Source organism: Nicotiana tabacum, chromosome 12 (assembly GCF_000715075.1).
Source record: "Nicotiana tabacum cultivar K326 chromosome 12, ASM71507v2, whole genome shotgun sequence".
NCBI lineage: Eukaryota > Viridiplantae > Streptophyta > Magnoliopsida > Solanales > Solanaceae > Nicotiana > Nicotiana tabacum.
Window position 1 is genome coordinate 67,851,567 of NC_134091.1, and position 72,089 is coordinate 67,923,655.

The following is a 72,089-nucleotide window of genomic DNA, read 5'->3' on the forward strand; positions in this document are numbered from 1 at the left end:
GGCAGCATAGATTAGAGCAAGTGATAATACGACAAATTAATCAAAATTTGAACAATACAAAGTGAAAACAGTTAAGGAAAAACAATGACATATCCAATTCATCAACCGATCCAACACAAGAATAACAACTAGAATTCCCCGAAGCACCTCATAACATAATCACAAATCACAAGTCCCCCTTATGACGCCACGTGAGCTTCACATTGTTAAAACATTTTGCCCGAAATAGCTTCACACGCATAAGACCCCTTTTCTCACCGCATGTGCTTCACAATGAAGTATTTCCCCTTACTAGCAACACACGCATAAGCCCCCTTATCTCGCCACATGCGTATAAATATACACACCACCCTTATTCTGCCGCATGCGTATCTCAATCACAACACAACAATAACAATCACTCGCACCTCACGTACACATGTGCCACAATATCACCACAACAACAATATCAAAATCATAATAATATATAGCTCACGACTCAACAACGGTGTGTATGAGAATCATAACAATAACATAAGGGTGCGGGAAGTGAATAACAATAAAACATATTTCATATGACAAACAACCCCAATTCAAGGCATATTAATAGCCTAAGGTCTAATCCGGTCAATTAACACACATACGCTCGTGTACACACTTATCACCTTATGTACACGTCATTTCACATAGTACAAACAATGAAAATTATACCAAACATAGGTTTTTTTCAGCACAAGAAATATAAAGGAGGAGAAAATATAAGGGACAGATAATCAGAGAGAACAAGAATGCTGATATGGAATAGCAAACATATATCATACATAGGTTCGTCAACTTTGAAGCACTCATCAGTCATCGGCAAAACCATGAACCTGTGGAGCTGAGTAGATAAAGAAACATACAAGAGGAAAAAAAATAAATGTCATTTTAGTTGTCTAGATGTTTCTGCAAATAATTAGCTAATAAGTGCAATGTCTAAATGCCATTAAATATTAGCTGAAATGATATATTTTTCCTTGGTCAACCAACTTGGCTCTTCTATATAATATATAAATACTAGATGAGTTTTTCTAGTGTATAGCACGATCCCAACATTTCGAATTCAAATTATATTTAAACTCTACGTATTTTAGATAACCATAATTTCACAAAACAAAAGCATAGTTCCATTCTTAGTAAAAGTGAAAACATCGAAGACTACCTATTACTCGGAGTATACATATTCAGAATTTGTTCATTTAGGAACAATGGAACTTTGCTCCTTCTTTGGAATTGCATCCATAAAGATAACCATACAAATTGAAAGTCCAAAGGCATTACTTATTAATGACTTAGTAAATCATTCAACAAGCCATTTTGAGCTCTAGCATTTTCGTTTGGTAGTTTGAGACCTTGAGTAGCTTTATATGATGCATTATGACTTGCGTATGTGTGATTTTGATTTTGAGAGGTTCGGGATTGATTTGGAAGAGTGTTCCTCAATTTCGAAGTTTTAAGTTAGAATAATATACCAATATTTGACTTTTTGAGTAAATGATCTTAGAATCGTGATTTGATGGTTCCAATAAGTTCGTATGGCAATTTTGGACTCAAGCATATATTTGGGTTTTGATTAATTGGAGATTACTACAAGGTTTTGGCTCTATTTTGCCAAAAGTTGGTAATTTAAAGGTTTGGAGAGTTCATAAGTTTGACCAAAAGTTGATTTTGGTATTATCGGGCTCCGGTTGTGGTTTTGGGACCTTGGATAGTTTCATTTAGTTGATTGAAACTTGTGTGCGAAGTTTGATTGTCTAGAATGCCTAAGTGTGATTCGGACGCATTCGACAAATTTTGAAGGTTTGAAAGTTAAGAAAAGGATTTTGATCTTTGATTCATGATTTTGATATTATTTGTGGTGTTTTGAGTCTTGGTACAAGTTTGCATAAGGTATTTTGACATGTTGGTATGATTCAACAAGGTCCCGAGGGGCTCAGGTGTATTTCGGGGTAGTTTTGGACCATTTTGGTTGAGTTCAGAGTAGTTGATGTGCTTGTGTGCTGTTGTGCTTCACGATCGCGGAGCAAGGCTCACGATTGCCTAGAAGGATTTTGCAAACTGGCATTTGTTCTTCGTCTTCACATACATGATTTGACATTCGGCAGTTTTGGAGGCTAGAAGCGATGCGTTCGCTTGAGTTGATTGCATTTGTATTGAGTGATTTGGGAGTTGCGATCAGTGTGCTTCACATCCGCAGGGGTTAATTCGCGTTTGCGTGGAGTTAGGAAGGCTGGTCACTGCTTTGGTGTGAAGATGGTCGTGTTCACGAAGGAGTGGAGTCAGGCGGGAGTGTTGGCTTACACATTCGTGTAGGCTTGGGCAAAGTTGGTCTTTGTGTTCGCATTGAAGGTTTCATGGTCGCGAAGTGTAGCTGGAGCTGGAGGTTGTTTGGCCTTCGCGATCGCGAGGAGACTATCCCGATCGCAAAGAGTAATGCCTGGGCAGACTTTATAAGTTGGATTTTCGGGATTTGGCCCATCTTTCATATTTTGTTCCCTAGACTACGAGAGGTGGAGATTTTGAAGAGAAATTTCACTACTATATTGGAGGTAAGAAATTTTCACTTGGATTTGACTTTATATATTGATTCCCCATTGAATTATACACCTAAAACTTGAAATTTTAAAGTGAATTTTGAGGGTTTCATCTACAACTTAAGAGATTGAATTTTGGGGATTTGAGGGGACTTGGTTTTGGAATCTAATCATATATTTGGACTTGGTGGGTTATCAGTAATCGGGATCTACCCCTTGACTCGGGTTTTGACCATGTGGTCCCGAGTTGACTTTTGTTGTCATTTGAGAAATTGATTAAAGATTGAAGCTTTATTGTTTGGAATTGATTCCTATAGCTTTGTTTGATGTTATTGAATTGTATTTGACACGAATCGAGTCGTTTGTGTTGGATTTAAATGAAAAAGTGGTTTGTTGTTGATTAAAGGTTGCCGGATAGAGGAAAGTCTCTTGTTTATCCTTGTAAGAGGAAATTCTCCCCATAGTGTGACCTATTTGCTACATATTGCTTGATTTAGGAGCCATGTATATGTGAGGTGATGAGCGTATATGCGTAATTAGTTTATGACCATATACGGTAAAATTTGGCTTATAATTACACCTTGTTTAGATTATGTTAATTTTTTATCCATGTTTAATAACGTGATGATTAATAATTATGGCTTAGAAGCATGCTTAAGTTTATGACCTCTGAAATTGGGCATAAATGATTGTATTGTCATATTGAGTTTTCTTATTGAGTCGTAGTTATACATTTATCTATTTGATTTGATAGTTACATGGCTTAATTCATTCATGTTAAAGGTTATGAAAAAACTTATGAAATGTGAAAATTTGTGTGATGACCTAAAATGTCATCTTTAAATTTAATAATTAATTTTGTGTTCTAAGACTTTGAAAAGCACTATGTATTATTCCTCGACTTGCGTGCGCAGTCCATAAAATTTTTTGGAAAGTTTTCAGGTGAAAAATGGATTAAAATGTGAATTAGAACTTTAAAACTCAATTGAGTTGGCTTTGGTCAACATTTTGAGCAAATAGATTCGGATCAATGTTTTGAAAGTTCCGGTAGGTCCGTATCGTGATTTGGGACTTAGGTGTATGCCCGGAATTAAATTCTGAGGTCCCTAGCCCGAGATATAAAATTTTGATGAAAAATTAAAAGTTTAAGTTCAAATAGTGACCGGATGTCAAATTATGTGCAAACGACCCCGGAATAGAATTTTGATGATTCCAATAGTTCCGTATGGTGATTTTGGACTTAGGAGCGTGATTGGAATTTTATTTGGAAGTCCATAGTAGAATTAGGCTTGAAATGCCAAAAGTTGAATTTTTGGGAAGTTTGACTGGGGAGTTGACTTTTTGATTTCGAAGTCGGAATCCGATTCTGGAAATTGGAATAGGTCTGTTAGGTCATTTATGACTTGTGTGCAAAATTTAAAGTCATTCCGAATTGATTTGATGTGTTTCGGCACAAGATATAGAATTTGAAAGTTCAAAGTTCATAGATTTCGATTTGAGGTGCGGTTCGTTGTTTTGATGTTGTTTGATATGGTTTGAAGCCTCGACTAAGTTCGTATTGTATTTTGGGACATGTTGGAATAATTGGTTAAGGTCCCGAGGGTCTCGGGTGGATTGCGAAAGGTAAACGGAACGGATTTCGGACAAAGAGAGTTGCTGGAAATTTCTGTTGCAGAAATTTCGCTAGAACTTTCTGGTGCGTGGAGCCAACTTTGTAAGCTTATATCTCGCAATTCATAAGAAATCGGAAAATTTTTAAAACATGAAAGTTGTAGGCGATTGATTCTAGTTTCCAGAAAATTAAACCATTAATTAGTTGGACATTTGTACAGAAAGTTATGATGGATTGAATGAAGGCTGGTAGAGCAGTTTCGCCAGAAATTTCTGATGTGTGGAGCCGACTTTGGAAGCTTATATCTCGCAATTCATAAGGAATCAGAAACTTTTCAAAACATGAAAGTTGTAGTCGTTTGATTATAGTTTCCAGAAAGTTAAACTATTCATCATTTGGACATTCGTACATAAAATTATGATCAATTGAAGGAAGGCTGATACAAACAAGTTATGGTGGACATTTAGTGACGGAAAATAGACTTTTAGTGACGGATGGGCAGAAACTTAAGGATCAAAAATGGTTATTTCCTTCATTTCGTTTTGGATTTTTGGAGCACGGTTCTTGGGCGATTTTTGGGCGATTTTCACGGGAAAACATTGGGGTAAGTGCTCCTTATCCTATATTGATTATATTTCATGATTCTATACTCATTTACATCATGAATCCGTGAATTTATGGAAGAAAAATCAAGATTTTTGCAAAATCTTCCAAAAACGAAAATTTAAGATTTGGAGGTCAAATTGTTATCGGAATTTGGTAAAATTAGTATGGGTGGACTCATAATTGAATGGGTTGTCGGATTTTGCAAGTTTCGCCGGATTCCGAGATATGGGCCCCACAGGCAAAGTTTTAGCTAATTTCGGATTTTATTGAAAAATATAATATTTTCTTATAAATTGATTAGTATAATTTTTGTTGACTGTATCGAATTAGTTATGACTAGATAAGAGTCGATCGGAGTCGAAAAATCGAGGAAAAAGCATAATACTTGGTCAAATTGGAGCAAGTCGAGGTAAGTGACTTGTCTAACCTTGTGTGGGGAAAATTCCTCCTAAGATTGATAATTGTAATGTGTGGAAAGTCGTGTACACGAGGTGACGAGTGTGTACATGGACTAAATGTGAAAGATTATGTTTTAAATTGTGTATATCACTGTTACGCATTATTTAAACTATTTTATTTTGTTATATTCTTCATTATTGATTTAATGTTTATATTTTAAATTTGTTTGACCTTTTCCTGCTAATTGTTTTATCTGTTTAGTTGAAACTTGGTTTCTTTTATTCTGTGCATTATTTGAAGGATGATTTTCTTTAAATTAAATATTATTAATATGAAGTATTTGACAATTTTAAATTGATATTGAAGCAACGTATTAAAGATTTTGAAATATTATTTTCCTGAATTAGTTATTTCTGAATATTTTTGTAAGTTTTTCGTACTCATTGTGATGGAGCCGTGAGCTCTTTATTGTGGAAATATATTATTGATGATTTATTTTGGCATGAGCCGTGAGCTCTTTATTGTGAAAAAATATTGTTGTTGAATTATTTTTGCAAGTTAAATTATTTGAGCACTTGAGGTGCAAATTGTGACATATTGTGATATTGATACGCATGCGGTGGTATAAGGTCTGGGTATTAAAATGCATGCGGTGAGATAAGGGTGGCTTGGTATGCATGGCTAGTAGGGGGAACTACTAGAAGTCATGCGGTGTAATAAGGATGGCTAAAATGCGGGATGCTATTTCGGAAAAATTATTTTCTTTCAAATAAATTGTGAAGACTCCCGCGGTGAGATAAGAAAATGAGATATTGTGAATTTGTTTATGATTTAGGACTACGAGGCGATACCTCGGGAGTGCCCTTATTGATATTGATTTATGGCCGCAGTTTCCTTTGATTATTATTATGATTTTCTTAAAGTTGAAAAGAATTCTGTTTTGTTTCCACGAGGTATTTATTTGCCATTATTTGATGTAATTAAATGTGACATGCTACTTGATTCATTTCCATTGTCAATTTATCTTATAATATTGTTTAAACATTTTACCATGCCATTATTTATTCTCCAGTAGGGCCTGACCTGACCTCGTCACTACTCTACCGAGGTTAGGCTTAGCACTTACTAGGTACCGCTGTGGTGTACTCATACTACACTTCTGTACATCGTTTTGTGCAGATCTAGGTACATCTTATCAGACCACGCATCAGTAAACTAGCTATACGAGGAGACTTCGAGGTATATCTGCCAGCGTCCGCAGACTCCGGAGTCCCCTTCTATCTTACTATGTTGTTTTCCTTATTTGCTTTAGACTCTGATGTATAGAGACATAGAGAATAAATTCTTAGAAGCTTGTGACTTATTTCTACCGGGTTTTGGGAGTTGAAATTGTTTGAATTGTAGTTTATTTATTTAAGATATTTATTATTATTCCGCATTGATAGGCTTACCTAGTCTTAGAGACTAGGTGCCATCACGACAACCTACAGAGGGAATTTGGGGTCGTGACAAGTTGGTATCAGAGCTCTAGGTTCATAGGTGTCATGAGTCACAAGCAGGTTTAGTAGAGTCTTGCGGGTCGGTACGGAGACGTCTGTACTTATCTTCGAGAGGCTATAGAACTATTAGGAAATATTCACTTCTTTGATTCCTTATCGTGCGGCATTGATTTAGCTTGAAACATATATCTTATATTCTTTTGTATCCACTCGTGTATGACATTGCGCACTCAGTATCAGTTGTGCGTCAATGGTTCGTGATGTCGCAGATGGACTACGAGGGAGCCAGAGATGCTCAAACATTGCCTCAACGTGTGGTTCCGACTGAAGATGCAGGCGTATTGAGAGATCACCTAGTGAATCATATGGGGGGTGCAACAGACGTTGGGTCTGGTTGATTTATACGAGCTGTGAAGGTTATTATTGTGGATCATCGGACGTTGTGACCTATGACTTCGCGCCGAGTGGGGGGAGTTCACTATCAATGGGTGGATTGCGGGGTCATGTGTTATATCATTTATGGCTTGAAATGTATATATGTGGTACTATAAGGTTCCCTAAAAGTTACACATGTTTAAGGCTTGAGATTTTGTTGAGAATAAGATTGGGATTTGCGGTATAGAAACATCTCTAAATTACAGAAGGTCTACTCAACGTGGATGTTACGGTTGCAGATTTTGGGGTGCTTCGGATGAAGTACAGTTGTTGACGAGATTCTGGACTATGTGGTTCGTGCCAATATTTGTCTGTATGGAGCTCTACTTTTGTGATCGTTGTGTATAAATAGGGGTAAGGGTTACCCCAAAGAAGAATCGAAGAGTATGTTAAGAAATCGGTCAGCTCAACAGTGTTGAGTCAGCATAACAAAAGAAGAAATTTGCCTTGGGAGAGATTATTCTCCCCCAGTGTTCGTGGCAAGCCTATGAAGAGGGCAGACCAGCCAATGCAACACCGCCCACTTGGCTCAGTTCTTAGAAATGCTTTTAAAAGAGTTTGTTTCCCGGACTCTCCGTAATGCGTGGCGCATAGTGTTTGAATGGTTGCGTTAGGTCACCATTGACAGTATCAGAATATGCCATCAAGTTCAATAAGTTAGCCCGTCATACTCCTACTTTGCTTCCTATAGCCAGAGGGTGAGTCTACAGACTCATTGAAGGACTCAGTTATGATCGTAAAATTTTGTATGACTCGGGAGCTATAAGCCGATACTTCATTTCTGCTAGTTGTACAAATTGCCAAGATATTAGAATGTGTTTGGGGTGAGAAAAAAAAGGAAACTAAGGAGACTAAGACGTCTCGAGGTTCTGGGGGATTCAGTGGATTCTACTCTGCAAGTATAAATCATTATGGCGGGGGCTCGGGCAGTCGGCCAGCCCAGTCCGCACATCGGATTACTCGGGGTGCTCCAATAAGTTCTTTTAATGCACCACCGACATGAGTTCCTACAATGGTTATTCCAGTTATCTGGCATAGACTCAATATGAGCAGCTTAACCCACAAAGGGGTTGTTATGAATACGGTGATACTAGGCGCATCATGAGAAAATTGTCCCAAACTTGGGAGAGACTTATTTCATCAAAGCACTCCGGCTATGTGCCCTATTGCAGTTACTACACCACCCACACGACCAGTTAGGGGTGGAGGACAGACGGGTAGAAGGCGTCCTAGAGGTGGAGACCGAGCCATTGATATATTTGTTTTATGGTATGGCAGAGGTCGCTACATCAGTTGGTGTTGTTATAGGTACGACCTTGATATAATATAAAGGAATAATTTCCTTAATTTGATTCGGTTCTGAGTATCGAGACGAGTCCTCCTATTGTGCTCCACTTATGAGTGAGCTTCATAATTCTATAATCTACTTATGTGTTTACCCCTGTTGGGAGATTTTATGGAGATAACTACGCCTATCATTTTATGTTTGTCACTAATAAGAGCTGCGAGGCTAAATGTGGCTTTCTGTTACTCATTTCAGTAAGTTTTGATGTAAATTTCGAATAATTAATTGCAAATTGTGAATTATATGCCTTACCGGTGTGTGGTTCATTATGTGTTGTGATTTGGTGTAACCGAAACTATTTAAAAGGAGAAAATGGAAATTTTCAATTGGCACGATGTGCATATTACTTGTGATTCAGAACTGAGGACGAGATCCTCACATTTTTATATAAATTGATATGTTTAAACCAGGCTACGAGCTGCGGTGGAAGTTATATAAAGACGAGATCCTTGTGTTTAAGTTCTCCCTTGTGAAATTAAATTTGTACTAAAGTAATAATAGGGAGTCATGCCTGTTAGGCTTAGTTGAAAATTCTTAAAATGAAATTTTCTGCGCATACTTGTCAAATTCGTGTTGTAATTATTAATTTTTAACCTACGAGGTAGGTGCCCGCCCATGTGGCGTTAAATGTGACCCGTTAATTCAGGTAAATAATTATGAAGTCTTCATGCCTCACATCTCGTTATCAGTATTGTGAAGGTTTGCAACGAGATTTTTGCTAACATGGGGCTAATTGACGATTTTGTAATTGATTATGAACAACTATTAAGACCAGATTGACCCAAGAGGGTGCCCCATTTACAGGGTCAGACGAGTGTGAGTTGAGCTTTCAGAATCTCATGATCACTTTGACTACGACACCAGTATTGGTATTACTTACATGTTCAGGGTCTTATACTGTGTATTGTGACGCGTCGTGTATTGGTCTCAACACGGTGTTGGTGCAAGACGATAGGGAGATTGCCTACGCGTCCAGACAGTTAAAAGTACATGGGAAGAATTATCCTGTACACAACCTTGAGTTAGCAGCTATTGTTCATGCCTTAAAGATTTTGCGGCATTATTTGTACGTTGTCCATTACGAAGTCTACATCGATCACTGAAGTCTACAACATCTGTTTAAATAGAAGGATATTAATTTGCGGCAGCGTAGATGGTTGGAGTTGCTTAAGGATTATGATATCAACATTCTCTATCATCCTGGGAAGGCCAATGTAGTGGACGATGCCTTGAGTCGTAAGGCGGAGAGTTTGGGCAGCTTAGCATATTTACCGGTAGTAGAGAGGCCTTTAGCCTTCGATGTTCAGGCCTTGGCCAACTAGTTTATTAGACTGGATGTTTCCGAGCCGAGCCGAGTTTTGGCTTGTGTGGTTTCTCAGTCTTCTCTTTATGACCGTATCAGGGAACGTCAGTATGATGACCCCCATCTGCTTGTCCTTAAGGACACAGTTCAGCATGGCGATGCCAAGGAAGTCACTATTAGAGATGAAGATGTCTTACGGATGCAGGGCAGGCTATGTGTGCCAAATGTAGATGGTTTGCGCGACTTAATTTTCCAGGAGGCTCACAGTTCACGGTACTCCATTCATCCGGGTGCTACAAAGATGTATCAAGACTTGAGACAGCACTATTTGTGGAGGTGGATGAAGAAAGACATAGTGAAATATGTAGCTCGGTGCTTAAATTGTCAGCAGGTGAAATATGAGCATCAACGACTGGGTGGATTGCTTCAGAAGTTAGAGATTCTAGAATGGAAATGGGAGAGGATCACTATGGATTTCGTTGTTGGGCTCCCACGAACTCAGAGGAAGTTCTATGCAGCTTGGGTGATTGTGGATATATTGACCAAGTCAGCTCATTTCATTCTGTGATGACTACCTACTCTTCCGAGCAGTTAGCTCAAATCTATATTCGCAAGATTGTTAGACTTCACGGCGTACCAGTATCTATCATCTCTGACCGGGGTATGCAGTTTACATCACAATTTTGGAGGGAAGTACAGTGTGAGTTGGGTACTCGGGTAGAGTTGAGTACAACATTTCACCCTCAGACGGACGGGTAGTCTGAACGCACTATTCAGATACTAGAGGATATGTTTCGTGCGTGTGTGATAGATTTTGGGGGTGCTTGGGATCAGTTCTTACCACTTGCGGAGTTTGTTCACAACAACAGTTGCCAGTCAAGCATTCAGATGGTTCCGTATGAGGCCTTGTATAGCAGACAGTACCGGTCCCCAGTGGGTTTGTTCGAACCGGGCGAGGCTAGGCTATTAGGTACAGACTTGGTTCAGGATGCCTTGGAAAAGGTTAAGTTGATTCAGGATTGACTTCGTACAGCCCGATCTGGACAGAAGAGTTATGCGAATCAGAAGGTTCGTGATGTTGCATTCATGGTTGGTGAGCGGGTATTGCTCCAGGTTTCGCCTATGAAGGGTGTGATGAGGTTCGGGAAGAAGGGCAAGTTGAGCCCTAAGTATATTGGGCCTTTTGATATTCTTAAGAGAGTTGGAGAGGTGGCTTAAAAACTTGCACTATCGCCTAGTCTCTCTGCGGTTCATCCGGTATTCCATGTTTCCATGCTTCGGAAATATCACGGCGATTCGTCTCATATGTTAGACTTCAGTTCGGTTCAGTTGGACAAGGATCTTGGATAGGTAGGTTCGAAAGCTGGACAAGGATCTTGGCTATTTTGGATAGGCAGGTTCGAAAGTTAAGGTCAAAGAACATTGCTTCCGTGAAAGTTCAGTGGAGGGGTCATCCAATCTAAGAGGCGACTTGGGAGACCGAGCATGATATGCACAGCTGTAATCCACGCTTATTCACCAGCTCAGGTATTTTTTTCTAACTCCGTTTGAGGACGAACGTTTGTTTTAGAGGTGGAGAATGTGATGACCCAAAATGTCATCTTTAAATTTAATAATTAATTTTGTGTTCTAAGACTTTGAAAAGCACTATTTATCATTCCTCGACTTACGTGCGCAGTCCGTAAAATTTTTCGGAAAGTTTTCAGGTGAAAAATGGATGAAAATGTGAATTTTAGCTTTAAAACTCAATTGAGTTGACTTTGGTCAACATTTTGAGCAAACGGATTCTGATTAGTATTTTGACAGTTTTGGTAGTCCGTATCATGATTTGGGACTTAGGCGTATGCCCGGAATCAAATTCTGAGGTCCCTAGCCCGAGATATGGAATTTTGATAAACAATTAAAAGATTAAGTTCAAATAGTGACCGGATGTCAAATTATGTGCAAATGACCCCGGAATAGAATTTTTATGATTCCAATAGCTCCGTATGGTGATTTTGGACTTAGGAGCGTGATCAAAATTTTATTTGGAAGTCCGTAGTGGAATTAGGCTTGAAATGCCAAAAGTTGAATTTTTGGGCAGTTTGACTGGGGAGTTGACTTTTTGATTTCGAGGTCGGAATCCGATTCTGAAAATTGGAATAGGCTTTAGAGATTAGGTGCCATCACGACATCCTACGGAGGGAATTTGGGGTCGTGACAATTTGCTTATTGAGCAGTCGTGATAAATCAAATTACCTGATTAGCCATAGCCATCTTTTAGCTCTATGAGCTTTTTTCCACATTATAGTTATTGTTCTGTGCTTCTTAATTATATTTTTTTATATACATATGCATGAGCTAGAGAGTGGATGTTGTGGAAAGTTGAGGAATTTGGCATCACGGACAATGTGAACGGATGTTAATTATCGATTGTTAATGGTATTATGATTGAAATGGGTCGCGCGCCGCAATGATTGATTAATGATCATTAAAGATAATATGATCAATGCTAGGATATGGATTCGTCTTTCCAGAGTCAGGTAATTACCCATGTTACTTTGGGGCCTGTGAGTATAGGCACCGGGATTCGCGGTGCTTGTTGGACATGTGGCATGTGTCAGGCACATATATTTTTTTATGAGGTATTAAGAAAGAGATCCTGAGCATGCATATGTACATATTATAGACTCATGCGACTGATTTATATAAATGTCGTTGACATGTATCATGTCTTTATGCGAGGGTTGAGGTTATGACAGGGCTAAAATACTCAAAACGACGGCAGGGTCATTACACTAAATTTTCGTATGAACTGTGTATCTAGATTTCAATTTCTTATTTAATGATATCATGTCTTATCTCGTACCCGATTCATGATTTATCTCATTATTTGACTATTATTAGGTGTCAGAGTTGACCCCCCTCGCTATTACTATACTTCTACATATTTTGTGTAGGTTCTGAGATCAGTGTTTGATGTATCCATTGAGCTAGGTAGGAGTGTTATGGGGAGTTCGTGGTAAGCTGTTTTACTTGATCCGATCCACAGCACTTGGAGTCCCCTTCCCTACCTTTCTATTTCTGTTTAGGTACTTTTTTTGTAGACGGATGTATTTGTTCAATTGATTCTAGTTGCTCTCATTAGATGCTCCTGATGTACTGAAATCAACTTTTGGGCATTGTTAAACAGTTTTGGTCAAGCATAGACACTGTCTTTGATTTTGTACTTATGATATTGATTTGAAAATTCATTCCACATTGTTATTTATATCATAAAATAGTTAATGGCTTAATAAATAGATTATATTGTTAATATTAAGTGTTGGTTTGCCTAGCAAGTCGGTTAGGTTCTATCACGATCGTTTGGTGAGATTTTGGGTCATGATAAATTGGTATCAGAGCCAGTTCTAAGGGCCTCAATAATTACATACAAGCCTGATAGAGTCTTGTGGATTGATATAGAGACGTCAGTATCTATCTGCGAGAGGCTATAAGACTTTAGGAACTTTCCATGTCTTGATTCCTTATCATGCGACTTTATTTTGACTTGAAGCATATATCTTAAGTTCCTTTTTATTCATCCGTATGAGATATCGAGTACTCGATATCGGTTGGGCACCGGCGAGCAGTGATTTTGTTGCAAATATGGTGTGGGTTGATTTCCCCCTGTGTTATGAGGGCATACTACTATAGTCTCTTTATGAAGGGGTTTTCCATCTATAGCAACCCCCGATGTAGGTGTTTCCCATAGGTTTAGGGTCATATACAGTGTGTTGTGATGTTTCACGCGCCGATTTTGGTGTAGTGTTGGTGTAGAATTGTAGGGTAATTGCTTACGTGTCACGACAACTGAAGCTCCCTAAGAATGATTGTCCGGTTCGCGATTGGAGTTGGCATTTATTGTGCATGTACTTAAGACTTGGAGGCATTATTCGTATGGAGTGTCATGAAAGGTTTATACTGACCATCGAAGTCTTTAGCAATTGTTCAGGCAGTAAGATTTGAATTTGAGGCAATAAAGAGTAAGGATAGTTTGGCATTTATTCCAGGGGAAGGGAGGCATTTGTCTATGGATGTTTAGGCCTTGGATTATAGATTTGTGAGATTAGATATCTCTGTATCTAGTAGAGGTTTTGCTTGTGGTTGCACGATCGTCCTTGTTTGAGTGCATCAAAGCTCATCAGTGTGATGATCTTCACTTTCTTGTCCTTAGGGACACGATGTTGCGAGGTGGTGCTAAGGAGGTGGTCCATAGTATGCAGTATTCTATTCATTCGAGTGCTATGGAGATGTATCATAGTTTGAGGCAGCATTATTGGTGGTAGATAATGAAGAAGGACATTGGTTGACATGTCTCGCGGTGTTTGAATTGTTCGTAGGTCAAGTATGAGCGTCAGAGATCGAGTGGGTTACTTGGAAAGATGGTTGTACCGGAGGGGAAGCATGAGCGTATCAGTATGAATTTTGTGTGGTAGAGTTGACACGAATCTCGAGAAAATTTGATGTTATTCTGGTCATTGTGGACAAATGACTAAGTTTGTATATTTTATTCTGGTGATGAATTCTTATATTTCAAGAGTTCAATTATGATGAGATGGGCTTTTGCTTGAGATAAAATGGAATATGAATGCTTGATTATCATCTTGGTGTGAAATATAGTCTCGAGTTTTGGATGTATTGATGGATCACTCAGTTGTTCATTGATGGAATGAAGCAGATTCTTATAGCATCTGAACGAGTATGGGCTCGAATGGATTAATTTATTGAGAAGTGTTTGTACCCATGGCAAGGTCATAGCAAGATGTTGATATGAGGTTTCACTGTGGGGGTATCTCATGTGAGAAGGTTGGAGGCTGTATAATTTCTTATGAGGTTCCTATAAAGATTTTACCTTTTATCTAGTGGAATATATATTCTACGGTGTGAGTCTGGATCGCTTGAGGAGGATGACATGACTTTCACAAGGTTGAGTGTGCATTTAGACGGATAATTTGGGATGTGTTATGGTTAGTGCAACATGAGCTTGTGAGAAATTCTGCTGAGTAACAATGCGAGATCATGGTAAATAAGGAAGAGAACTCATTGTAGGTTCTTGGGTGATATGATTGGAGCTTAAAGCTAAGTGGGGGAGTCTACCATCGATGATTGGTTCATATGGTCATGTATTGTTGTAGTTTTTGGACTAAGGTACGAATGTGGATTATTTATGAGTTAAAGAGGATGACATAAGGATGATTCGCACAAGAAATTTGTTGGATGCATGATGTATTAGACCTTGTTGATATATGGAAGGTGTGGAATGATTCATGTTTGATGTTCCTTGTGGGGTGCAGTGTGTAAAGGGACGAGATTCACTCGGTTGCTTAAGGATGAGGTTTTTACTTTTTGGAGTATTCATATGCTAATGGAGCACTAGTCGTTCAACATATTTGACTATGTATTTAGGACTAGAACGGAGTGGGTGACTCTCGAGAATAGTTCTAGTGGGTTCAAGATCCAAGATAAGGAGCCATACATGGTGGAATAAAAATAGGCTAAGTGCCCAGAACCAAGTAAATACAGATATCAATATCCCTATCGGGTGGCATGCCTGATAAATCTGTCAGAAATACCTCCAGAAAATCCCTCACAACCGGTACTGAGTTCATAGAAGGAAACTCCATACTAGAATCTCAGATATAAGCCAAATACGCTAAATATCCCTCCTCAATCATGCGCCGAGCCTTCAAAAACAAACCACCCTACTAGTAGAATACCCAAGGGTCCCTCTCAACTCTAGTTTAGGAAACCCTGGCATAGCTAAAGTCATAGTCTTGGCGTGACAAAACAAGATAGCATAATACGGAGAAAACCAATGCATGCCAAGAATAACCTTAAAATTCATCATATCCAACAACAAGAGATAAACCATGATATCAAAATCATTAATAGTAATAACATTAGACTAGTACAATCGATCAATTACTATAGAATCCCCAACTGGTGTAGACATAGAAATAGGAATATCAAGAGAATCACGAGGCATACTCAAGTGCGATGCAAAATATTAAGAGACACATGAATAAATAGTACCCAGATTGAAAAACACCAAAGTATTTTTATGACAGACTAAGATAATACTTGTGATGGCTGCATCAAATAACTCTACCTCGAGCCTACCCGAAAATACATAATAATGGGGCTGAGCCCCACCAACACATCCTCCTCTTTTGGGACGATCTCTACCTGGATGAACTCCACATCTAGTTAGCTGACCCCCACCCCTAGTTTATTGGGCGGGTGGTAAAGCAACCAGTGCCAGAATCATAGCACGAGTACCCTGTTATGACACACCTCTCTGCAACCTGAGACAATTCCTCACTATATGCCTCAAATCCCCAAAGTCGTAGCAACCCCCTGCTGATGTGGAGGCTGAACCTGAAGTTGTCTATGACGACCCGAATGACCACCATAGAAACTCTATATCGAAGGCGCACTGATAGGATCTCGAGGCGCATTAAATGATGACTTCCCTGGGCATGAACCATAAGTACCATGGCTTCCTAGAGTACCATGAGAATCCTGGAGTGTTGACTCAACTGGTCTGATAGTATGACTTCTATCAAAATGTTTCTTACCTCCAGATGAGGCACCACTGAAACCACAAAAATGACGAGGACTCTTGTCACTCATCACCTCTCTCCTATGGCCATGAATGCTCTCAATCCTCCTAGCAATCTCTATTACTTGAGTAAATGAGGTCTCAGCCTCGGCCTCTACAGAAATTTGAAGCCTAACACCATAAGCAAGCCCCTCTATGAACCTTCACACCTTCCCCCTCGCAGTAGGGATCAAGATAGATACATGACGAGACAAATCAACCAACCTTGTCTCATACTGGGTGACTTTAATACCACACTACTGTGATGCTCAAACTGGCTATGCAGATCATCTCTATGAGTGAGCAGGATGAACCTTTTCAAGAAAAGTTGTGAAACCTGAGCCCAAGTAAGGGGAGGTGACCTTGCTGGTCTGCCCATCTCACAAGTCTTCACCACCTCTTGGCCGAACCCTGCATCTGGAAAACAGTAAAGTCAACCCTATTGGACTCAACTAGTCCCATATTTTGCAAGATCTCATGACATCAATCTAAGAGCTCCTGGTCATCCTCTGAAGGCAAACCACTAAAATAAGACAGGTGCAACTTCTAAAACTTGTTATCATCTTCGAGCGCCATCAAACATAGCGGGCCTAACCTAAGCCTGCACTGCAATAATAAGCTGAACCATGTCGGCTATTAATACCCCCCGCAATCTGATATCTCTGCACCATCTGCTCTGGAGTGTGAATGGCATGAGTCTCAGCTCCTCTCCCAGCCTAAAAAATGGCTGGTTCCATAGGAAGTACACCTACTTGAGCCACGCTCTCCATAAGGCCAATCATATGGACTAAGGTGTCCCGATGCATTAGGATAGTAATAAACCTCTCTGGAACTTGAGCTAGCCCTACCGGCTTATCCTAAACGGGAATCTACTCACCATCTAGAGCTATTTGCAGCTCGACTGATACTGCTCTAGATCGATCACGGGTAGTTATAGGTGTTGCTGCACGTTCTCTAGGCTAGGCCCTCACTCTTCCCCTACCTTGGCCTCTACTCGTGATAATGGCTGCAACCTGGGGCTCTGGCTCATGCTCTGCTGCGGCTGACACACGTGTCCTCACCATCTATGAGAGAATGGAGAGTAAAGATTCAAACTTTAGGATAGAACAAAATTGCACGATGGAGGAATAAAGAAAGAGAAGTTTCCTATTTGTCTCATAGCCTCTCGAAGATAAGTATAGACGTCTCCATACCAATACACAAAACTCCACTAGACATGCCCATGACTCGTGAGACTTATGAAATATAGTGCTCTAATACCAACTTGTCACGATCCAAAATCCCAACCAAGGGGTCGTGATGGCGCATAACCTACTTGCTAGGCAAGCCAACACAGTTACAATAATCAATGAAACAACAACTAAACGGTTAACAACACAATATCATAAATAAGGGTAAAAGCTCTGAAATCACATAATAAGTCTAAACCAATATACAGTCTAAATAAATCCCCAAGACTGGTGTCACAGAGTACATGAGCTCTAACGAATACTAAATACAAAGTCTGAAATAAAATACAATATTGTCTTATACAAATTAAAAGTAATAAAGATAATGAAGGCGACTTTAGAGCCTGCGGATGGAAATGCAAAACTACCTCGAATCACCTAGATGTCCAAGCTAAGCACCTCTGGGGACTCTACTGGGACCAATCCCGGGATCTTCACAAGAAGTGCAGAAATGTAGTATAAGTACAACTGATTTCATGTACTAAGTAAGTGTCGAGCCTAACCCCGACAAGGTAGTGACGAGGCTATGAACAAAACACCTACTTATAAACCTATGCAGTTAATAAGCAAGAGAACAAACAAGAGAATAACAAGATAAATAATAAGAGTAAATGTAAGGAATAATAAAGTGATCAACCAAAAGAAATAACAATCACGTTTCTCAGATAAACATCCAAACTTGTCTCCACAACTGAAATCCAAAAGGATAAAACGATAACCATGAAATAACATGGCTGAGTCCGTAAGTCCGCGTAACAAAAGGAATGAGTAAAATATATCATATCACCTATCATGGAAATACTCGACGTGCATATATCACTCATCCTCATCGCATGAAAAACGAAAATACCTTCGTGCAATATCTCTCATCCTTACACCACGAAAACACCCGTCTTATATAACCACTCATCCTCACAGCACGGAATCACCCGACACTCATCCTTACCAAGCATATGTAAATCAATACCAAGTAAGGTGAAAAGCATAAATAACATCAAGGAGAGTGATCAAGCATAATACACCGCGTAAGAGATAATCATAACCTTTGCACCAATAGATAAACCGGCATTTCAAGAACCGTAATGTCTAAATATCTCAATAAATCTTAAATATAGTACTAGGATGTATATGAATAAGCAAGTAAGTTAATGAACTATCTAAAACATAGGAGAAATAATATATGAACCAAACAAGGCATGAGAAAGGTTAGATCTACCCGCATGTTTTAACCATGGAAAACACATTACATTTATCACCATTCATATACGCCGCCCCTAACACATATAGCCACGTAGCAAATAGATCCAAACACAACCTAATTCCCTCAAATCAAGGTTAACCAAGATACTTACCTCTTTTCTGAATAAATCAACTCTTCAATAATGCTTTCCCTTTAGGACAGGCCTCCAAACAACTAGGATCTAGTCAAATAATACTAAAATAAGTCAAAATAAGCTTAAGAAATCCTCCTAATACTAAAAAGGTTCGATCTTTAACATATTTTGAAAAGTTAACAAAAAGTTAACTCGAGCCCACTTGGTCTAAATCTAAAATCAAGACAGAATTTGGATTACTCATTCATCCCTAAGTCCAAATATGTGATTAGTTTTGAGATCTGATCTCAAATCGAGGTCTAAATCTCTAAAATGCACTATCTTAAGTTACTACCTAAAAACCCTATTTATACTCTTTAATCCAAGCTATGGTCCCCTATGAACATTGCTAGGTCCCGCACCAGAATCTGCACAAGAAGTGCAAAAGTGTAGTATTTGTACAATTGACCTAATGTACTCAGTAAGTACCGAGCCTAACCTCGACGAGTTAGTGATGATACTATGATAAGATACTTACTATATAAACCTGTACAGTTAATGAGCAATAGAAATAATAAGAAAGACACTAATAATAATAACATGATTATAGATGGATAATAGTAAAAGGATGCAATAAAAAAAGTAATAACCATGTTTCTCGAAATAGACAACCAAAACCTTTCTCAGAAGCTCAAATCAACGGAGACAAAACAATATTCGGGAACGACATAGCCAACCACAAGGGAGGACAAAATCACAAGTCAACACCAAATTCATAATATATACGTTATGGCGTACAATGCGATCCAACACACACAAAACATGGATCTTGTCCGAATCTTTTATACCTGGGGATGGATCTTTCCCGCGGGTTGGATTGGCTCTACCCAGTACTGAGTGACTGATGGTCAGTTGATGTATATATTCCGGGATGGAACTTCCCCGGGCTGAATTGGCCATATACAGTACTGAGTGATTGAGCATGATGAGTGAAAAGTGTGAGACAGTGAGATTGAGTACTCTGAGAGTGTGAGTACACGAGTTCATCTCTGAGATACATTGCATTTGACATGCACACTTAACATACAGGCATAGAGATGCATTTTTCCTCATGCTGTACAGCATTGCGTCATTCATGATTTCACCTGCATAGTGACATGTAGACATTGAGATGTACTTTCCTCATGTTATTTGAAAAATGAAACATCTTAAGTATTGTTGAAAGTTTTGGGTAAAATCATAGTTTTACGAAGCAACTTATATTTTGGTGATTTCAACAAAGGATTTGAGTTTTACTGTATACTTGAAGAGAAGCATTTATTTTTCAAAATTTTATACGAGCTGAGCATTTTTTTTATTGAGTTATTTCTTGCACCATCTTTACTATATTGTTATGAACTGTTGCTGGTTATTTGAGTTGGACTCTGACCCTTGTCCCAGCTCGTCACTACTTTTAACCTAAGGTTAGGTTTGTTACTTATTGATTACATGGGGTCGGTTGTACTCATACTACACTTCTGCACCTTACGTGCAGATGTCGGATGTTGATGCTGCTGTGATCGACGGCAGCTGGATTTGAAGACGTACTTGCGTTCCGGTTGTAGCTGCTTCTTGTTCATGGCATCCTTAGATTTATAAAAATCTGTTTATGTACATTTCGGATAGATGATGTATTTATTTCATACCAGCTTTGTAAATTCTAATCTTAGAAGATCATAATTTCTACTACCAGTCCGTGAGAAATTCTTGTATAAAATCAGTTGTATTTGAATTTCTTTTCTTAATAAATCTCATTTAAATTGGTTAGTTGCCTATTGGCTTACCTGACGGGTTGGGTTAGGTGCCATCACGACTAGGTGGATTTTTGGTCGTGACAAGGTGGTATCACAGCTCTAGGTTCATAGGTTCTACAAGTCATGAGCAAGTGTCTAGTAGAGTCTTGCGGATTGGTATGATGACGTCCATACCTATCTTCGAGAGGCTACAAGGAATTTAGGATAATTTCCCATCTTTCGTTCCTTATCGTACAGAATTGATTTAGCTTGAAACATAACTCTTTGAATTCCTTCCATGCATTCGTATGCGCACATGAGCGCTCGGTATCAGTTATGCATCGATGGCTTGTGATTTCATGGATGAGGTGCGAGATGTGATTTTTGTGTGTTGATGATGGGCCAGTCTGGAAGACTTGAGGCCTGGTTTAGACTGTAACTTGAGCACGAGGATTTCAGTTGTGTGAGTATGTGCTCTTGGACTTATATGTCCGGTAGTGTCCCTATGAGTTGAATTTATGGCTCGGTGAGTGGTCGAATGGCTATATGAGGAAATATGATATGACTACGGGATGTATTCAGATGGATTGAATGTGACGAGAATAGTTTGCTTGAGAGGTAAAAAGAACTATTGGGTGCTTGATTTATGTCTTGATATGACGTATAGTCTCGAGTTATGAGTGTGTTGGCGGATCTTTCAGGTTGTTTAATTGGGGAACAACGTAGAATTTCATGTCTTGGTGATGAGTTCAGTCTTAGGAAGATTAAGCGATTTTGTAGTAGCTGTGGCTGTGTAAGGGGATAAAGAGATGTCAGTTTGAGGCTAAGAAGGTGGGTTATCTCATGCGGGGTAATATACGGAGGTGTGATCCTTATGATGTTGTGTGGAGAGTTTCTTTTCTACCAGTGGGGTATATGTGTTGAGGTTTGAATTTGAATTTGGTTGAGAAGTTTGACCTAATCGTCATGTGGATGTCTGCGAGCTTAGTAGATGATTTGAGGTACTATATGATTTGTGTTATGTGAGGTTATGAAGAATTTAGTTGAACTTCGGTGCGGGATTATGGCAGTAATAGAGTATGGGTATTATGAGTTATCGAGTGTTTTGTTCTATGGCTTTGAGCCAAGTAGGGGAGTCTGCTACCGACGGTTGGATTGCTTGGTTATATGTTGTACTAGTTTCGGTTTGAGGCATACTTGTGAATCAGATATGACTTGCAGAGGTCGGTTTTGAGGATGACTTGAGTAAGGAATTTCGGGATGCATGATGTATTGCACTTTATGGGTATATGGAAATCGTGGAATGATTTGAATTTGCTATTCGTGACGGATGTAGTGTGCATGGAGTAGGGGTTCACTCGGTTGTTTAGAGGTGTGGGTTACTTCTTTGGGTGTTATTGTGCTAATGGGGCATAGGTTGTTTGGCCCGTTGGGACGGCACAATTGAGATTTGAGCAGGGTGGTTGACTCTCGAGAAAGTTCTAATTGATTCAAGATTTTCATGTAGCAACTGAGAATTTTCAGGATTTGTATATGGCTAGGATATGAGATTTACATTGGATGGTGTCGAGACTCGCGGTATTTTTATATCATTATGGATCTTACATTTCGGTATCAAAAAGGTGAAGGAAACGAATTTAGATTCACAGAAGGTCTTTTCAGAGTGGGTGTCTCGATGGTGGTACTCTTGAGGTGCTTAAGAGGGAATACAGTGGCTTATAGGCCTTAAGGCGGTGTGGTTTTATGCTAGGATCTCGTGGGGTGAGTTTTGGTTAAGGATCGTGGTGTTCTGGCAAGGAGAAGTGTCACCTTGAGGGTAATTCGGAAGGAACTCGGAGAAATAGGACAGTTTGGTAGTAGGTTGGATCAGCACGGTAATGGGTATGATCGGTTCTTTAGGTACTTATAGTGTGGTGAGTCTCTACGGGTGTCTCTACGGGTGTTTCGTGGCAATGCTCTCGGGCTTTGGCGACCCACGTGGCTTGGTGGAGTTAGAGAGATTCAGTTCTGATAGTTTGGTTATGTGCAATTGGATTTCCAAGTGTTCTCAATGGTTTTTACCACGGTTCGAGGTGCATATTTCCTGCTGGGGTGAGGAGCATGTTGCGTGTTGTGATTTTCTCCTGGATGAGATCAAATAGAAGGTTCCTGGCTAATTGAGTATGTAGTTTTCTTGTGACTCGGAGTTGATTATGAGATTCTCGTACTTTTCATATTCATTATATATGCGGTATGTTGTGTGGAAATAAGATTTGCGTGTGCAAGGTCACGGTTTAGTTTGAAGGGCATGAATTCTTAGACAACATGGGCGATTTCAGATGACTAGATGAATGATATTACCACTTGGTATTGCCTGAGGAGAGTGTACATTTTAGGAGGTGCATTAAGTGTTTACGTAAGGATGCCTCATTAGTATTGCGGTACTCGCCTGATTGATCGGCTACTGATATTAAGATTTTGTTATGTGGCACGGAAGAATTTTAGAAGTATTCCTCGTGGGATGATCGTATATGAGAGATGTGTTAGACATTCGGGCGGTGGAGTTGGGATCAGATATGGTGATTCGTGTGTTTTATGTATTTGGAAACCGGGAATTCTCAGAAGCAGATTGTTTCGTGGTTGTGGGCTGAGAGGATATGGCTAAAGCTAGCCAGATGACGGTATGTGTCATGGTTAGGTCATGGTGGACCTTCGGAGGGTTATTTATCTATTTTTGGATGACCAGAGTTGATTTGGGGCCCAATTGGTAGACCCAATGAGGATGTGTATTCTACACCGGGTCAGATTGGTTGACTCTGTACTACTATTGTTGAACGATGTGCCATTCAGTGGAGTTGAGCTTATTCATATTTTGATATGATCTATGTGCTACTCCTCTATGCTATGAGGGGTTGTGATTCGTTGGTTATATGCACACATGGTGCGGTTCGGGCCTTATGGCGGAGTTTGAGCGAGATGATATTAGGGTGTTGAATGATCGATTGCGCATTGGTTATGTTCTTTCCGGATTGTGGTATTGTGTTATTTTTCTCTCTGTGATTATGGTCATGCACCTTGGGTACTTGATGTCGAATTGCGCATGGTTATTGATTTTGAGCATGGTGGCTGAGGTATTTCATATGGACCAGTGTTTGGATGGGGTCACGCATTGCAGCGGGGTTATGTGATCCTTTGTGTTAGATTCGTGTGTCTTGGTTCTACTAGGTATGATGGGTTCGTAGCATTCGATTGTGGTGGTACTTGTTGAACTTGCGGGATGGTTCTCTCGTTTGAGTCATTTTCCATGATTGAGTACATTTGGATTGTTGCTTATTGGTGCACGGATTGCACGGGTTGTGGTTGTAGTTTGTATTGATGTGGCATGTCATTAGAGTGGTTATGTAGGATGAGATGAGGTCATTGGACCTGAAAAGGATACTCTCAGATTTGATTACAGCATGTATGGAGGACAATATCGGAAGTTGGCTTAGAAATTGGTTATAGTTCTTGTCGAAGGAGGGAGAGTTCCATGATTTGTTGGTTTGATAAGTGGTTATGAGTTTCTTCGTGTTTCTTTCATCATCGGCAGTGTACTAAGGTTTTGAACAAGGTTTTATTTGATACAAGGTTTATTACCGGTACCGGGTTTGCTTCGAGCAGTTATTGTGGTAAGAATTATTGCCATGAGTATTTGAGTTATGTCGCATATCATGTGATTGCATCTTGGGTTATGGTTATGGCTTGATACAGCCTGTTCAGACTTATACAGTGTGTACGTGTGAGATTCGGGTCTTATAAGAAATTTCGGATGTTGGAAATTGGATTCTGTGATTTATAGGCTAAGGTTGAAGTAATGATCTTCAGTATGTTGTGTTGTCGGGCCTATATGGAATAGGGTGGCGTGGGATCACCCCCGGGTATGTGCAAGGTAAGGTTACACGGCGGTTTGGAGACTTTGGAACAACTCTAGGCACGTTCGAGGATGAACGTATGTTTATGTGGGGGAGGATGTAACGATCCGACCGGTTGTTTTAAGCATTTGCACTTCGCTCGGTAGTTTACGGGCATGAGTATCTATGTATGATGTATTATGACTTATGTGAATCGTCGTTTTTGGTTTTCAGGTTATTCGGAATCGATTTGGAAGAATGAATTTCATCGTTGAAGCTTTAAGTTGGAAGAGTTGACCAAGTTTGACTATTTTGTATTTGACCTCGGATTGAGGTTGTGGTGGTTCCGTTAGGTCCGGATGGTAATTTTGGACTCGGGTGTATGCCCGAATTTGCATTTGGATGTTCCTAGAAGGATTCGACACTAATTGGCGAAAATTAGAAATTTAAAAAATTGGAAAGTTCATAAGTTTGACCGAAAGTTGACTTCGATGGTATCGGAATCGGATTATGGTTTCGGAAATTGGAATAGCTTTGTTATGTCATTTGGGACTTGTGTGCAAAATTTGAGTTCATTCCGGGTTGATTTGATATGTTTCGGCGCGAGTTTTGAAAGTTGAAAGTTCAAAGTTCATTCTAGTTCAAATTGAGGTGCGATTCGTCGTTTCGATGTTGTTATGTGGGATTTGAGGCCTCGAGTAGGTCCGTATTATGTTATGGGACTTGGTGGTATATTCGGACGGGGTCTCGAGAGGCTCGGATGAGTTTCGGACGAGGTTTAGAGCATTTTGGAAATTTGGCTAAGGCTGGTTTGGCAGAGGTTTTGGTGTGACCGCACCTGGGGAGCCATGGGCGGAGGTGCGTAGCCGCAAAAGCGGCAGTGCCATCGCAGAAGCGTGAAGAGGGAACTGGGCGTGAGGATCGCAGGTGCGGGTACTTGGGCGCACCTGCGTGACCGCAGATGTGGATCAAGGTGCGCATGAGCGCGACCGCAGAAGCGGAAAGGTGATCGCAGCAGCGGTAAGGGCTATGTTTGGAAGTATCGCAGATGCGAAGTTTTGGGTCGCATCTGCGTTATCGCAGAAGCGATGGATGAGGCACAGGAGCGGACGTCTGTGCAAATGCGCGTTTGTTATCGCACCTACGATGTCGCAGGTGCGGAGAACCATTTCTCAGTTGGTCCCGCAGAAGCGGAGATTTTGTCGCAGAAGCGGCTAATATGTTCACAAAAGCGAAAATGCTGGGCAGAATGCTATGAATCGAGGTTTTGGTTCTTTTATCATATTTTTGCGATGTAGGACTCGGATTAAGGCGAATTTTGAAGCAATTTTCATCACAAGGATTGAGATAAGTGTTCTACACTTGGTTTTGATTTTATTTCATAAATCCATCTTCATTTTTGACAATTGGTTGATGAATTTTAATGAGAAATTGGGGGGTTTTGTCTAAAACTCCATAAAGCGAATTTTTGAGTTTCGAACATCGATTCGGAGTCGGATTTGAGCGAAACTAGTATGGTTGGACTCGTAACTAAATGGGTTGTCGGATTTTGTGAGTTTCATCGGGTTCCGAGGCACGGGCCCGGGATGGGCTTTTGGGTCAATTTTGGACTTTTGATTAAAGATTCGACCTTTATCATTTGGAATTGTTTCCTTAGGCATTAATTGATGTATTTGAGTTGCTTTTGGTTAGTTTCGAGCCATTTGGAGGTCGGTACGCGCGGGATGGCAATTTTGGAGCATCGCTTGGCCTGCTCGTTATTGTATTTGACTTGTTCGAGGTAAGTAACACTTCTAAACTTGGTGTTGAGGATATGAAACCCTGAATTACGTGTTATGTGTTTGGTGTTGAGGTGACGCACATGCTAGGTGACGGGCGTGTGGGCGTGCACCGTGTGAATTGTGACTCTGTTATTTTTGTGGTACTGTGTAGTTACCTGATCTTATCTGTAACCATGAAATCTCTACGTACTAGAGTTATTGAGGTGTGATCCATGTTAGAAACCATATCTAGGCTACATGCTTATTCTGTTGGGACCCACTGAGGTCATTCCTGCTGTTGAGTTATTTGTTTACATTGCAATTTCATACTCAGTCATATTCATTCATTTCATATCATATCTCAGTCTCTGTTGCTATATAATGACACATCATATCATTATTTTTGGGCTAGTTTCATGGCATTGTCAGCCCGAGATACTGGAGAGATTGATGATTTAGTGAGGTCAAGGGCCTGATTGTGAGTGATATTATGGGATCGGGATGCACGGCGCAGCATGTTATATTAATTTATGCCTGGATCTGGCTTATTATGGCGCTTGGGCTGAAGGAGTCCCTCCGGAGTCTGCACACACCCCAGTGAGCGCAGTTGATTTATATTGAGGGATGGATCTTCCCTGGATATGGATCTTGTTCGAATCTTTTATACCTGGGGATGGATCTTTCCAACGGGTTAGATTGGCCCTACCCAGTACTGAGTGACTGATGGTCAGTTGATGTATATATTCCGGGATGGATCTTTTCTGTGCTGGATTGGACATATATAGTACTGAGTGATTGAGAATGATGAGTGGAAAGTGTGAGATAGTGATATTGAGTACTCTGAGAGTGTGAGTACACGAGTTCATCTCTGAGATACATTGCATTTGACATGCACATTTGACATACAGGCATACAGATGAATTTTTCCTCATGTTGTACGACATTGCGTCATTCATGATTTCACATGCATAGTGACATGTAGGCATAGAGATATGTACTTTCCTCATGCTATTTGAAAAATAAAACATCTTAAGTATTGTTGAAAAGTTTTGAGAAAAATCACAGTTTTACGAACCTACTCATATTTTGGTGATTTCGACAAAGGACTTGAGTTTTACTGTATACTTGAAGAGAAGCATTTATTTTTCGGAATTTTATACGAGCTGAGCATTTATTTATTGAGTTATTTCTTGCACCATCTTTACTATATTGTTATGAAGTGTTGCTGGTTATTGGAGTTGGACTCTGACCCTTGTCCCAACTCGTCACTACTTTCAACCTAAGGTTAGGTTTATTACTTATTGAGTATATGGGGTCGGTTGTACTCATACTACACTTCTGCACCTTGTGTGCAGATGTCGGATGTTGATGTTGCTGTGATCGATGGGGGCTGGATTTGAAGACGTACCCGCGTTCCGGTTGTTGCTACTTCTTGTTCATGGCAGCCTTAGATTTATAAAATCTTTTTATGTACATTTCGGACAGATGATGTATTTATTTCATACTAGATTTGTAAATTCTAATCTTAGAAGCTCATGATTTATACTACCGGTCCTTGAGAAATTCTAGTATAAAATCAGCTGTATTTGCATTTCTTTTCTTAATAAATCTCATTTAAATTGGTTAGTTGATTATTGGCTTACCTGACGGGTTGGGTTAGGTGCCATCACGACTAGGTGGATTTTGGGTCGTGACAGTTGGATAGTTCTATTTCTCAATCGGGCATGAATTCTATCATTGGGCTTATGAATGAATTTAATCCGAGTAACATTGACCTACCCAAATATTTCTACACGGCAAAAAAATTAGTTTCCAAGTTGGGTCTTTCATCAGATAGGATTCATTGTTGTGAGAATGGTTGCATGTTATTCTATAAGGATGATGCATCTCTAGAGAACTGAAAATTTTGTAACAAGCCTCGTTACAAGGAAGCCACAAATGATAAAAAGAAAAAGATCCCGGTAAGGCGGTGCACTACTTACCCCTTATACCAAAGTTAAAGAGGTTGTATGCATCGATGAGCTCCACTCCTCATATGAGATGGCATTATGAGCATAGAAGGCCAGATGGTGTTCTATGTCATCCTTCAGATGGATAAGCATGGAAGCATTTCGATAGGGTGCTATCCTGCAGATGAATTGTAGGATAGCAACGGCCTATACGAAGAATTCGATCCTTCGGTCCTAAGATCAATTTTAACTGAGCATGGTGAGAGAACATCAATGGAAAATGAGGACGAAGATTCAATTGATGAACATGAAACAAGCGAGGATGAAGAATTATATGATGAAGAAAATGAAAATGAAACAAGTGATGAGGATTAGCTATCTCTGTGTTTTATTACTTGTTCAGTATTTATATGTTATGGTGTGCTTCATTGTAATATGTAATAAAATTACTCTATATTATTAATGACATCTTCGTTTTTTTATGTTTATATTGTTATATTTATGTATACTTTATGTTTATATTTGTTAAGTTAAATTATTTTACATGTAAATATTTAATATTCATTACACATATGGATTCTCGCGGTAAAGAAATAAAAAAATCTAAGAAGAAAAAATATATTTTACCTAGACCAAGTCAGCTTCCTCCACATATACCAAATATGAGCCCTCCTCCTATGCCTCATCGTCCTTCCATGCCAGCTTCACAATCATCTAACTTTTTCAAAGTCCCTCACATGTCTAGCTCGCTTCAGTATCACTCCATGCCTTCTCATGGTGGCTCAACTTCGACCACCATTAATTTTATACCCATGCCTCATTTTCCAGCTTCTTCCCTGCGTGATCCTGCTAGTCAGTTCGGTGGCTCACCACCGATTGCATCCCCGAGCCATCATAGTAGCCAGCATGGTGGTTCATCTTGTGTGCCTCATACATCGCTCACTCAATTATCATATCCATCATCATCCACTCCAAGTATATCTAATTTGGATATTGGAGGCTCTCACGCAGTTGCATCCCCATCTACCAGTACTTCTACAGTTGTTGGTACCGTGAGACAATGTACTTGTTTACCCGAAAAACGAATAGAGTTGAATTTATACGTAGTTCTAAGGATATGTTGTGCAACTTAATACGAGTTGTAGAGATAAATAGAAATACCCAGTATGGATCGCAAAGAATGCTAAATAAATAAGGTTGCAAAGAAGATGAAATTTAGGACTAAGCAAGTGGAATCAGCTTACGAAGCTTGAATTACAATGTAAGCAAAAACTTGCCCCCTACAGAAATGATAACCATCCCTTTTATAGTAGAGGGATCTAACTTTAGATATCTCTTGTCTATGAGCTCGATATTGACTTGAGTTTTCGGTCTTGACTCGAGCTCTCGATCATGGCTTGAGTTCGATTTGGATTCGATCTTGACTCGAGCTCTGGATCATAAGCTCGATAACTTCACTTTGCATCATAGTTCGATTTGGATTCGGGTTCGATAATGATATCGGCCCCTCAGACTCGAAGATTGTTTGTACCATCTTCGGAACCCGTCTCGAAGTCTCGCTTCGATCGATTATGTTTCGAACTCGATCGATCGTACGGAGGCCGAAATCTATTTCGATCGTATACAGTACTGGAGGGACTGTACAGTACGATCATCTTCATCTGCTGATTATCGTTCCCCATGGCAGCAGGTGAGTTTTCCTTCAATTTCCTTTTAAAATCTTTCAATAAAATTTTGCATATAATGAATTTAATGACATTTCAGGTTTTTGCCATCTTTTCAGGTCGCGCATATGGTGATGGAATCTATGAAGCCATTTTTTCATGAGCCGTAAAATTTCTGGGGGACAGATACCGTACCAGATCAGAATGAATATGTGGCAACAATTTAAGGTGAGAATAAATTAAGTTTTATTAATACTTATCCTCATTCGTCTAATATTATTTATTCAATTTTGCAGGTTAGGTGCGTATGGTAGCGTGCACTTGAAAATCTGGTGAATGAGAACTTCGAGAAGAGAGCACAGGAGCGGATAACAGATTCACATCATGTTGCTAGGAGAGGTGGCACAAGGCCTGATTGGATACGTGAAGATGTCTGGAATCAGCTCTTGAAGAAGTGGAACACCCCTGAGTGGAAGAAGAAAAGTGAACAGGCAAAGTTAAACAGAGCTTCTACTAAGGGTGGAGCGTTCCATACTGGAGGTTCTATTAGTTTTGTAGCCCATCGTTTGAGAATGGTAATTTCATTATAAAATATTCTTAGTTTTACAAGTATGCAAATTGAACACACACACACACACACACACACACACACACACATATATATATATATATATATATATATATATATATATATATATATATATATATATATATATATATATATATATATATATATATATATATAAAATTACTTCTTAATTTTCAAGAAAAGGAACGTGGGGGAGATGTGACTTATGCTGAGGTCTTTGCGGAGACCCACAAAAAGAAGAAGGACGACAGAAGAGAAGGATGGGTCGAACCGCGTGCTTCAGAGACATTTGTATGGTCCCAACACCAACACTATACTATTTTTTCCTCTTGGTTTATTTTATTTATATAACGTGTGTTATTTTTATTTCATGACAAGTATCATATTGATCTTGATGCATGGCGACAAACTCAGCCTGAAGGAACTCAGTCGGCCTCGAAGGATATGACTGCAATTTGGACACAGGCGGTTGGTGGCGTGAATAAAGGTATAAATATTATGTAATTATCTATTTTGGTATTAGTTTGAAAGTTGCGTGTTTGTTTTCTTACTTCTTTTACTTTCTTTTCTTTATTTCTCGTGAAAATAATAAATAAAGATTGAGTCTACGGGATTGGATTACAGCCATCCTCTAGTCGTCCATCAATAGCACTATTCACTGGGGCATCAGTTTCCCAAGAAGACATGGAAGCTATACGTTAAAAAGTGGATCAAATGTCAGCAAGAATTTCAAGCAACTCATGCTTTGATCCAAAAATTGTTAAAAAAGAAAAGCAAGAAAGGCAGTCAAGCTGCAATGGAGTCTGATTCCGAGGAGGAGACTGAGTCTGACTAGGCTATTTGAATGTTTTAGAGTTGAAGTTAGAGACATGTTTAATTTATGTTGTTTGATAGTTGGTTGTTTGATTAGTTGGTTGAATTGTTATAAATATTATTGTTCGTTTTGTAGTAAATATTGAATTTGGATTGTTATATTAAGTTTTGGATTGCTATATTAGGTTTTTGTTTGGTTGTTTTATTTGACAGGTGGTGTAATTAAAAATACAGCAAAATTCTGCTAAAAATTTACCAAAAATTACCCAGATTTATACACCGTTATGAATGCAGATGATCAGAGACCGATGCAAACTATATTTTACCACTAGCTAAACTGAAATAGCATTTTTTAAGACGGAACATAAATTTATACGTGAAAATTTCAACAAATATTAAATTTAAAACACATTATTTCATTAGTATGATATAATATGGATCTTAATAATTAAATCCATTGTTTCGAATCCTGGGTTTGCCTGGGGGGGTGATACTTGGTAGAATGGTGGAATTAGGAAGTGGGATACACCAACACCAAATTGCCACGCAAGAGTCAATTTTTCACAACATGCAAAAGAGTTGTAGCCAATATGACAGCCACCAGAAGTCAGAAGATGTCTGGAGCTTATCAGCTAGGATTTCGGATATATACACGGTCACCAACTCTAGTGGCACAGTCAACAGAGTGCTCCACACATCAAAATCATAGACAAGGACAAGGAGAAGGGTAACCTTTCATTTTCATTTATTTAAGCATATGCATAAAAGCACCAAGTAAACTTCCCTAAACACATGGCATACACTACATTTAATTTTAGTCTCAACACTACATTGTTGTTAAAACATGTAGATCATGAGTCTCTCTCTATATATATATATACAGATCTAGGTAAATCGTTTTGGTGATAGGGTCACTGGAATTGGCTTTCACATATGCTCTATTCCGTGTATTTGGAGTGTTTGGCTTGGGACAATTTGCAAAACCTCACGTTTCTCTTCACCAAAAAAAAAAAAAAAGGTGAAACTTAGTTGCTTTAAAACAATAAGAAAAAGGCAAATGTATATGCTGCTGAAATTCTGGAAAGGAATCAAAAACAAGAGGGCTCTAGCCTTTCGACTTACTAAAGGTATTTGGTAAGCATGAAGGATAAAGGATGAAATTCTGGATATAATCGTGAAGAGATGAGATAATTCGGTAAGCATGAGAACATAATAATCATCAGCTAGTTGTCATTCATCTCTAACTATGATAGGCAGATGAATGTCCTCCAAGCCACTAATGACTATAATTTGACCCAAGTCCATAATCGTGGTCGGGCAAAAAGAAAATCTGGATATACTACATACTAGTCTGCCCAAAACCAGTTATCACATATCTCAAACCAAGTCACAAAAGGGGAAGACCCTTAAACAATTCTCATTATGCAACCTAAAGAAATGCACGACTCATGTTTGAGATTCACCATTACACTGCATTAAATCCTAGTAGTCCCTCAGATTGAAACTCACAAGCTCGTGAAGTCCTCGTATTACTTCGCATTCCTTCCTAAACTAATCACTGAATCACGTTGCAATGGCTCCCAGTCCCTACCATCCTATTTTCAGTTCATTTCATGCATCAATAGCAAAATCATACAAGTGAGAGTGAGAGAGAGAGATCAGAGAGACTACCAACGGTCATGATCTAGGATGTCTCGTTTTTTCTTATTTATTTTTCCAATGCTTAATGACCATGATGACATGCTAATCACCTTCTCAATCTCAGATTCAGATAGAAAAGAACTTTCTTCAGGCATTCAACATGAGTAGGTATTGTTCTAGTACTAGTATGATGATTAGTCATAATCTTTACATACAACAGATTATCAATTGCATATTTATATTCAGCTGATCTCTTTTCGTAATCACCTCTTTTAAAACCAGGATACTAATATTAATGCCCTTATTTGTTCTAAATTTAACAGCTATTGTGAAATTAAGATTCATCCATTTAAATTTTCAAATTTTTAAAAAACTCAATTATTAATTGTAATGTTGTTCTAATTGCAAATGCTGCATTTTACCAATCAATAGGGCCTTTTTCTTAACCAGAAATGTTAGAATTTAAGTATTTTTTTAAGTCCTTTTTTTTAACAAAGGAACAGCAGAAATTTGGCATCAATTTGAACTATGAGAAAGATATATTTTTTTTTTTTGTGGGGGGGGGGGGGGGGGTTGTAATTTTGTAAAGAGTAGGGGCGGGTGTGTGAGAGGTGGCAACTGGAAGATCGATTACCAAAACATGTGGAAGCACATTCTATTTTAGTGGCTCAAGATACGCCACACTTTTATCATTTTCAAAAGATAAAAGCAGAATCAATTAGTAATTCTGTCTTCCTCTATGTATTTCAAAATAGAAGGAAAAAACGAACATGTATCTTGTCATTAAACAGGCTCCTGCAATGTGAGATGGTGTCAAACATCCCAACATACAGAGGAGAAACTCTGTGCAAGTTCTATGCAAAACACGAGAGAAGCTCTCTGCAAACTACTTTGAGATATCATAATGGTGTATTCATATACTCCATAACCATAACTGATTTTGAGAAGTATAATCGGCCAACATAGTTGTAAAAAGAAAAATAGGATTACTTAAACAGGATGACCCATAAAAACTTACTTTTAAGCTCAGAAACTTGCTCAGGAGTCAGCTTGGCAGAGAACCCACTAGCTGCATGCTTGTAACTGTAAATCAAAGCTTCCTTTGCAGCATCCTCACTTTTTCACACCGTAAACACACAGAGATCAGGAAATACTTCAACCTTATGTGTACAGAATGTACAAAATATGTCTATATCCTTAAGAGAAAGGGGTATGGGAAAGAGGGAAAAGGGGGCAACAGCTCTCATCTGCAACCTCAACAACTAATCATCTAATAAAGAGTCCCTTAACCGAGCAAGCATGATTTTCTATCCAGTTCCCGCTTAAGATTTTGGGGAGGTTGAGCATTAATTTTGATCTCTTTGAAACTTCTACAGGAAAAGATAACTCTACCCAGATACAGGAATTCTGACAGTACAAAATTTATCAGTTATCAACAGGTATCTTTATTTTTCCCGGGATGAGGTACTGTACTGGCTAACTTATCAAAAGAGTATATTAGAGGGTAATTATACAATAATAGACACAATTACACGTGATTCAAACACGGAACAACTAAGCGGTAAACTCTACACACAGAATAGCTTGCCATTTTCTTTATCATGCATTGATGAACAAATCCAAGGTTGGTTCAAAAGTCTGACAGACTAAGTTCGACGAATCCTTATTCAAAAAATCTCAAATAAACATCACAAAGTTAGATGAGCATCCAACTTATCTTATCCAAAAAAAATATATATATATTGGATGAGAATTCAATATTCCAATTGAACATGCAAAAGTGCCTAAGATTCATCCACCACATGTTTCCGCGCAAATCATTCTTGCAGCTATAGAACTATATTTTGATGTTCATACAACAACAAAAAAAAAAACCCAGCTATAGAACTATATTTTGATGTTCATATCATATATAAAAAGAAATTTATCATCTAAGGATCGAAGTCTTCTCTTTTCAACTATTCAAATTAAGGTAAACAAGAAAATACAATCTCTAAGTTTGTGACAGAAAGATAAGAATGGGTTTTTGTCCAACTTGGAATTCTAGGTATGGGATTATGTCCAACTTCTACAATTAGATTTGTGCTAGAAAACGTCCAACTTGGAAGTAGGAGTGTTGTTTCTGTCCACCGTGTCATTCTATAGAAGAATCAAATTTCAACTCTTGGAACTTCAAAGTATAGGATTAAGTCCAGAAGATGCATGCACCGCTCACTAGCTTAGCATTTTCTTTATCACGTACTAAAGAACAAATACAAGTCTGGCTCAAATGTCCACTAGACTAAGTTCCACTAGATCCTTGTTCAAACACTCAAAATAAACATCACAAAAATGGAGATCCTTGTTCAAACACTCAAAATAAACATCACAAAAATGGAAAGACTTGTTCAACATTCCCGATATGGTCAGTGGAGGAGCTACGTAAGGCAGATTTAACGCTACGCCCTTCCCTTAGCGCCTCCCTCTAGGCGGGGCTCAAACAAAGGATGCACGGGGTGAAGTTGCCACCATGAACCAAGGATTGGAAGGGTTGAGGATAGAGTTTCTTTTTAATTTTCAGGATAGTTGGCAAGAGCTATAACAACTTACGATGCAGTTGATTCGGAAACATACGCTAGGGCGGTTGGGTGGGGAGTCAGAACAGGACCGCAACGGTCCTGCTCCGCTTTATACTAAGAGAGTGTGGTTGGGTCTAACTCCGTTATAAGGCTAGTACGCCGAGCAACTTCGAATTATGTTGTGCCGATGCACAAAGCAAGTACACAACGACTACAGCAAGCTCCTCAATTTGACCCGGTCCGTCACGCTTTGGACATCCACCAGGATCGTTGAGGCCCCATGAAGACGGCTCTACTTCACTGGGAAGACTCGGTACTCATTAGCGATCGTCTGGGTGACCAGTGATTCCGGAGAAAAGGCAATCTTGTGCTATACTCCGGTGATCTCTTTCCTACCGAGACACGCAGACTCCCATCGTGTCCCAGATCACATTCCGTGAATCGAAAGGGGATTCCCTCCATTTCACTCAACGCAAGGGAATGCAAAATTTTTGATTGTTCTAGTTAGAATGGATTGGTCATACCTATCCTATAATGCTCCAAGGGCCGTCAGGCGAACACCCTTCGCTGGAAAATTACATTGCATATATAAGTAAAATGCTATTCGATTTTAACATATATAACGGTTTGCACACCCTTGAAACAACTGGGCGACGTAGCCCATCGGTGAAGGGTGTTCAGAGGTCTCGCAGGTTCGAGTCTCAAGTGCACACGTTTTTACAGCACATTCGTTATATATTATCATTTTTTTTTTTAAAATACAACATTCATATCCAACTTCTTCCTTTTGAAAAATAGAGTGGCCAATACTCAATTCCCAAATCCCAACCGGTCTGTAACTTTCTTTTTCTTTATTAATTTTTTAATTAAAAAAAATATTAAAAGCTACTTAACAAAAATACTAAAAGCTCTCTACAAGACTACAACCTAACTTTGTCAAGATTAAAAAAGGAGGAACAAAAGGAACCCCACGCATTCTACTCTCCCTCTTTGTCTCGCTGCTAGCCTGCTGCATTGCCATTGTCGGACTCGACGCGGAGGCCGGTGAAAGATTGCAGTCTGAAGGCCATTCATATCCAGGTTAGATTCTCCTCTTCTTCTTTTTTAAAAATTTTTTGGCTCTATTTGTGGGCTGAATTTTATTGTTAGTCATTAGAGATTGAAACTTTGCTCAATATTTCTAAATCTTGGAAAAAGATTACAGCTAGAATAAAATAATGGATACTTAGATTTTTTTTAGAAACTTCAGATTTTCACTCATATTTTTTTTCAAAAGTAGGACCTGATTCCTCATTCCTGAACATATATTTGTTCTTTAAATAAGAAAACAAGGACAAATAAATTGGTGGCTGTGTGTAAGAATTTGGGAAATAGTTTGAATTCCCAAATTTTGATTCTTTAACCTGTAAAGTGCTACACATACAGTGCCAAAGTTTGATTTACCACATGCAGCTATAGAGATGGATTGTGATGTTCATTTCTATCTTTTTGGACCCCAAACATTCTAAAACCTGAAGCATCATAACAAAAAGAAATCCAATCTGTAACAAAAAAAAGAACAATTTGGGTAGTTTTTCAAAGTAAGGTTCAAAATTCCTTTCTTTTCAACTCTTTGTATTAGACCAATCTCTTCTCCTCACCTTAAAATATGCCAAGAATTGAAGCATCAGATTAACAAAAAAAGTGCAACAAGTCTGTCTCCAATCTCTTTTCTTCCCATTAAAACATGCCAAAAGTTGAAGCATCAAAACAGGAAAAAAATGCAATATTTTAATACAGTTAACAAAAATGAAGAATAGGTCTGCTTCCAAAAACATATAATTACAAGAAGAAAATCTCATTTGACAACATAGAAGTCAAAAAGTTCAAGTAGAAATTAATAAGAATCACTATGAATACAAGCAAACCCAGATGTTCAGATCATACAATTATTTTATTAAGGAAAAATGATAAAATAAAGGAGAGAAAAAATAAGTTAAACCTGCCAAGAACGGAAGCTAAAATTTTGATATGGAATTCCTCAGGTTCCTCATCCTCAGGATTCTCAGTATGAACTATATACACTTTTGCTTCTGTGGATGCTTGTGAATCCGCCATTGATATAGTAGCTGCAACAAAGGAGAAAACCAAGAAAATCGAACAGATAATTTGGGTTTTCTTCATCGCTTTCACTTTGTGCACTTATAAAAATATAGAGAGAGAGAGAGAAAGATTCCTTGGGATTTTTGGGACACCTTTTATACTTGAGGAACAAGTTTCAGACTCCTAAGTTGAAACCCCCGCTTTGACAGAAAAGAAAAAAAAACAAACACAAAAAAGAAAAGAAAAACTTTTTATAGCGTATTGAATAGTTCTGCTGACTAGGGATTTCTGAACTACAACAGCTGGAGGACTTTGCCACGTGTGAAAAGATGGTCGTTTCGCTGCTGTTATAACGATTCGTTTTTTGGCTTTTCGGCAAATGACGCAAGTGCTAGGGGTGAGATAGGAAATTTATTGCGGACAAAGTATGGGTTTTGATTTTAAAGACTCACTGATCGTTTTGAATATTAGTTCCCTTTTCTATATTTCGAGACCTCCTGTAATTTTTTTTTTGATGATTTATGACTTGCATGTGTGGTTTGTATAGTTTTCCGAAAAGTTTTTATGTGAAATTTTAAAAAAATATATGATTTTTGACTTTAAAAACGACTAGAGTTGACCACGGTTAATATTTTTGATAAATAATCTTGGATCGATATTTAATGATTCTGGTAGGTTCGTATAATATTTTTGGACTTGTACGCATGTTTGGTTGGGGTTCCGGGTGACCTAAGGACGTTTCGGCGCATTATGTAAAAAGTTGGAAAAATAAGTTTTGAAGTTGAAAACCTTGAGTTTTAATGATCGATTCAATTTCTTCCCAAACGCATTGGTTAGTAACTTTTCAATCAATTTCAATTACTTTTTTCATGAATTTCATAATCAAATCTACGAATTTTAAAGTAGAAATTGGGTGGTTGGTATAATTTAGGAATCTTGTAAAATTGAGATTTAGACCTCGAATTGAGGTCGAGTTTCGAAACAAATCACATGTCCAGGCTCGGGGATGAATGGGCAATCGGTATTTGATCTTAATCTCAGATTTCGACCACGTTGGTCTGGGTTGACTTTTTATTGACTTTTTTAATTTAGTTAAAGATTGAATCTTTTTTTCATTCGTGGGTAGTCTCTAAATCTTGTATTGAATTGTTTAGACAATATTTGGCTAGATTCGATTGGTTTGGAGGCTTGTTCTGGAAAAAAAATCGTGTTGGATTGTTGATTGTATTCCGGAAGAGGTAAGTGTCTTGTCTAACGTTGTTATGCATGTGACAGGATTATCCATGCTCGGAGTAGATTATATGATTCTACTCCGGACATCCAAAATCACCATACGAAACTATTGGAACCATCAAAATACCATTCCGGAGTCGTCTACACGAAAATCAAACTTCGATCAACTCTTACAACTTAAGCATCCAACCTTTGGGACTAAGTGTCCCAATTCACTCCAAAACTTCCACGAAACCAAATCAACCACCTAGGCAAGTCACATAACCACAAATATACATATGTAAAGCATCAAACTAGGGAAATATGGCTAAAATACTCAAAACGATGGGGCGGGTCGTTACATACAGTATTAAAATTGGATGAAAAACACATATCCAATATCTTGGTATGAAAATCCCTTCTTAAAATCGCCTCCCATCGAGTCTAGCGCTCAAAAATGTGATAAAATATGACTAAGTCCCTAAATTCCAACTTTTGTTGAGCTGTAGTAGTCGCAAATGCGACCAAATGATCGCAAATGTGATACCTGTCGAGCCCAGAAAATGTTGCAAAAGCGACATTCACTTTGCAAATGCGCATACACGCCCCTTTGCAAAAGCGATCCGTTGATCGCAATTGCGGTTACCCTTGCCTAGTTGCCCCATCGCAAATGCGATCCTATAGTCCACAAAAGCGAACATCCCAACATCCAGCCAACCTCGCAATTGTGATACCCACCTCTCAAATGTGAGGTCCATAAATGCGAACAGGATCTCACATTTGCGAAACCTGCAACATCAGCCAAAAAACCATCAAAATCTGAAACAGACCAAATCACTCCGAAAAGCGTCTGAAACTCACCCGAGCCCCCGAGGCTCCACACCAAACATTTACACAAGTCTAGAAATATCATACGAACTCGTTTGCAAGCTCAAAAAAACTAAAATAACACCCGAAAATCATGAATCGAACACCAAAATACATAGAATTCACAATGAAACTCAAGAATCGCTAAAATCACACCCAAACGTCTAATTCCTACCAAACCAGCTCGGAATGACACCAAATTTTGCACACAAGTCACAAATGACGAAACGGTCCTATTTCAAGTCTCGAAACCAAAATTCGAATCCGATAGCCATAAAATCAATCCATGGTCAAACTTAAAAAATTTCTAAACCTTCAAATTGCCAACTTACGGCAAAAAGAGCCAAATCAACCTAGGAATCTCCGAGTCTAATTTCGGACATATTCCTAAGTCTAAAATCACCATACGAACCTATTGGAACCATCAAAATACCGTTCCGTGGTCGTTTTCATAAAAAGTCAAACCTCGATCAATATTTTCAACTTAAACTTCCAAACTAAGAACCAAATGTTCTGAATCAATCCAAAACCTCCCCGAAATCAAACCAACCATCTCCGCAAGTCACATAACTACAAATACACATACGGATAACTTCAAAAGGGGAAATGGAGCTCAAATACACAAAAGATTGATTAGATCGTTACATTCTCCCCCTCTTAAACAAACGCTAGTCCTCAAACATGCCAAGAGTCGCTCCAAAACCATCAATTCACTGCATACACTCACCATGCACATACCCACGGGCGATCCCATGTCACCTCAATCCATATAATCCCATCAACACAATCTCGGCTGAAGATTATTCCTTCCACCTTAACCGATAAGCCTTAGAATCAAATTTTAACATTTAGGCCTCCCCTAAGACCCGATTCTCACATATACATACTGCATCAACCCCAACCAGCTGCACCAGATCATAAATACATCCACATGGTATAACCACACGGCGTAACCAATCGCTCATATGCTCATAGCAATATCTCCGAACACAATAGCTGCCTATTACCAAACTCAATCCCGATAAATAATCTCATATCAAATAAAAACTTGTTCTAAACCTTCATAACACTACTAATAATGTAAGAAACACGTGGAAACTCATAACCACTCACCCAACCAACAAGTCATGGAGTTCTATCGCCCGACAAGAACCAACGCCAAGCTTAAGTTGATCAACGACATTATTATACAGACATACCTTATCCAAGTCCGATTGCACTAATTCCAGGTCCAATGATTTCATCTCATCCAGTACTAGCTATTAGACCGACAAGCCACCCCAAATTCCACCTAGTCACATACGTCACAATCCGTACCCAACAAGCAACAACTCGAATATCACTGAATATGTAAAGAGAAACACATGAGAGAACCATCTGACAAGTTCAATAGGTACAACTCCCCATCGATACCATACTATTAATCCATTCGACAAGGGAGAAGCAAAATACATGAAATAAGCACAAAGAATCTCATCCTAACATAACCCCATCGCGGCACATAGCCTGGTCCAAACATACCAATCCACATGGAAACACAAGGATCCCATCCTCAACTCTGAATCACAAGTAGGATAAACATTTTGTTTACCAAAAACCTTTCACTAACTCAATCCCGTAAAACAAAAATCACAACACGCAATAGACTCCCCATGACTGTAAAGCACCACAACTTCCAAACTCTTCGGAACCCAGTAGGAATTCCTCGATAGTTATCCACTCCAAACTCAACAACCTTGGCATAGCCAACGTCATGGTCTTAGCGCGATAATCAAGAATAGCATGATACAGAGATAGTTAATCCATACCCAACATCATATCACAATCAACCATATTAAGTAACAGAAGGTCAACCCTAGTCTCATGACTCCCAATAGTGACCAAACAAGAACGATAGACCCTGGAGTTTAAATATTTCAAGTTGAGTAGGACGAAAACGGAATACTTGGAGTGCAAGTGACGTGAGGGGACACATGAAGCAGAAGTGGACATAAAGCTTGATACACAATTCATTCCCAAGAGAGATAGTTTCAAGTACCTTGGGTCTGTTATCCAAGGCAATGGGGAGACTGATGAGGATGTTACACATCTTATTGGAGCGGGGGTGGATGAAATGGAGGCTCGCATATGGTATTTTTGTGTGATAAGAATATGCCACCGATACCTAAGGGAAAATTTTACAGAGTGGTAGTTAGACCGACTATGTTGTATGGTGCTGAGTATTGGTCAATCAAGAAATTTCATGTCCATAAGATGGGATTAGCAGAAATGAGGATGTTAAGATAGATGTAGTCATACCAGGAAAGATAAGATTATAAATGAAGCTATTAGGGACAAGATGGGAGTGGCCCCTGTGGAAGATAAATTGCGAGAATCGAGGCTGCGATGGTTCGGGCACGTGATGAAGAGCGATATCGATGTCCCGGTTAGGAGGTGTAAGAGGTTGACCATGGCGGGTCTGATAAAGGGTAGATGTAGGCCTAATAAGTATTAGGATAGGTGATTAGGCAGGATATAGATCTTACCGAGGACATGACCCTTGATAGGAAGGTTTGGAGGTCGAGAATTAGGGTTGAAGAATGACAGGTAGTCGAGAATTTCTCCTAACCTTACCAGTAGTTGTAGTAATATTCTTACATTTTTATGTTCCTAGTTCTTTGTTATTCCATGTTGTGTCATTTTAACCAGTATTGTTAGTACTATTCTTACATTTCTTATTTCTGGATCTTTATTATTACACGTAGTGTCTTTATTTTTTCTTGTTGTTGTTATAGTTGGTTGCTTCCCGTTTACTGTTTCTTACGTCGAGGGTCTTTCAAAAAAGCCTCTCTACCTTCACAAGGTAGGGGCAAGATATGCGTACACACTAACCTTCTCAGACCCCACTTATGGGATTACACTGGGTTGTTATTGTTGAAACCTTTTACAAAACGACGCATGCGCTATACCGTCGAGTATTGCTGGTAAAGCAACCGTATTTTCTATATATGTGATCAACTAGTAAAAGTATTTATTCTATCAACCAAACATGGTATAAATTTAATCCTAGTCTTAATACAGGATATCCCACCTTATCCCATCAAACTTGAAATTATATTATCCCACCTTTCAAGTGGGATAAATTAGTCCAGGGATTATAATCCTAGGATAATTTAGTCTGGGTACCAAATGACCCCATAGAGTCATTGTCGACTCAATGGTGAAGCAAGTAAAGTACTTGCTTTAGGCCCCAAAAATTTGGGGGGGGGGGGGTTTTTTATCTATAGGTTTTTTTATAATATTAAGTACTTTTAGTAGATTTTTCATATAAAAAAAAGATAATTTTATTATATTTGTGAATAAACCATTAACATCAGAATATTTATTATGGGATGTATGAATAGTTGTGAATATTTACACTCTCTTTCTTATTTTGTCCAAGTCGCCATCTTTCTTTTCCCTTCTCTCGTAAGATTATATGATTTCTCTTTTATTTCTTTCATACATTCTTTTTCCATTAAAAGTTCAAACAGTTCAAAAGTTTTAGCGGGAAAAATTTGAGATGATTAGATGACGAGAATATTAAAAAAATATTGTTTTAACCTTGTATGTTCTTTAAAATTTAATACTCACTTTTATATTGATGGTTTAGACTTATTTTTAAAATTAAAAGTGTTAAAAAAAGTACAAGTAAAAAATAATACTCTAAACGACATATTCAATAAATAAAAAGACTTAAATCTTTTTCAAATGCTTTTATTTCTTATAAAATAATATTAACAATTACTATAACAATTGTCTCAGCCGAAAGAAGTTTTTCAAAATTAAAATTGATAAAATCTTACCTAAGATCGACAATTCTCAAGAAAGATTAAATGAGTTGGCTATATTATCATTCGAAAAAAAGTTATTTTAAAAAATAAATAATAATAAAACTTATTAACAACTTTACATCTCAAAAAGCTATAACAATAGTTTTTTTTTTTGGAAAAAAAGTTTTTTTTTTTTTTTAAATTTAGGACTTCCAAATAAATTTTGGCTTTAAGCCACGGGATTTTTCACAGGTACCCACTTTTGGGAGGCGCCACTGAAGTTATACCTGTATTTTATAAAATTTACCCATCGGGATCTAAAATACTTCTATCTCTTTAATGCAACTTTAGAATCAGATATAAAGTTCTTCTATCTTTCAAATGAAATTTTAGAAAATTGGATCTTAAATAGCTATATCTCTTCAATGCAACTTCAGAATCGGATATGAAGTTCTTCTATCTTTCCAATGCAACTTCAGAAAATTTGGATCTTAAGCAGTTCTATCTTTTCAATGCAACTACAGAAATCAGATCTTAAGTTCTGAAACATAAAGTCGTTCTTCGAATTTTCACAATCCAACTTATGATTCAACACCCAAATCTACTCAAAACGAGCCCAGATTTAAAACGTAACTTTCGAATATCATAAAGAACAAACCTCATTCATCAAATTATCAAAACAACAACAAATCTAACAAACTCATTTTGCAATTAAGAAGAAGAAGAAACCCTAAGCACAACCTACAACTAGGGGTGCACAAAGAAAATCGATAAACCGCACCAAACCGATAATTCGAGTCAAATCGGAAAAAAAAAAATTCGATGTGATTTGGTTTGGTATTGAAAAATAAAATCCGACCATAACTGGTTTGGTTTTAACTAAAAAAGTCAAACCGAAACCAAGCCAACCCGATAGTACATTTATATAACTATTAAGAACATTTTATACATATAAATTTTGATTGTAATGTAATTTATAAATATTTCTTAAACTTTTTCACATGTTTATCTTTTAACGTATTATTTCAAGTTTAGACTTTACATTCTTGAATGGTAAATAAATTTTATAGCCCATAAATATAGTAACTCAAACAAAGTTCAAATCAATACTAATGCTAACAAAAGAAATTCAATTCAATACTAGAAATGACGATAGTATTTTTTAGTTTTATATTGGTTTATATTGAAAATACATAACTTAGTTTATCTTTTTCTTTACTGCTTAGTTATGTAATTAATATTAGTACTTATTAGCTATACTTATTTTAGCATGACCTATATAGTATTTTTAGATTATGTTAATTTTCATTATGACTTATTAATTAGCAATATTTGTTTTATGTAATTTTATTATTTTATCTTTGCTATTGAATATTTTAGTATAATGCTATGACTTATCTCATATTATTGTGTTAGTTTCTTGGAAAACACATTATATAGTTGTATTTTACTAAGACTTAAGAAATTTTGGAGCACAAGTTACATATTCTATGCTATGAAGAATTTACCGGAAAAATACCCAAAAACCCGAAAGCTTTTTAGTTAGGTTCATTATTTATGTACTACTCCAAAGTCCAAAGAGCAACTAAATTTGGTGCATGCATCGACTTACAAGGAATTCTTTTCTCCTTGTAACACCTGATGAAGTCACAAGACTCAGGAGGCTAAAAAAACAATGGACCCTCCATTTTCCACCTTAAACTAATGGAGCATTTGCTGAAAAGGATACTTAGAACCAAAAATGCCACATACCAAAAGTAATCACATATAAAAAAGGCCATAGTTTACAAATATTTATTGAGGAATCTTGATTTTAGTTTTCTCCAAAAACAAAAAAATGAGATGCTATCTCTGTATAATCATGAGGAATATAATTGAGCTAGTTCATCTGAGAAGGCCTTCCTAATGACATCCCTCTTGAGCTTCAAAGCTGCAGTAACAAGGCCTGATTCTGGGGTCCATGCTTCCGCAAGCAACTTGATCTTCGCTGGGATCTCAAACTTTTCCAAACGAGCAGCCTTCGCTGCCTGTACAAGATAAGTGGGGGTAAACAAAATTCAATGAACAATAATATTCACAATATAACCAATCACACTGCAGTCTAGACGACAATGGTATTTAACTCCGAAAACATGGAGTAGTTCGGCAAATGTTAAGGTTACACTCAAAATAGATGAGGCCTTAACTTAGTGTTAAAAAGGAAAAGGATTCTTCTTTGCTAATGACAATTGATAAACGATGTTGCATCAGTTCATAAAACATTGTTGAGGGCCAATGCTCGCTATAATGGTAATAATGTGTTTACATTTTCTGTTATCGTGAATAATGAGATATATGGGGTTTCCCTTTCAAAACCACAAAAGTTATTGACTAGTAGGTGCTATAAAATATTTCAATAATGAACCACCCTACAAGTAATAGTAGTTACTGTTCAGACTATTGAGTTGCTAAATCATCTGCAAGTCATGTTTAAATAAAGCTATACAAAAGGAAAAAGAAGGAAAAAGAAGAAAAGAAAAAAGAAAGAAGCTCTATATATTTGCATGCACGATAGTACCTTCACTAAGGAAGCATATACTTCCTTGACAGTTTCTTCATTCTGACATAACTCTGGGAAATCGCCAAAGTCAATACCGTGCTTCTTAGCCCAGCCTTCCACAGCAGCTTGAGCGGCCACCACTATAGCTACACAATAACTATGGAAAGGATTGGCATGCAACATTATATTGTCGACATAGGGACTGATGCTAAGAGCAGCCTCGACCTGCACATTGATGTATCAACTCCCACATCAGTAAATGAAAAAGCGTAGGGAGTTGGGGCTGTGAAACCAGAAGAATTTAATCTACCAATGTGCATACATTTGTATGCTAGGATAAAAAAAACCATGTAAAAATACTAGATCCGTTGCAGACATAATTAAGTAAATAAAAGTGTGCTCTCTCTAACAGCTTAAGCTTTTAGATGAGATGATTACACACTTAGTATTAGAGTAGGCAGAGGTCCTGGGTTCAAGTCTCACCGTCACCCAATATCAAAAAGAATTTTCACGTGCTTGGCTCATCAAAAAGAATCAAGCCTGCACGTGAGGGGGCTCGTTGAAGACATAATTAAGTAAACAAAAGTGTGCTTTCTCTAATAGCTTAAGTTTTTAGACGAGATGGTTACACACTTTAAAAAGATCGCACCTTTCCCAAGGAAACATATTCTCCGTGCTGAAGTTTAACAATGTCCTTTTTACGGTCAATTATCTCAAGGCAACCATCTGCATGAAACTGCCCTATGTCACCTGTGTAGAACCAACTCATTCCTCTCTCGTCAACCTTAATACAGCAAAAAAGCCCATTGCAATTAAAAAATATACCAGTCATAGTTGTAACACAAATACTACAAATACTCATCAGAGTATACAATGTAGAGCAATACGTACCTTGTATACTTCTTTTGACTTCTCCTCATTTTTGAAATATCCGACGGTAACATTTGGTCCACCAATAACAATCTCACCTCGAGGCATTGGGGAATCACTTGTTAGATATCCACCCTCAGCCCAATCTATCAACTACAGATGAAAGTACTACATTAAATTACGAGTATTATCTGGTGAAAGCTAAAAAGATTGATTGCAGAAGCTATCATATAGCTGTTAGAGTTTATAATGGACTTGAACAACAAAAATGGTTTGGAAAGCAAGAAGATCAAAATGTAACACGGGGAAAAACAGAATGGAGATTTGAAGCACAAATTTTATGTTACAGGTTGCCGATGGATCATGATGTGGTACTCTGTCAACTTACAAAAGAACCATCTGAAACTTAAACCATATAAACCTAGGCACAGGAACAAGAGCATTACATAAAAGATAAAATGCAAACAACAGGATTTAACAGATAAATGCGAGAGATGTAAGTAATAAGATTACTGCAATGCTTTCTAAAAATTTGAAATGCATAATTCTTGACCGGAAAATGGGGTAATTCTCTCCTACTTGCACAAACGAATGAAGCCAATGACCATAGTATGATACACGGACATAGAGGAATGTGAAGCTTTGACTCTGCTCAGTCTACTTTACCTTGATGTATGAGCAGGGGAGTGGAGGACCGACACGTCCAACAGAAGTATCATCATAATCACTGAATGTTCCACCAGCACAGGTCTCGGTAAGACCATAACCTTGGCCTATTGGAGCACTAGGAAAATAAACCAAGTAAGATGAGAAGTCTGCAGAAAAAAAAGAAAAGATGCTAGCAAGAAGAGAAGATTGCTTGTTACAATGTAAAGCTGCATATTATTTGCCATTGTTGTTGTTGATAATAATTTACTCAAATATCAATTTGAATGTCTATTTTGATGGAAGTGGAGTCCTTGATTAAAGCATCATACTTTTTATTAATTAACATAGAATTTCATCATTCAAGTAATGTACGATGCTAGTTATTAATTAGAACACAGGGTGAAAACGTGAAAAGATATGACCACACTAAAAGCCTAAAGGTTAAGTTTTTCTCAGGATTCTCTTCCTATCATCAGGCAGACAGGTAAGGCAGATAAATATTTTCAAGTTATAAGCTACTAGATTTACACCATTAGAAACAGCAAATAGACAACATTACGTCAAAGTTTCTTTAAAATGGACACTTCAAATATAACAGTTAGTGGCAAAGAGAACCTAAGGGGAGAACAAAACCCCAAGGGACAACAAGTGTTCATTGGACACTTTACAATATAAAAGTTAGTGACAACTAGAATCTAAGGAGAGGAATAAAACTTTCAAGGGGAAGATAGCAACAAGAATTCCTATGTCTGCCACAAAAAGTCAAAAACTACCCAACTTCTTAGTACGACAGCGGTGAGATAGGTTGTAGAGATTAGAATGTTGAAAGAGATATTATATGCTGCCAGATTAACCTTGAGACTGTAAGAAACAGGCACTGTTGAAGTTGCGAAGGTAACTCTTGCTGCCAATCTATTTTCAAGTAGTAAAATCGTTACACAATGCGGATATCAAGCAAATGTTCTAGACCATCATCTCAATGGCTTATGGGGATCATGGTCAGAGGTCAATTAGAACTTTAAATATTAGTTTCATTTGGTATCAAACTAGTGAATCCTTTAGATCATTGTATTCTGTGATGTGAGGTCAAATTTGCTACAATGAGAAATGTGCATATTAAGCTTTCAGATAATTTATGTGGGGGCACAGTTTCAGAGTTACTCACCCAAGGCATATGTTGATAAATCTCTGAGTATCTCCAGAGAGAGGAGCTCCTCCTGACAGGATAAAACGGATACGGCCGCCCAGAATTGCTTGAACCTTCTTAAACACTAATAAGTTCCAAAAATGTTTTTCTAAGCCCCAAGCTCCAAGCCAATTACCATTAATTGCAGACTGTCTGCGGGAATATGCCAAATCAAACAGCTTTTTTGATAATCCGCCTGAAGCATCTACCTGAATTTTACCAATGTTAGCTTCACGTACCTACAGCACGTAATAGGTATGCAGAAGCAACCAAAAGAACTAAGAAAATATATCTTTTGCATCCTAAGTTATACCTTTTTACGCACACCATCTCGAACCCGATCAAGAATTGCTGGGACAGCTGCCATCACTGTCGGCCTTAACACAGAGGCATCTCCTTTAGTTCCTTTCTTTATCTTATTTGAAGTATCAGTAAGAGTCAGAGGAGAGCCATATCCTATAGAACCACCAATCCCAGGCACTATGGTCTGCAGAAAAATCAGAATTTTAATTTATTAGATACAAAGTAAAGACATGAACAAATCATACACCCAACAAATTTGGTAAGACATTGGTACATTACCTCTGCTGCAAGTTCGAGAATATGAGCAAGCGGTAGGTATGCTAAGTAAACATCTTTGCTTCCAAGACCGGGTACAATTGTCAGAACAGCAGAAGCTGTAGCTAGAACGTTCCTGTGTGTCATCATCACACCCTGTGCACCAGATAAATTGTTAGTGATTTTGCAATGATTGTTATTTTTTCTTCCTAGAGAATTTCTTGACTCATCCAGCTACTTGAGGAAGAAAACAATGCAATAAAACTTAGGAAAATCTCACTTTCCTAGTACAAGTTGGTGAACATTTTTAGCATTTCCGACACCTTTACCATGAAGATATTGAATTAGAACAAGAGTAAGGAAATCCAAAATCTCTAGTAAATTCAATTATCACATTTTCTACGCCTCTTTCTTTCGTTAATACTAGAGAATATCTTAGTTCTTTTCATCTACTTTTATGGGTATACTGAGTGAAATCACCTATTCCTCCCTCAAAGGATATGAAGCAGGTCTAAATTAGAAAAACAAAAGGATTGTAAGCTGTTCCTCCAAAGGCTAAGGCTCAGTTGTAATGTTCCAACTAATAACACTGTTTTCACCGATTTGAAGCAGTGAGAGTGTGAAAATTAACCTTGGGCAGACCAGTACTTCCGCTGGTATACATGATCACAGCAATATCAGCTGCAAGAGGTAAATCTGGGTCAACAGGGTTTTCTCGGCCAAGCTTCTCCACATCAGAAAAGGTAGTCAATGTCCAGTTGCTCCCTGCGGCAACCAAGGCACTTGATGGAATCTCATCCATGCATATCACACGTTTGACAGTATCAAGTTGTCCACTAATGTCTACAAGTTTCTTTAGTTCCTTTTGCCCGCAAATGACAGTAGTAACCTCTGTCTGAAAAAGAGAACTAGCTGACAACGAGCAATATGCAGCAGATAAAACACTTCAAGAAGAACAGAAATGATTTGAAAGAGTACTACACAGAAATATCTAATGAGGAATACATAGATTTCAGATTAAGATTCCATAGCATATTCCAGCATACCAATAATATCTTTAAGGATGGAATTTAAAACAAAAGTATCGATGAAGGCAAAGTGTCAATTCTCAAGTTCGCGAATATCCAGATCTTGCATGGATGAGTTGCTGCAGTACTATCTTGATACTGTGACATTTTTTAAAATAAAGTTAAGTCTTTACTGATTGAAAGAAAAAAAAAATCACTCATGGATGAATCAAACTTTAGCTAAAAGTGGAATGCTGTCCTTTTCTAATTTCAGCCAGAAGGATGCTAGAGCTTCATTGAAGAGATTATGACTCCCTCAATTAGATTCAAAGAGAACAAACCTGATGAAGGACTCTGCCAGAGATTATCAGTTTCACCTCGAAACGAACAATTTCATCACCCGGGGTAATTGATTGTCAATTTACCTTTCTTAAAGTACCACTGTTCTAGCCTCTAGGGTATTTCAATATCTTCCTATGAATTAAGGTTTTCCTTGTGTCTAGTATAGAACTTACAACTGAAGTTATAGAGGTATGAATACATTTAAACCTACATGGGGGTCGTGGAGGAAAACATAATTCGTTTCAAACTGCTTCACGCGCTAAAGTGGCCAGTACAAGTTGAAAAACGAAGATAAAGAATAATCCACGGAAACTGAAGAAGGTGGAGAAGGCAAGTCAGACCGATGCTTGACAACAGATATCAGTTAAAAGAACGAGTTAGCATAACATCAAGCTCATATCTGAAAACTGATTTTGAGGTCAAAAATAAGTAAATATGATTATCATTCTACCATAACTGATCTGTTTTCCCAAAATTGTACAGTGATTCTTGAACTTTGCACGTTATTTCACAAGAACAGATCTTCAATTCTATCATAACTAGGTAGGCCTATATTTAGCAATTAGCATCACCTGTACAACAACAACAATAACAACAAAAACATCGTTCTAGTCCCAAACAAGTCGGGCTCGGCTATATAAATCCTCAGTAACCATGTTTCTCCAGTTAATTTCATCTCAGAGCAACATTATAAAAGCATTTTTTTTCTTTACTAATTGAGACAGTTCCAATTACTACATCTAGTACAGGATTGCGCACATAGTGGTGGTGTCACTAGTAAGCTCTTCCAAGTATGATCTCTTTGTTATGCATAAAACACTATTCTTGAACCTGTTATGTATGCATGTTCTGATTTGTGACTGAGAAGAGAGAGAGAGAGAGAGAGAGAGAGAGAGAGAGAGAGAGAGAGAGAGAGAGAGAGAGAGAGAGCAAGAGAGAGAATTGACCTGATTTAATGAGTAACAGAGGGCCTCTTCACCAAGAGATGCATAAATAGTAACCACTGTCACATTGCGTCTGAAGCAACTCTGGTGTAGACAAAGCGACTCAATGTTATGTCAGTGGCATGGCAAAATGTACAAAAACATGACTTAGATATTACTAGAATCTTAGCCGTTTATCAACCTGTTAAAAAAATATTGTCTCTTGGAGCATCTCAAATCTACAAATGAACTAGTACATAAATGTCATCGTCATCAGTGCAAACAAAGACTGCATATTCAGTTTCCAGCCAGGGGTTCGGGTGGAAGGAAAAGAAACCTCTTTGTTCTGTTAGTACAGAAACAAATATGTACCTGTAATGCAATTAACCATTCTTCACATGTATCTGCAAAGATGGCCACACGTTCTTCTCTTTTGTGCCCAAGTTGTGCCAAACCGGAGGAGAAGCTGCACACAATCTCAAATGTCTGACCATAACTCAACCACTCATACTCACCCAAGTGAAGTTTCTCAAATGACCTTCCATTCGCAGATATTTCCATCTCTCTGGAAAGCAGTTTCCGGCTTCCTAGTAACTTCTTGTGATAGTACTTCTTGCATGAATACTCAAAAAGCTCGGCCAGCGTTGTGATTCCTTCCCACGCTGTTTCTACCGGTGCACTAAACCGGCGGTTTCGGATAGCATAACCAGATTCACCACTAACATCAACAGGCAAGCCTCGCTTTTTCCGCCTTCTTCTATTCTGAAGGAGAATAGTTACAACTAGAGGAACAAGAACACCAGCAACATAAGGCCCCATCTAATTTACCCTGACAAAAGCAAACAATACACTTTCTCAAACTGGTCGTAGATAATGGTAACGTTTTCGAGAGTGATAAAACATGTATCATCCAAAGAGACAGGGAAGGCAACAGAAAGGTTCTCAACAGTAGATATACCGCGAACATCAATTCCCACCATCCTGCAACAAAGAAGAAAAGAAAGAACAAGACTATCTGCAATCGAACAGATTAAGATATTTTATCAAATTTTCAGTTCTTCCTCCTTTTTCCATTCTTGTCTAGTAAAGGGAAATTGTCAAAAGATATTCATTTGTTACCCAGCATGAAAAATAAGAAAAAAATAATTTAAAAAAAAAAACTTTTTAGACTAGCAGATATTCCAAAACAACATCATATCAACAGGTATGCACAAATTTAGATTAAAACTACCTAATGATTGGGGTGTGGCAATCTGCTAAGCCTAATTTGCTTTTCTTTTTTCCAACTTTCTTTAATTCTTAAAAATGGTAAAGGCCAATCAGAAAAAGTCAAGCTACAGTTCCCACTTCCAAGAGGGTGTAGAGTTCAAAAGGATCCAATTTTTCAAGGAAAAAAACAATTCATTAAAAACAGAAACTGTGAAAGCAAGCTCAAACAATCTATAAGGTGTGGAACAAACCAATCAAACTTCATAGTTCTGACTACTTCAAGAAAAAAAAATGAATAAATGCATGTGGGGAAAAATCAAATCTTTAGCCATCAAATTAGCAAAAGATTACATATGCAAAAAGAAAATAAATAACAGAAGAAATGCCAACCATTTAGTTCACATTGATAAAATAATTGGAAATGTCATTACTCAATGCAGTCTACTGAATACACCCATTCTCAAATTCAACAAGTCTAAGCTAGATTACACCTACTTTCAAGATTCAGAAATAAACAGCAAAAATGAAAATCCGTCTTCAGATAAATGACAAACGAATGTGTGGAATGAAGAAAAAGAACGTACCTTTACCTTGAAGAATCCCAGAATTTAGCTGCAAGAGGTTTGTGAAAGAAAAAGTACCTAAATTCAGATGAATACCAAAAAGGAAGAAAAGGGTACTAAGTGGGGAGGGACGAAAGAAGGCTGAGCTTAGTGTTGAAGGTTTGGTATGTTGGTTTGGCGGAGGGATCGAGAGTTGTGTACAAGTTGGAGTTTCAGCCTATTTTGTTCAGCTACTGTAAAGCTGGGCAAAATGCTTGTTTTTTCTTGTTTTCTTGTGTCAGCTATTTCTGATTTGGATCATACGCGTGGACTAAAGGGTTGATTTGGGTGATGGAGATTGCAGAGTGCCTTGCTGAAATGTGGTGAAGTCCAAATCGTGATTTTTGTGTTTAATTCCATTCTGTTATAAACTGTATTTTATTTAGGGCAAAGGTACAAATATTCTCTTATGATATAAGAAATTGAGCATATTTGCCCTTCGTTAATACTTTAGCTCAAATATATTAGAGTTATGCAGTTGACCCATATATGTCCTTTTCGAAATGGAATTCACCCAAACTAATTAGCTCTTTCTTTAATTGTCTTAAAGTGTATTACAAATACTATTTCCTTTTTATTAGTACTTTTTTTTCTTTACCTTTTTCTTTTCTTTCATCTTTTTTCTTTTCTTCTCTTTTTTTTTTTCTGTTTTTCTTTATCCCTTATCCTATTTCCTCAATTACTAATTATTGATGTCTTCTCCATTTTCATCACCAATTTTACTTGACAAAACTCATAAATTCCAATTACTAAGAAAATTCTCTCATAAGGTAATCAAGTTCCAATTTCACTGGCCCTCTAAATAAATAAAATTAAATTATTTCAAAAATTATAGTTTAAAATTTAAAATAATAAAAATACCTCACCCTTTAAGAATACTCAAAAGACCAAAATATTTAAATTATTTCCAGAAAGATAATTTAATGATTAAATGCCTAGAGTTCAAGTTGTAGTGTTATAAATTTGAGTTGTTAGTCTTTTTTCAGCTGGACATTTTTTATTTTTTTTATTAACTATATATGTAAATTAGGGGTGTACATGGAACGGGTTGGTTCGATTTTTTATCAAAATCAAACCAAACCAATTATATCGGTTTGGATTATACGGTTTTGTTGGATTTTCGGATTTTTTGTTACATAAATATTATTTTAATCTTACTTTGTTAAATTTTTTAGAACTAAATATATGTTCAGTAAAAATTAAAAAATTAAAAAATATATGATCTATAAAAATATTCTTATGGGAGAATTTTCTTAGTAATTGAAATTTATGAGATTTGTCAAGTGAAATTGGTGATAAAAATGGAGAAGACATCAGTAATGGAGGAAATCGGATAAGGGAGAAAGAAAAAGGAAAAAAAAGAGAAGAAAAGAAAAAAGATGAAAGAAAAGAGAAAGGTAAAGAAAAAAAAGTACTAATAAAAAGAAAATAGTATTTGTAATACACTTTAATACAATTAAAGAAAGAGCTAATTAGTTTGGGTGAATTCCATTTCGAAAAGGGCATATATGGGCCAACTGTGTAACTCTAAGGGCATATATGGACCAACTATGTGACGCTAAGGGCATATTTGAGCTAAAGTATTAACGAAGGGCAAATGTGCTCAATTTCGTATAGTATAAGGGCATATTTGGACCTTTTCCGTTTTATTTAAAGTGAATGTTTATCACTTTGGAGAAATATTAAATATTATTATTTTGTGGCTAAGTCACTTTAGAAAAATATTAGGTATTATTACTTTCTGATTAAGTCAATTTTTTCCTATAAATAGAGGGGTTTTATTCATTGTATTTCAATCCAAAAAGAGAATAAGAATTACTTCTCTCCCTACTCTTTCTCTGCAATATTCTTCTTTTATTATTACTTTTTTTATCACGTTATCTGTACGAGACTCTACCATCTCAACAAGTTCTTTGAGAAGTTAAGATAAAGCTTTTCTTCTCTCTAATTTATGGCTAATATTACGAAATGTGAGTTCCTTGGCCTTGATATTTCGGGTAAGAATTATACGTCATAGGTATTGGACGCGAAGATCCACTTAGATGCCCCATTAAAAATAGAAATAAAGCATCTAACCAAGATTGTACTAAGGCCATGATTTTCTTACGCCATCACCTCGATAAAGGTTTGAAGATTGAATATCTCATAGTTAATGATCCACTTGTGTTGTGGAATAGCTTAAAGGAAAGGCATGGCCCCCTTGAATTTGGTCACACTTTCAAAAACATGGTACGATTAGACTCATCTAAGGCGATAAGACTTTAAGTCTATTTTTGAGTACAATTTTGCAATGTTCAAATTTACTTGTCAGAGATATCCCCCGTTTCACCCAAGAAATATAAATTTAATCATCAAACATTTGGAGCGTGAAGTGTAATTAGATCCATTTTTAGGGGATTCATATTACTATTATCAATTAGAATAATTTATGGCTGGCTTGGTAGGACTAAAAAAATAAAGTATCCAGGCTCCATTTAAAAAAATCCAATTGGATTGGTAAGATATCTATGATTGTTATTCATGTTTTTTCTTTGTAAAGAGATTCTAATTGATGAAACTATGTGGAGATAAGATTAGTGATTTTGATATGCTGGAAAAAATATTCTCCACCTTTTATGCCTCGAATGTGCTCCTTCAACAACAATATCAAGAAAAAGTTTGAAGAAGTATTCTAAATTGATGTCTTATCTCCTCGTGGCTGAACAAAATAATGAGTTGCTAATGAAAAATTATGAGAATCGACCCACTAGCTTTTAACTATTCCCTAAAGTGAATACGGTGTACTCCCACTACTTTAGGTGTAATGACCCAACCAGTCATTTTAACTTTTAGAACCCCATTTCCTAAAATAAAACTTCTCGTATGTACTTTTAATGATTTATGACTTGCGAGGATGGTTGGTTCGGGATTTGAAAGTGTCTGGGTTGAAACCGGAACACTTGGTTTCTTAAGTTGGCCTTAAAGTGCTAAGTCTGACTTCGGTCAACATTTTGAGAAAACGACCCCGGAATAAGATTTTGACGATTCCAACAGCTCTGTATGGTAATTTTGGACTTAGGAGCGTGTTCTTTATTTTATTTGGAAGTTCGTAGTTAAATCAGGTTTGAAATGGCTAAAATAGGAATTTAAGTTTGGAAGTTTGACCTGGGAGTTGACTTTTTGATATCGGAGTCGGAATCCAGTTCTAAAAATTTTCATAGCTCAGTTATGTCATTTATGACTTGTGTGCAAAATTTGAGGTCAATCGGACTTGATTTGATAGGTTTCGGTACCGAATGAAGAAGTTGAAAATTTTAAGTTTCATTAAGCTTGAATTGGAGAATGATTCGTGGTTTTAGCGTTGTTTGATGTGATTTAAGGTTTCGACTAAGTTCGTATGATATTTTAGGACTTGTTGGTATAATTGGTTGAGGTACCGAGGGGATCAGGTGAGTTTCGGACGACTAACTGATCACTTTTGGCCTTTGAAACACTGCTGATAACTGTTGGTATTTTCTCCTGGTATCCTTATACGCGATCGCCTAAGTTGGTTTGCGATCGCGTAGAGTAAGTTAGTCAGAGGTGGATTTGTTCTATGCGATCGCGTGAATGGGATTGCGATCGCGTAGGGTTAATTTGGGTAGCTAGGAATTTGTTCACTGCGATCGCGTAGACACGTCCGCGATCGCGTAGGATTGGCTAGTGTGTGTATCGTGATCGCGTGTCATTGTTTGCAATCGCGCATGGGAACTTTGAGAGGAAGCTGGGCCACGCGTTGTGCTATGCGATCGCGTGATGAGGGATGTGATCGCGTAGAGTCGGAACCTGGTGCATCGCGATCGCGTGAATGGGGTTGCGATCGTGTAGGGTTAATGTTTGGGTAGAAAAATTTGTGCTACGCGATCGCGTGAGGAAGTTCGCGATCGCGTAAAAGAAATCACTGGGCAGAGAGTTTAAGTTCTGAAAATGGGACTTCATCCTATTTTACATTTTTAACGATTTGGAGCTCGGATTTAGGCGATTTTTGGGAGATTTTCAGAGAAAACAACGGGGTAAGTGTTCTTAACTCAATATTGGTTAAATTACCCGAATCCATCACTATTTTTATCATTTAATTGGTGAATTGAGTTGGAAAAATTTGAAAACCCTCTTGGATAGATTTGAGGATTTGAGGGCCGAAGTATTATCGGAATTTAGTGATTTTGGTATGGGTAGACTCGTGGTTGAGCGGGTGTTCATATTTTGTAACTTTTGCCGGATTCCGAGATGTGGGCCCCACAGACGAATTTTTAATTAATTTTGGAATTTTTATTGAAAATGTAGTATTTTTTTTATAGAATTGATTCCAATAATTTTTAGTGATTGTATCGAATTATTTTTGTTGAGCGGGTGTTCATATTTCGTAACTTTCGCCGGATTCCGAGACGTGGTCCCCACAGACGAATTTTTAATTAATTTCAAAATTTTTATTGAAAATATAGCATTTTCTTATAGAATTGATTTCAATAATTTTTAGTGATTGTATCGAATTATTTTGGCTAGATTCGAGCGAGACAGAGTTGGATAATCGTGGAAAGGGCCTTCTAGAGGATTGAATTGGAGCAAGACGAGGTAAGTCTCTTGTCTAATCTTGTGAGGGAAAAATTACCCCATAGGGATTAAATTGAATAATTGTTACTAATTGCGGGGGCTACGTACGCACGTGGTGACGAGAGTCCGTGCGTAGCTACTATTAATGCTAAAGTTCGGGTAGTTTAGGACTCAAAGCATGAATTACTTATGTACATTGTATTCTTTGTTTAATTAATATTAATGGATATATATATGATTATATTATATTTAATTAATATTAATTGATATATATATGAATATATTGTGAATTGTTAGATAAAGATATTAAAGGATGAAAATCTCATATGCTTAATTTTCTGTTTAAATTAATTAATTGTTAAAAGAAATTGTTCTCCTCCCGAATTTATCTTATAATAAATATACTCTCCTTCCGGAGGTACATAAGAAAATGTTCTCCTTTCTTGTGAAGCGGGCTGAACGCCTCGGCATGATAAATGCATCTATGGATCGCGCCGCACGTCCCTCGGCAGTGTACACGACACTCTGGATCGAGCCGTACGTCCTCAGCAGAAATCTTGCTTAATAATAATAATTACACGATACTTTAATAGTTATTTCAAGCTTGCGAAGCTAATTGATAAATTGGAGAATCCTTGAAATTTAATGAATTATTATTCTTACTTGTTAAAGAATTAATTGTTATTCCTGTAAATGATATTTAATTGATAAATTGAAAATTATTTGAATTGAAGGAATTTAATTAATATATTGAGAATTGTTGAATTTGAAGGAATTTGATTATTTTCGCTGATTAAATAAATTATTTTAAATTCTGCAAATCATGTTGATTTAAATATCCTAGTTGTATTTCAATTATTATTATTGACCCATAGTGAGTGTCAAAGTCGGCCATCTCGTCTCTACCACTTCGAGATTATGCTTGATACTTACTGGGTACACGTTGTTTACGTACTCATACTACACTTGCTGCACTTTTTGTGCAGGACCTGAGGCAAGTACTAATGGGGGACCTATCGTCTTACACCCACGTTATCCAGGGGCATAGTGGTGAGCTGCTTTTCTGATCCGTTCTGCAGCTACTAGTGTCTCTCCTTGTATTTTTCATTCTGTTTATTTTTATTTCAGATAGTATTTTTGGTTTTATATAATCTACTAAATGCTCATACACTTGTGACACCAGGTCTTGGCACACACATTGGTAGAATTTGGGTTTAATTATTTTTCTTGGTTTTAAATTTTGTCAATATATGCTTAAGTTATTAAGTTGGCTTGCCTAGCTGTAGTGTTGGGCGCCATCACCACCTATAGGTGAAATTGGGTCGTGACAACATGGTATCAGAGCACTAGATTCATGTAGGTCTCACAAGTTATAAGCAGGCCTAATAGAGTCTTGCGGATCGGTACGGAGACGTCTGTACTTATCTTCGAGAGGCTATAGGGTGTTAGGAAATTACCTTTCTTCATATTCCATCGTGCAATTAATGTAGTACTAAATATCCTTCTCTTATTCTCTCACAGATGGTGAGAACGCGCTCGAATGAAGTTCCAGACCAGGGAAGAGCTACTCCCCCAGTTGCTAGAGGCCGAGGCAGAGGCCGAGGCCGAGGGAGGGCTCCAGCCCGTGGTAGAGGGAGAGGACGTCCCAGGACTGTTCCAGTTATGCCACCAGTGTGTCCAGCAGAGAACCCCATTGTTGAGGAACATGATGAGGTGCCTGTGGCAGGGCCAGCTCCGGTGGATTTCACATCTGCACCGGGATTTCAGGATGTCATGGGTCGTATGCTGCGATTCATGGACAATATGACTCAGGCCGGTTTATTTCCGACAGACCCAGCCACATCTCAGGTGGGCGGGGGAGCACAGACCCCTACCGCGCAGGTTCATAGACAGGCAACTGCTGTATATCAAACTCAGGGTGCACTACCCGTGGGTGGAGCCCAGCCAGTGGCAGCAGCTACACCTGAGTCCAGGCCAGCTATATCTGCTGATCCTCAGAAATTATTGGACAGATGGACTAAACTACATCCTCCTGTCTTTGGGGGTGAGCAACATGAGGATCCACAGGACTTCATTGTCAGTGCAAGGATAGACTGTATAACATGAGGATATTAGAGTCTCATGGGGTAGACTTTGCTACTTTTTAGCTAGAAGGCTCGTAGATGGTGGCAGTCTTATGTTCTTGGCAGACTAGCAGATTCTCCTCCCATGACTTGGGACAGGTTGACCCGTATCTTCCTGGACAGATATATTCCACCCTCATAGAGGGAAGAGTTGCGGTTTCAATTTGAGGAGCTCCAGCAGGGTCAGATGTCAGTGACCGATTATGAGGCGAGGTTTTCTGAATTATCTCACCATGCACTTATGATACTCCCTACTGAGGCGGAGAGAGTGCGGAGGTTTGTAGCCGGTTTACATACTGGTATTCAGGCTACTATGGCTCGAGAGGTTGAGATGGGTACTTCTTATGAGCGAGTTGTGGAGATAGCCCGGAGGATTGAGGGTGTACATCAGATTATGAGAGATAAGCGGTTCAGGTACTCTGGAGAGTTCAGAGGTGCTCCGTCTGGGGACAGAGGTCAGTTCGTGAGGGGGCAGTCCAGCAGACCCCCATTTCCAGCACCACCACCTCCTCGAGGTACTCCAGTGCGACCTTATCTCAGTGCTATACCAGAGAGTTTCTACTGCCCGCCAGCTATTCGGGGTCCTCCCAGTGGGTATTCAGGTCCCCAGGGCCAGACTCTTAGTCAGCAGCCCATGGCACTGAAGAGTTGTTATGAGTGCGGGGATCCCAGTCACATGCAGAGGTTTTGCCCCAGGCTTCGGGGTAGACCAGTACAGCAGGGTCAGCAGCCTATGCTTATCGGATCAGTTGCTCCACCAATAGTCCGACCACCAAGAGGTGGAGGACAGGTACATAGGGGCCGTCCTAGAGGTGGAGGTCAGCCAGTTGGCGCTCCAGCTCAGTTATATGCTTTTCCGGCTAGACCAGATGCAGAGGCCTCAAATGCTGTGATTAGATGTATTATTTCTGTTTGCGGCAAAGATGCCTCATTATTATTTGATCCAGGATCCACGTATTCATATGTGTCATCTCTATTTGCTCCATTCCTGGGTGTTTCTCGTGAGTCCTTGAGTACTCCTATTTATGTGTCCACTCCTGTAGGTGATTCTGTTATTGTGAACCGGATCTACCGGTCTTGTATTATTACATTCAGTGGTTATGAAACTAGAGCAGATCTCTTATTGCTCGAGATGACTTATTTTGAAATTATTCTAGGTATGGACTGGTTATCTCCATATCATGCTATTCTAGATTGTCATGCCAAAACTATTACCTTGGTTATTCTATCTTTGCCTAGGCTGGAGTGGAAGGGTTCGTCGGTTAGTTCATTTAATCGGGTTATTTCTTTTATAAAGGCTCAACACATGGTTGAGAAGGGTTGTTTGGCTTATCTAGCCTATGTTCGGGATACTACTGCAGAGACTCCGGCTATTGATTCAGTGCCAGTAGTTCAGGAGTTCTCTGATGTATTTCCTTCAGATCTTCCAGGTATGCCACCTGATCATATAATTGATTTTTGTATTGACTTGGCTCCAGATACCCAGCCTATATCTATCCCACCATACCGTATGGCTCCGAAAGAATTGAAAGAACAACTTACTAGCCAAAGGGTTCGTCAGACCGAGTGTATCGCCTTGGGGTGCACCAGTATTATTTATGAAAAAGAAGGATAGAACAATGCAGATGTGTATTGATTATCGCCAATTGAACAAAGTCACTATTAAGAACAAGTACCCATTGCCGCGTATTGATGATCTATTTGACCAGTTGTAGGGTGCTAGGGTGTTCTCTAAGATCGACTTGAGGTCGGGGTATCATCAATTGAAGATTCGAGATTCGGATGTTCCGAAAACTACTTTCCGTACTAGATATGGTCATTATGAGTTTCTGGTAATGTCTTTCGGTTTGACTAATGTCCTGACATCATTTATGGATCTGATAAACAGGGTATTCAGGCCATATATTGATTCGTTTGTCATTATATTCATTGATGACATTTTGATCTACTCGCGCAGTAAGGAGGAACATGAGCAGCATATGAGAGTAGTGCTTCAGACATTGCGGGAACAAAAGCTATATGCTAAGTTCTCTAAATGTGAGTTCTGGATTGAGTCTATATCATTTTTGGGACATATTGTATCGGGTGATGGTATTAAGATTGATCCCAAAAAGATTGAGGCAGTTCAGAATTTGCATCGTCCCACTTCGACGATTGAGATCAGGAGTTTCCTGGGTTTAGTAGGTTATTATCGTCGATTCGTGGAAGGTTTTTCATCTATTGCAGCTCCTTTGACCAAATGTACCCAGAAGGGTGCTCTGTTACGATGGTCCGATGATTGTGAGGTGAGCTTTCTGAAGCTCAAGACAACATTGACTACATCACCAGTGTTAGTGTTACCTTCCAGTTTGGGGATGTATACATTGTATTGTGACGCTTCACGCATTGGTTTGGGTTGTGTATTAATGCAAGAAGGGTGAGTTATTGCATATGCTTCATGTCAATTAAAGCGCCACGAGCAGAAATATCCGATACATGATTTGGAGTTAGCTGCAATTGTTCACGCCCTTAAGATTTGGAGGCATTATCTTTATGGGCTGTCTTGTGAAGTTTATACTGATCATCGCAGTTTGCAGCATTTGTTCAAGCAGAGGGATCTAAATTTGAGATAGCACAGATGGCTGGAATTACTAAAAGATTATGATATTACTATTCTATATCATCCAGGTAAAGCAAATATAGTTGCAGCCGCCTTGAGTAGAAAGGCGGAAAGTATGGGTAGTTTGGCTTTCATTTCAGTAGAAGAGAGGCCATTAGCTTTGGATATCCATTCCTTGGCCAACAGACTTGTGCGGCTAGATATTTCAGAGCCCAGTCGAGTTCTTGCATATGTTGTAGCTTAGTCTTCACTATCTGAACAGATCAAGGCTCGCCAGTATGATGACCCACACTTAATGGTTCTTCGAGAAACGGTACTACGAGGTGGTGCCAAGGAAGTTACTATTGGTGCAGATGGTGTTTTGCGACTTCGGGATCATCTGTGTGTTTCTAATGTGGATAAACTGAGGAAAAAGATCCTAGAGGAAGCACACCGTTCTCGGAATTCCATTCATCCAGGTGCTACAAAGATGTATCATGACTTGAGGCAGCATTATTGGTGGCGACGAATGAAAAAGGACATAGTTGAGTATGTAGCTAGGTGTCTAAATTGCCAGCAAGTTAAATATGAGCACCAGAGGCCAGGTGGCCTACTTCAACAGATGACCATACCAGAGTGGAAATGGGAACGAATTACTATGGACTTTGTAGTTGGGTTGCCGCAGACCTTGAGGAAGTTTGATGCAGTTTGGGTGATTGTTGACAGGTTGACCAAGTCGACACATTTTATTCCTGTTGTGACTATGTATACTTGAGAGAAGTTGGCCTAGATTTAATTATTAGGAGATAGTTTGGTTGCACGGTGTGCCAATTTCCATCATATCAGATAGAGGCCCTCAGTTTACTTCACATTTTTGGAGAGCAGTACATAGTGAATTAAGGACCCGTGTAGAGCTCAACACAACTTTTCATCCGCAGACCGACGGGTAGTCAGAGCGGACAATTCAGATTTTGGAGTATATGCTCAGGGCATGTGTGATTGACTTTGGAGGTCAGTGGGATCGTTTCCTGCCTTTGGCCGAGTTTGCTTATAATAACAGTTACCAATCCAGCATCGAGATGGTTCCATTTAAGGCATTATATGGTCGTCGATGCCGTTCACCTATCGGATGGTTTGAGCCCGGTGAGGCTAAATTATATAGTACTGATTTGGTAAGGGATGCCTTGGAAAAGGTAAAGTTGATTTAGGAGCAACTTCGTACAGCACAGTCCAGACAGAAGAGTTACGCGAATCAGAAAGTGCGTGATTTATCCTTTATGGTAGGTGAAAAAGTTCTCTTGAAGGTTTCGCCGATGAAGGGAATTATGAGATTCGGGAAGAAGGGCAAGTTGAGCCCAAGGTTTATAGGCCCATTTGAGGTGTTGAGACGAGTTGGGGAGGTTGCTTATGAGCTTGCATTGCCTCCCAGTCTATCGGGAGTTCATCCAGTTTTCCATGTATCTATGCTCCGGAAGTATCATGCTAACCTATCACGTGTGTTGGACTTCAGCACAATTCAGCTAGATAAGAGTTTGAGTTATGAAGAAGAGCCATTTGCCATTGTTGATAAACAAGTTCGCCAGTTGAGGTCCAAGAGGATTTCTATAGTAAAGGTCCAGTGGAGGGGCCAACCAGTCGAGGAAGCGACTTGGGAGGCCGAGGAAGACATGCAGAACAGATATCCACACTTATTCAGCATTCTAGGTACAATTCTAAACCTGTTCGAGGATGAACGTTTGTTTAAGAGGTGGAGAATGTAATGACTCAACCGGTCATTTTAACTTTTAGAACCCCGTTCCCTAAAATAAAACTTCCCGTATGTGCTTTTAATGATTTATGACTTGCGGGGATGGTTGGTTCGGGATTTGGAAGTGTTTGGGTTGAAACCGGAACACTTGGTTTCTTAAGTTGGCCTTAAAGTGCTAAGTTTGACTTCGGTCAATATTTTGAGAAAACAACCCCGGAATAAGATTTTGACGATTCCAACAGCTCCGTATGGTGATTTTGGACTTAGGAGTGTGTTCAGAATTTTATTTGGAAGTCCGTAGTTAAATTAGACTTGAAAGGGCTAAAATAGGAATTTAAGTTTGGAAGTTTGACAGGGGAGTTGACTTTTTGATATCAGAGTCGGAATCCAGTTCTAAAATCTTTTATAGCTCCGTTATGTCATTTATGACTTGTGTGCAAAATTTGAGGTCAATCGGACTTGATTTGATAGGTTTCGGTACCGAATGAAGAAGTTGAAAATTTTAAGTTTCATTAAGCTTGACTTGGAGAATGATTTGTGATTTTAGCGTTGTTTGATGTGATTTGAGGGTTCGCCTAAGTTCGTACGATATTTTAGGACTTGTTGGTATAATTGATTGAGGTCCCGAGGGGCTCGGGTGAGTTTCGGACGACTAACAGATCACTTTTGGCCTTTGGAACACTGCTGATAACTGCTGGTATTTTCTTCTGGTATCCTTATACGCAATCGCGTAAGTTGGTCTGTGATCGCGTAAAGTAAGTTAGGCAGAGGTGGATTTATTCTACGCAATCGCGTGAATAGGGATGAGATCGCGTAGGGTTAATTTGGGTAGCTGAGAATTTGTTCACTGCGATCGCGTAGGATTGGCCAGTATGTGTATCGCGATCGCGTGTCATTGTTTGCAATTGCGTAGGGGAAATTTGTGAGGAAGCTGGGCCATGCATTGTGCTACGCGATCGCGTGATGAGGGATGCGATCGCGTAGAGTCAGAACCTAGTGCATCGCGGTCGCGTGAATGGGGTTGCGATCGCGTAGGATTAATGTTTGGGCAGAAAAATTTATGCTACGCAATCGCGTGAGGAAGTTCGCGATCGCATAGAAGAAATCACTGGGCAGAGAGTTTAAGTTCTGAAAATGGGACTTCATCCCATTTTCCATTTTTAACGATTTGGAGCTCGGATTTAGGCGATTTTTGGACGATATTCAGAGAAAACAACGGGGTAAGTGTTCTTAACTCAATATTGGTTAAATTACGTGAATCCATTACTATTTTTATCATTTAATTGGTGAATTGAGTTGGAAAAATTTGAAAACCCTCTTGGATAAATTTGAGGATTTGAGAGCCGAATTGTTATCGGAATTTAGTAATTTTGGTATGGGTAGACTCGTGGTTGAGCGGGTGTTCATATTTCGTAACTTTCGCCGGATTCCGAGACGTGGTCCCCACAGACGAATTTTTAATTAATTTCGAAATTTTTATTGAAAATATAGCATTTTCTTATAGAATTGATTCCAATAATTTTTAGTGATTGTATCGAATTATTTTGGCTAGATTCGAGCGAGACAGAGTTGGATAATCGTGGAAAGGGCCTTCTAGAGGATTGAATTGGAGCAAGACGAGGTAAGTCTCTTGTCTAATCTTGTGAGGGAAAAATTACCCCATAGGGATTAAATTGAATAATTGTTACTAATTGCGGGGGCTACGTACGCACGTGGTGACGAGAGTCCGTGCGTAGCTACTATTAATGCTAAAGTCCGGGTAGTTTAGGACTCAAAGCATGAATTATTTGTGTAAATTGTATTCTTTGTTTAATTAATATTATTTGATATAAATATATATATTGTGAATTATTAGATAAAAATATTAAAGGATATATATATATATATATATTGTGACTTGTTAGATAAAGATATTAAAGGATGAAATTCTCATATGCTTAATTTTCTGTTTAAATTAATTAATTGTTAAAAAAAATTGTTCTCCTCCCGAATTTATCTTATAATAAATATACTCTCCTTCCGGAGGTACATAAGAAAATGTCCTCCTTTCTTGTGGAGCGGGCCGAATGCCTCGGCAGGATAGATGCATCTATGGATCGCGCCGCACGTCCCTCGGCAGTGTACACGACACTCTGGATCAGGCCGTACGTCCTCGGCAGAAATCGTGCTTAATAATAATAATAATTACATGATACTTTAATAGTTATTTCAAGCTTGCGAAGCTAATTGATAAATTGGAGAATTCTTGAAATTTAATGAATTATTATTCTTGCTTGTTAAAGAATTAATTGTTATTCCTGTAAATGATATTTAATTAATAAATTAAAAATTATTTGAATTGAAGGAATTTAATTAATATATTGAGAATTGTTGTATTTGAAGGAATTTGATTATTTTCGCTGATTAAATAAATTATTTTAAATTCTGCAAATTATGCTGAGTTAAATATCCTAGTTGTATTTTAATTATTATTATTGACCCATAGTGAGTGTCAAAGTCGGTCATCTCGTCTCTACCACTTCGAGATTAGGCTTGATACTTACTGGGTACACGTTGTTTACGTACTCATATTACACTTGCTGCACTTTTTGTGCAGGATCTGAGACAGGTACTAGTGGAGGACCTATCATCACATACCCACGTCATCCCGAGGCATAGTGGTGAGCTGCCTTTCTGAGCCGTTCTGCAGCTACTAGTGTCTCTCATGGTAATTTTTATTCTGTCTATTTTTATTTCAGACAATATTTGAGGTTTTGTATAATCTACTAGATGCTCATACACTTGTGACACCAGGTCTTGGCATACACATTGGTAGAATTTGGGTTTTATTATTTTTCTTGATTTTAAATTTTGTCAATATATGCTTAAGTTATTATGTTGGCTTGCCTAGCTGTACTGTTGGGCGCCATCACGACCTATAGGTGAAATTGGGTCGTGACACTAGGCGTGAAAAAATAGTGGTCCTGGTTGTGATCGTGGTCGAAGTCAAGGAACAAATTTCCCTGGTGTTAATCACTCATCAAACAAAAATCATGTCACGACACAAAATTCCACCAATGGTCGTGATTGTGCCTAACCTACTTGTTAGACAAGCCAACACTTAACAACAATATTAGAATCCAATTATTAAGTCTTTAACATAGTCATGATATAAATAATAATAATAATAATAATAATAATAATAATAATAATAATAATAATAATAATAATAATAATAATAATAATAATAATAATAATAATAACAATAATACGGAATAAGTCTCAAAATATCATGAATACATAATTCAAAGATAGAGTCTAAACACAACCACAATTATCTAACAAACGTCCAAAACCTAGTGTTACATTATCACAAGCATCTAAGAAAGGAACTAGTTTCAACTGAACAATAACATCAGTTCGAAAAAAAATACATAGACAGAAATAGATAAATAGGGAAGGGGGACTCCATGTGCTGCGGATCGGATCAAATAAAATAGTTCACCACGAGGTCTCTAATATACACTCCTACTCAGTTGCATGAGTACTATTATGTAATGATCCGACCGGTCATTTTATGTATTTGAGTCCCGTTTTCCCTTTTGAAGCTTTTCGTATGTGTATTTGTGGTTTTATGACTTGCAGGGATGGTTAGTTTGGTTTCAGAGAGGTTTTGAATTGATTTGGAATAATTGGTTCTTAGATTGAAAGCTTAAGTTGGATATATTAATCGAGGTTTGACTTTTATGAGAATGACTTCGGAATGATATTTTGATTATTCCAATAGGTTCGTATGGTGATTTCAGACATAGGCATATGCCCGAAATGAGATTTGGAGGCTCCTAGGTTGATTTGGCTCTTTTACTAGAAGTTGGCAATTTTAAAATTTAGAAATTTTCTAAGTTTCACCACATGTTGACTTTATGGCTATCGGGTTCGGTTTTTCATTCTGGAACTTGTAATAGGTACATTTTGCCATTTGGAACTTGTGTACAAAGTTTGGTGTCATTTCTATTTGGTTTGGTAGGAATCAGATGCTTGATTGTGATTTTAGCGATTCTTGAGTTTCATTGCGAATTCTATGTGTTTTGGTGTTCGATTCGTGGTTCCAGATATTATCTTTGTATTTTAAGCTTGTGAGTGAGTTTGTATGATATTTCTAGACTTGACTGAATATTTAGTGTGGAGCCCCGTAGGCTCAGGTGAATTTCAGATGTGTTTCAGATCATTTGAGTTAGTTTCAGATTGGCTGGGTTTTGTGTTGGTTCTGCAGTTATCGCAAACGCGAGCACCAATTCGCATTTGCAAATTGACTACCGCATTTGCAAAGGGGGATAGAGAAGGCAGGCTTCACATTTGCGAAGCCAGCATCGTAAATACGAATGGGGTCTGATGCTTGACAGGTCGTTATTCGGACCATGTGGTCGCTTTTGCGAAGTGCGGTTGGCAGCTTCAGACTTCGCTTTTGCAAATTCGAAGTCGCTTTTGCGACATTTGCTAGGTATAGCAGGGATCGCATTTGCGAGGGTGTTGCGATTTCTGCAACTTAACAAATAATGAAATTTCGGGACTTAGTCTCATTTTATCACAATTTTTAGCTCTAGACTCGGTGAGAGGCTATTTTAGGAGGGAATTTTCATACAAAGCTGTTGGGTAAGTGATTCTGAATCCATTTGGATATTATAACATGATTATTAATGAATTTTAACATCTAATCCATGAGATTTGAAGAGAAATTTTGGGAGATTTTGACAATATTTTAAAAAATAAAAATTTGAGAATTGAGAGTCGAATTGAACTCGGGTGTAAAAATCGAATACATATTTGGACTCGTGGGGTTATAGGTAGTCGATATCTACCCTTCGACTCGGTTTTGACCGAGTGAGTCCGGAGTTGACTTTTGAAAAATTGTGTAAAGATCTTAACTTTATTAATCGATATTGGTTTCTCTTGTGTTGTTTGATATTATTAAGTCATTTCTGGCTAGATTGGAGCCGAGCGGAGGTGAATTTTAAAGGAAAAGCATTTTTAGAGTATTGAATTGGCCTAGTTGAGGTAAGTATCTTGCCTAACTTTGTTTGGAGGAATCACTCCTTAGGATTTGGTCTAATTTGCATTATTTGTACTATGTGAAACGACGTGTACATAAGATGATGAGTGTGTACACGTGCGTATGTGTGGTAATTGACTGGATTAGACCTTAGGCTATTAATGTGCCTTGAATTGGAATTGTTTGTTATATGAAATATATTTTGTTGTTGTTCACTCCCAGCACCCTTATTTATTATTATGATTCTCGTACACATCATTGTTGAGCCGTGGGCTATATCTTATTGTGACTTTGATATTGTTTTTGTGGTGATGTTGTGGCATATGTGTACGTGTTGTGCGGGTGATTGTTATTGTGTGGAGCATAAGGGTAGCGAGATGCGCATGCGGTGACATAAGGGTGGCGTTTATTGATGCGCATGCGGCGCGATAAAGGGGTAACGAGCGCAAAACACAACACAAAATTAATGCTCACTAGCCAAAGATAGTATCGTAAAATTATCATCTACACAGGGATTGGATTTAAACAATGTTTAAATAACTTATAGTTTTCTGCTATTCAGGATGATCAACACTTGAGTTGGAGTGATTACTACAACAATTAACTACTAAATTAAAACTAATAATAATTAGACCTGATCACAGAGAATAAGAGTTGAACTAAAACGGTTTGTAAACAATATGAGAAATAAGGGCCATGACATGATAGGTGTAAGATAGTTATTTGGGATTTAACTCTTTTTAAATTCACTTCTAATGTTCAAATGATTCTCACGAATTCACTCAATAATTAGCTTGAACGTAAGGTCAAGATTCCTCTCTCGATTAAATCTGAACTCTACAAAATAAATTAATATGAAGTACTGTGAAGATATGCAAGAACATGTTAATGGAATAGTCTTTAGGAAAACGTCTTTCGAATATTCTCCTAACTTGGTTTAATCAATAATTCAAAAAGCTCTCTCGATTACTTAAAAGAATCACTAAATTAAACCAAACAAAATAATGCAAAGATAATCACCAAAATATTCCTCTTTCGATTAAATAAATCGGTGAATAATTTCACAATCAATTCAAAGCTCCATAAATAAATTCATGCAATTAAACAATAGTTAAAATCCACAAACAACACTCAAAACACCATATCCGTCAAAACTCTAAGAAAGAACTACTCCACAGATATGGAGAAAGTCATCACAAATAAGTTTAAGAACAAACAAAACATCAAAGATAATTTTACAATACAAACTCTCATTTTGCACCGATTGTTGGTAAGAGAATTGATGAAATCTTGTGTCTTCAAGCCGTGTCAGCTCTCTAAAACTCTCCTAGGTCAAATCTCCTTCAAAAATATATTTCCGGTGTATTTATATCAAGTAGGAACGGATCGGGACGAAACTACCCTCTCTGAGCCGAAGTGGAAAAATACTCTAACACAAATGCACAGACGCGGGGCACCCAGCCATGCGCCGCGCCTGTGAGACTTATTAGAGGCTTGTCCAGTATCAACTCTATTGCCATTTTTTTCTGATTCGTTGCTGCCTCACGTACAGTTTTAAATCCAAAGCTCATTCATTTCCAATTCTTTGTGCTTGTCTCCATTATTTGTTTATATCTCTTTCCTTATGCTTCATCATTACATAATTATTGGTCCCACCAAAATGATTTGCAATTTTACTTCAACAATTTCCATTATTTTTCTTACTTCTTTTGATCAAATTTCCTCCAAACTTGCTCCTACAAATAAGAAACACCTAATTAGTATAAATTATTTACTTTTAAGCTCAAACACGATTAAAATATAGTAAATAACAGGTGAAGTAAAGCCAAAAATTCATATTTCTAGCCTACTATCAAGGGGGCCTATGTTCGTGTTGCAAATAAGGAGAATACTTAATTGTGATGCACACACGACGAGATAAGGGGGATTATACGCGTGTAGCTATCTAAGGGGAAATACTTCATTGTGAAGCTCACATGGTGTCATAAGGGTGCCTCGTTGATTATGTTATGTGGTGTATCGGGGTGATTCTTGATGTTATTCTTGTGTTGGAACGGGTTGATGATTTGAACATATCCTTGTTTTCCTTAAATAATTTCGCTTTGTGTTTTACCAGTTGTTGATTAATTTGCCGTGTTATCACATGCCCTATTCTTTGTTGGTATTTATTCTGTTAGGTTTTCTGTTGCTAGTTTTATATTGATATTATGCACAGGTTATTTGACTAGTGAGTGTCTCGACTTGAACATCGTTAGTACTCCACCGAGGTTAGTCTCGATACTTACTGAGTACCGATTGTGGTGTACTCATACTACACTTTTGTATATTTTTGTACAGATCCAGGTACCTCGGATCGTGCTAGAGAGTCGAGTCAAAGTTGTGGAGACTTCAAGGCATACCTACTATTCCGCTCGCAGGCCCCAGAGTCACCTTCTACTATTTTCTTACTATTGTTTATTGTATTCCAAATAGTATTGTATTTTGAGACTTCTTGTGTACTCTCTGTAGCACTTATAACTCAGTATTACCGAGTTTTGGGATGTATGATTGTTGTATTCACATTATGGCTATGTTATGGCATTTTCTAGCTTTTATTTAATAGGAGTGTAGCTAGGTTACGATCCTTAATGTGGGATTTCGGGTCGTAATACACTAGTACCGGCCTTAAAATCTATAC

At 38.1% G+C, this 72,089-nt stretch overlaps 2 protein-coding genes across 7 annotated transcripts; both read right to left on the reverse strand.

Moving 5' to 3' along the window:
- Window positions 1–17,734: 17,734 nt before the first annotated feature.
- Window positions 17,735–37,820, reverse strand: LOC107832836 (subtilisin-like protease SBT3.10). 5 transcript variants are annotated; one of them, XM_075226592.1, is made up of 5 exons: window positions 37,765–37,820; window positions 37,512–37,638; window positions 33,991–34,088; window positions 19,764–20,060; window positions 17,735–18,034 (listed from the first exon to the last, which is right to left on the reverse strand). In XM_075226592.1, the coding sequence occupies exons 2-5, from the start codon at window positions 37,625–37,627 to the stop codon at window positions 17,994–17,996; spliced, it is 552 nt and encodes a 183-aa protein (XP_075082693.1). In that variant the 5' UTR covers window positions 37,628–37,638; window positions 37,765–37,820; the 3' UTR covers window positions 17,735–17,993. The 5 variants fall into 5 exon arrangements, with proteins under 5 accessions (XP_075082693.1, XP_075082695.1, XP_075082692.1 ...); XM_075226594.1 differs by lacking the exons at window positions 19,764–20,060; window positions 37,765–37,820 and adding an exon at window positions 18,955–19,023 and having other exon boundaries at window positions 37,512–37,758; XM_075226591.1 differs by lacking the exon at window positions 37,765–37,820 and having other exon boundaries at window positions 37,512–37,758.
- Window positions 37,821–45,211: 7,391 nt separating this feature from the next.
- Window positions 45,212–53,734, reverse strand: LOC107759755 (long chain acyl-CoA synthetase 9, chloroplastic-like). Of its 2 annotated transcripts, none has more exons than XM_075226596.1 (12): window positions 53,349–53,734; window positions 51,928–52,384; window positions 51,580–51,660; window positions 49,915–50,178; window positions 49,308–49,439; window positions 49,039–49,212; window positions 48,705–48,934; window positions 47,558–47,675; window positions 46,913–47,044; window positions 46,671–46,805; window positions 46,040–46,246; window positions 45,212–45,509 (listed from the first exon to the last, which is right to left on the reverse strand). In XM_075226596.1, the coding sequence occupies exons 2-12, from the start codon at window positions 52,372–52,374 to the stop codon at window positions 45,342–45,344; spliced, it is 2,088 nt and encodes a 695-aa protein (XP_075082697.1). In that variant the 5' UTR covers window positions 52,375–52,384; window positions 53,349–53,734; the 3' UTR covers window positions 45,212–45,341. The 2 variants fall into 2 exon arrangements, with proteins under 2 accessions (XP_075082697.1, XP_075082698.1); XM_075226597.1 differs by having other exon boundaries at window positions 53,355–53,705.
- Between the last annotated feature and the right edge of the window lie 18,355 nt (window positions 53,735–72,089).

Excerpts from the sequence above, each read along its gene's own strand:
- LOC107832836 (XM_075226591.1), bottom strand. The coding sequence starts at position 37,693 with ATGAAGAAAACCCAAATTATCTGTTCGATTTTCTTGGTTTTCTCCTTT. Across the intron at positions 34,089-37,511 it reads TTAGCTTCCGTTCTTGGCAG|TGAGGATGCTGCAAAGGAAG; the intron begins GTTTAACTTATT and ends GGTGTGAAAAAG. Across the intron at positions 20,061-33,990 it reads GCAAGTTTCTGAGCTTAAAA|GTGAAATCATGAATGACGCA; the intron begins GTAAGTTTTTAT and ends GTCACTATGCAG.
- LOC107759755 (XM_075226596.1), bottom strand. The coding sequence starts at position 52,374 with ATGGGGCCTTATGTTGCTGGTGTTCTTGTTCCTCTAGTTGTAACTATT. Across the intron at positions 48,935-49,038 it reads GAGATGGTGTGCGTAAAAAG|GTAGATGCTTCAGGCGGATT; the intron begins GTATAACTTAGG and ends GGTAAAATTCAG. Across the intron at positions 45,510-46,039 it reads TATATGCTTCCTTAGTGAAG|GCAGCGAAGGCTGCTCGTTT; the intron begins GTACTATCGTGC and ends TATCTTGTACAG.